General features: G+C 45.6%; 2 protein-coding genes and 1 long non-coding RNA gene across 3 annotated transcripts in view; 2 read left to right on the forward strand and 1 right to left on the reverse strand.

Moving 5' to 3' along the window:
• Positions 1-12,267: 12,267 nt before the first annotated feature.
• On the forward strand, positions 12,268-42,488 carry FAM3B (FAM3 metabolism regulating signaling molecule B). The gene is made up of 8 exons (XM_036876888.2): positions 12,268-12,565; positions 18,414-18,557; positions 23,576-23,699; positions 33,711-33,769; positions 34,642-34,692; positions 35,727-35,814; positions 36,926-37,058; positions 42,334-42,488. The coding sequence occupies exons 1-8, from the start codon at positions 12,547-12,549 to the stop codon at positions 42,421-42,423; spliced, it is 708 nt and encodes a 235-aa protein (XP_036732783.1). The 5' UTR covers positions 12,268-12,546; the 3' UTR covers positions 42,424-42,488.
• A 4,353-nt stretch (positions 42,489-46,841) lies between these two features.
• Positions 46,842-63,624, reverse strand: LOC118907877 (uncharacterized). The gene is made up of 2 exons (XR_005023005.2): positions 63,592-63,624; positions 46,842-47,602 (listed from the first exon to the last, which is right to left on the reverse strand). It is a non-coding gene; the product is annotated as an uncharacterized LOC118907877 (long non-coding RNA).
• A 207-nt stretch (positions 63,625-63,831) lies between these two features.
• Positions 63,832-71,435, forward strand: part of MX2 (MX dynamin like GTPase 2) — a 32,132-nt gene continuing 24,528 nt past the window's right edge. The window contains exons 1-2 of the mRNA XM_036876903.2: positions 63,832-63,975; positions 70,956-71,275. Coding sequence (XP_036732798.1) covers positions 71,027-71,275 — 249 coding nt within the window. The 5' untranslated portion in view covers positions 63,832-63,975; positions 70,956-71,026. The remainder of the gene's footprint in view (positions 63,976-70,955; positions 71,276-71,435) is intronic.

Here is a 71,435-nt window from a genome sequence, read left to right on the forward strand (position 1 = left end):
AAGAATGGAACAGAAAAAATGTTTGAAACAGTAATGACTGAGAATTTCCCCAAATTAATGTGAAATGCTGAGCCACAGGTCAAGGAAGCTCAAAGAACACCAAGTAGGATAAATGCAAAAAAAAATTACACCTAGATACATCATTTTGAAACTACAGAAAATCAAAGATAAAGTCCTGAAAGAAGACAGAGGGGGAAAACATCTTAGTTATAGAGGAACAAAGATAAGAATTACATCTGACTTCTCCTCAGAAACTATGCAAGCAAGGAGAGAGTGGATGGAGTGAAATACTTGAGGTGTGGAAATAAAAACACTACCAACCTAGAATTCTGTACCCTGTGAAATTACCCTTCAAAAGTGGTAGGAGAAATAAAGATGTTACCAGACAAACAAAAATTGAGGGAATGTGTTGCCAGTACACTTGCCTGGGAAGAAATTTTGAAAGAAGTTCTTTAGAGAGAAGGAAAATAATATAGGTCAAAAACTTGAATCTACATAAATGAAGGAAGCACACTTAGGGAGGAATAAGTGAAGATAAAATAAAAAACTTTCTTTTTCTTCTAAGTTCATATAACATAACAGTTTGTTCAAAATAGTAGTACCAACAATGTATTTATGTATGCTCATGTACATGTATTTATGTAAACATAAGCATATATATAATGCTCCTATACATATAATACATTAATCTATATGATGCATATGTTAGCAAATACATATCTACACATTGTTCTTAATTATATCATAAACATATATTTTATGCTTTTGTATATAATGTATATCTATGCTTATGTATTACATATATAGAAGCATTATATATATAAGCATAGTATATATATATGCAATGTATATATATATGCTTATGTATGTATATTTAGGCTTGTGTATAAATAAAATGAGTAACAGCAATGATACAATTGACAAGAGGGAGGAATTAGTCTTATTTTGCTACTATAAGGTACCCATATTATCTGTGAAATGGTATAGAGTTACTTAAAAGTGGACTTGGATTAGCTGTAAATGTACCCTGCAAACTCTAGGTCAACCACTAAAAAGTGAGAAGAAAGTATAACTGACTTGCTAAGAAAGGAGAGAAAATGGAATCCTATAAAACCAAAAAAATGCAAAAAAAGTGGAAAACAAAAATAGTAACAAAGAACAAAGGCAACAAATAGAAAATAGGAACAAATATAGTAGATATTAATCTAGCTATATCAATAACCACTCTGAATGACAATAGTCTAAATACATCAATTGAAAGACCAATTGTCAGAGCATCAAAAACAAAACCCAATTATATGTTGGGTACCAGAAACCCACTTTAAATATAAGGGCACGTATAGATTAAAAGTAAACGAATGGGGAAAAATTATGCACTAATCAAAAGAAAACAGGCGTAGCTATATTAATTTCAGATGGAACAGACTTCAAAACAAGGAAAGTTATCAGAGACAAAGAGAGTTACGTAATGATAAAAGGGTCAGTTCTCCAAGAAGACAAAATAATCCTTAACATGTATGAATCTATCAACAAAACATCAACTTATGCAAGGTAAAAACTAATAGAACTACAACAAGAAATAGATACATGCATTCTTGCAGTTGGAGTCTTCAACACCCCACTATCAGAAGTGGAAAAATCCAGAAGGCAGAAAATCACTAAGAATATAGTTGAACTCAACCACACCATCAGTCAGCTGGATATAATTGACATCCAAAGACTACTTAACCCAGCAGCAGAATACGCACTCTTCTCAAGCTCACATGGAACAGTCAGCAAGTTAGAACACATTCTGGGCCGTAAAATACACTTTAATAAATTTAAAAGAATGAAATAATACAGTGTTTGTTGTCAGACCACAGTGGAATTAAACTATAAATCAATAGCAGAAAGATAACTGGAATACACCAAAATCTGTGCAGATTAAAGACTTCTAAATAAAACGTGGGTCAGAGGAGACTTCTCAGGAGAAACTTGAAAATATTTTTAACTAAATGAAAATGAAAACACAACTTATCAAAATTAGTGAGATGCAGCTAAAGTAGTGCTTAGAGGAAAATTTCCAGCATTTAATGCAAATATTAGAAAAGAAGAAAGATATAATCTAAGTTAACACCTTAGGAAACTAGAAAAAGAACATCAAGTCAAGTTGAAATTAAGCAGAAGAAAAGAAATAAGAATCAGAACAGATATCAATAAAGTTGAAAACAGGAAATCAATAGAAAAAATAATGGAATGAAAAGATTTTTTTCTGAAAATAAGAAAACAATAAAATTGATGTGTCTAGCCAGCTAAGAAAAAAATAGAGAGGACACACATTACCAATATCAGAAGTGAAATAATTAGCATCATACAGATCCTGTGGCCATTAAAGGTATAATAAAGGACTACTATGCACAGCTCTGTGCCCACACATTTCATGACCTAGATAACCTGGACCAGTTCCTCGGAAGGCACAATTTGTCAAAACTCACAAAAGAAGAAATAGATTATTTGAATAGGCCTATATCTATTAAAGAAATTGAATCAATAACTGACCTTCCAAAACAGAAAGCACCAGACCCAGAGGGGTTCATGGGTGAACTCCACCATTCACAGAAGAAATTATACCGATGTTCTACAATCTCTTTTAGAAGACAGAAAAGGATGGAATACTTACTAACTTATTCTATGAGGCCAGCATTACCCTAACACCAAAACCGACAAAGACATTACAAGAGAAGAAAACTATGGGCCAATATCTCTTATGAACATAGATGCAAAACCCCCAACAAAATATTAGCATTTTGAATCTAACAATGCATGAAAAGAATTGCACACCCTGACCAAGTGGGATTTATCCCAGGTATGCAAGGCTGGTTCAACATTTGAAAATCAGTAATTATAATCTATCCTATCAACAGGCTAAAAATGAAAAAATCATGTGATCATATCAATAGATGCAGAAAAAAATCTGAATAAATCCAACACTCATTCATAATAAAAATTCTCAGTAAACTAGAAATAGAAGAGAAACTTCCTCAACTTGATAGAGAACATCTTGATAAAGATACTTTCCTTCCTTCACAGAAGAAATTATTTCATTCGAAAAAAAGGAAAGGATTTAGATATTCATCCTTTGCCTGGAGAAAGTCATTTTTCTATGGGTCTCTAACTCTTGCCTAGTGAAAATGGTGAAACCTCAGGAGTGCAGTGAGCACAAACTTTTTTTTGGCTGCATATCTACAAAAAATACTCTAGCTATCATCATAGTCAATGGTGAGAAAGTCAGAGCTTCCCATGAAGAACAGATACCAGGCAAGGATGTCCCCTCTCACCACTCCTTTTCAGCATTGTACTGGATGTATTGGCTAATGCAAAAAGACTAAAAAGGAAAGAAAAGGTATATAGATTAGGAAAGAAGAAATAACACTCTTTGCTTGCAAGTGATAGGCTCACTTATGTAGAAAATCTGATAGAATAAACAAAAAACTTCTGGAACGAGTAAGTGGTTACAACAAGCTAGCCAGATACAAAGTTAATATATAAAAGTCAGTTGCTTTCCTATATGCCAGCAATGAGCAAGTGGAATTTGAAATAAAAGATACAATACCATTTAATTAGCACCCCCAAAAATGGAATACTTAGGTATAAATCTAACAAACTATGTACAAGATCTATATGACGAAAACTACAAAACTCTGATGAGCTAAAATAAAAGAAAATGTAAATAAATAGAGAAATATCCTGTTTGTTGGATAGAAAGACTTCATATTATCAAGATGTCAGTTCTTCCCAACTTGATCTATAGATGCAATGCAATCCCAATCAAAATTCCAGCAATTATTTTGTGAATGTGGATATTGACAAACTGATTCTCCAGTTAGTAAGGAGAGGCAAAAGACCCAAAATAGCCATCACAGTTTTGAAGAAGAATGAAGTTACAGGACTGACACTACCAGACTTCAAGACTTACCATAAAGCTACAATAATCAAGAGAGTGTAATATTGGAGAAAGAAAAAACAAGTAGATCAGTGGAACAGAATAGAGAGCTCAGTAGTAGACTCATGTAAATACAGTCAACTGATCTTTGACAAAGGAGCAAAATCAATACAATGCAACAAAATCTTTTCAATAATTGACTCTGGAATGATGGAATGACTGGGCATGACATGCAAAAAAAAAAAAGGATCTAGACACCTTACACCCTTCACAAAAATTAACTCAAAATAGATCACAGACCTAGATGTAAAATGCAAAACTGTAAAACACCTCTAAGAAAACACAGGAGAAAACCTAGTGACTTTGGGTATGGCAATGACTTTTTAGATATAACACCAAAGGCAGAGTCTATGAACAAAATCATTGATAAGCTAGACTTCATTAAAATTAAAGACTTCTGCTCTCCAAGAGACAATGTCAAGAGAATGAGCAGACAAGCCACAGACTGGGAGAAAATGTTTGCAAAAGATACATCTGATAAAGGACTGTTACTCAATATATATAAAGAACTCTTGAAACTCAACAATGAGAAAACAAACAACCAATTAAAAAATGGACCAAAGACCTTAACAGACATCTCACCAAAGAAAACATGCAGATGTCAAGTAAGTATGTGAAAAGATGCTCCCTATCACATTAGCAGGGAAATGCAAATGAAAACAAGATACCACTACACTTATTAGAATGGGCAAAATCCAGAACACTGATCTCAAATGCTGTCAAGAACATGGAGCAAGAATTCTCATTCGTTGTTGATGGTAATGCAAAATGATAGAGCCGCTTTGGAAGATAGCTTGATGGTTTCTTACAAAACTAAACATATTCTTACCATATGATCCAGCAATCACACTCCTTGTTATTTACCTGAAGGTGGTGAAAATTTAGGGGTGTACTAAAACCTGCATATGGACATTATAACAACTTTATTCACATTGGCCAAAACTTGGAAGCAAACAAGATGTCCTTCAGTAGATGAGTAGATAAATAAACTGTGGTACATCCAGACAACAGAATATTCAGCTCTAAAAACCATGACCTATCAAGTCATAAAAAGCCATGGAGGGAAATCAAATGCATATTACTAAGTGAAAGAAGCCAGTCTGAAATATGATTCTAACTATATGACATTCTAGACAAGACCAAACTATAGAAACAATAAAAAGATCAGTGGCTGCCAGGGGTTGAGGGGTAGGGGGGTGACAAGCAGAGCATAGAGGATTTTTAGGGCAGTGAGACTACTCTGTGTGATACCTTAATACACGCCGTTACACATTTGTTCAAACTCGTAGAATGCAAGACACCAAGAGTGAACCCTAAAATAAACTATGGACTTCAGGCGATGATGCTGTATCAATGCATGTTCACCAATTATAACAAATTACCACTCTGATACTCTGGGAGATGCTGATAATGGAGGAGGCTGTGCATGTGTGGGGCAGGGTATATGTGGGAAATCACTGAACTTTCCACTCAGTTTTGCTATTAACCTAAAATTGTTCTAAAAAATATTAGTTAAAAAAGACACCTAGTGCATGTTTTGGTATAAGACATTAAGGTATGGTTGTGATCATCATCTGCTCCAAATGCCCTCCATTTATAACCCAGGTTGGCGGGGTTTGTCTTTATTGTGTTTAACTGATGGCTCCTCCCCTTTTTCAGGATCCTGTCAGTCCTTCTGTTTATTGGGCTCTGTCTTTTGGGCAGCCTCTGCCCCCTCACTCAGAGACCTCAAATGAACTCATAACTCACATACCCTTGCAGTCTGCGTCCCCTCCTGGCTTGCTGTCTCTTTCAATACTATCATTAGTTCATGCATTCATGTGCATGCCAGAGATCTATTGAGAGGCCCTTCTGCATGAGGCTCTGCTCCAGGAAGGGGGTCCTAGCAGTGCACGTGATGGGCCCTGCCTTGGGGGAGCCTACCTTCTGCTGGAAGAGACAGACAGTAAACAGCTCCCAAAACAGGGGCAAAAATGTGGATGGTGATGAGTGCAGTGGAGAAGAGTAATGGGTGGGAGTGGGGGCACACCGGCGTTGCTCACTCAGGAGTCCAGGGAGGGCCTCTAAGGAGTCCCTAGGATGTGCAGACAAACACAGTCTGAAGGCTGTGGCATTATCCTCCCAGCAGCCAAAGGGGGGAGGCCACCCTCAGTCTGAGGGCTCTGATGTCTTCTTCCCTTGTCTTGTGCCTCCTCCTTGTTTCTATTGCAGTTGTTACCACCCCTACTGAAAGCATGGCTCTTCATTTATTGTACTGCCTAACACCCAGCCTCCTTCTGCTCCCCACTCTAAACTGAACTCACTGTCTCCCTGTGTGCCCCAGGGAGGTACTCCTCCACCCTACTTTGGGGGAGGCATGCCAGGAAACCACAGCTTACCTAAGGGCCCTTGTTAACCCCCCAGATTAAATCTCAGGAGCCTAATAATAGACCATCCACATGCACAAAATTGGAGCCTGACTCTGTCAGGTAGGCCCTAACTCAGATGAGCAGCTCATGTGCGATTATAGCTTGTTTTGAACTGATTGGTTCACCCAAAGAGTTTTCAAGCCTCAAACATGTAATATGTTCTATATTATCTATATTTAAAGCTGGGTCAGGAGCAGTACGGATGCAGGTCCCAGCAGAAACAAACAGAAACATTTCAGGAGACAGGTTAGAATCGTTGTTAACTAGCTAGGCTGATTATGGTTAACAAAATAAAAGAGGCTTCAAGACACATTCAGGGACCATAAAATTACAAAAAGTAAGGTAGCAATTTTGAAAAAGAAGCAAATAGAATTCCTAGAATTAAACAAGAAAGAGCAACACCAAAACCAGTTAGCAGTGGGACAGGCAGAGCTGGACACAGGGTCAGTGACCTGGAGGGTGAAGGCACAGAGCTGAACACAGTGGGGATGGGGACGGAGGAAGGATGCACGATGCCGAGGCCTGACGCCTGCAGGGGTGGGGAACACAGGCTGCCAGGAATGTCTAGCCATTTCAGCCCATTTAGTCTCCAGCTGTAGGATAAGTAAGAAAAACACAATTAGTTTAATTGGAAAGAAGCTAATTCTTAAGAAAAAAAATGTTTAAAGGCTTTAGCGTTTTATGTGCTATGGATTTTCAAGATGGAGAATTAATGCCAGGAAGCCAAGTCAGCTGCAAATACAAGTGGACAGAATTTAGGGGTCACAACTATTGAACTTCTGTCATTAGGAGGCCCTGGAGCTGTTTCATTGCTGTGATCTCAGCAAACAAACAAACTCATGGGGAGAGTAATTTGGACTCTTAGAGTCATTCAGAACCCCCTGTCTCTAACTGATGGACTTTGTGGCATTCGATGTTTCTCTTCACCATTCTGAGGGTCAGGCCATTTACAGAATGGTGAGGGGAGCTTCCCTTTAGGCTGTTGTGAGGCTTGAGAAAGCTTTCCAAGTGCAGCCTCCCAAACAGGGTACAGCCCCCGGTGGGGGCTCTGTGTCTGGGGCACCAGCCATCATGAACAGTGTCAGCGATAGCCAAAGTTCGAGTGAAAAGTAAATACGCAAGAATTGTTGGAAATATCTGAACAGAAAGAAATGAGGTGGAGAGAACAGACTATAACATCCAGATCTCGACAGGAGGGCAGCAAAGGGGCGTTTCAGTCCTTGGAGGAGAGCCGCCCTTCAGGGAACTGCGAGCACCTGGCTGGGCCGCTGTAAGAAGGTAAGGTCATATCTCTATCAAAATTTAGTACAGAAAAAGCAAATATTTTAATTAAAAAGTAAGAACATATGGAAAGAGACCTCTTTAAGCAAGGCAAAACTCAAAAGCTATAAAAGAAAAAATCTGATCACTTTTTAAAAACCACCCCCGGGAAGAAAGTTTCATACTCAAAAACAAAACAGGAAAAACATTATTACCTATGATAAAGGACTAATAATATAGAATTTTAAAAGCTATAATACACAATTTGGAATTATAGAGCATTACATATAACAGGTGTCCATTAGATTAGTGTAAAATGGGGAGCTTTATACTATATTTATATATGCAAAAGTGTCCTCTCCCTCCTGAGCATCTCATTATTTGGGCTGCTTTGCCTCTGTGTGCATTGAAGGGCAGGCCCATTATCAATAGATAGCTTTCCCACAGTAAGCAAGAAGGTGAAAACCAAGTAAAAACTATCTTTGAAAAGCCCTTCAAATAAAACAAACGTGCAAACATTGCTGGTGGCTGAGTGTAACATCCATCAATGTCTGTTTCGGCAAACCTCTATCAAAATTTTAAATAACACAAGCCCTGCAGTCCCACTTGTAGGACTTGCTTTATTTATTTATTTCATATATGGGAAAGGTTCTATGTGAACAGTTTCATTACAGTGTTAGTTCTAGGAAGAAGTGGAAAAGAATCAGTGTCTGTAATAGAGAACTTACTAGATAAATTTTGGTTACTCCCTGCTGTGTGATACTTGGCAGCTGTGGAAAGAGCAAGAAAACGCTCTGTGTAATCCCATGACAGGCTCTCTAAGATACCTTGATAAACAAAGTGTAGGTCAGTGTGAAGGTATGTTACCCTTTGTTAAAGTGTGTATGTGGGCTAGGGGTATAATCCTGTTTGGTTGGATATGTTTAAAGAAATTCTGGAAGGACACCCAAGAAATTAATGACTCTGCTTTTCCATTGGATAAAGAGGATACAGAGGTGAGGAGGTGATTTATCACTATATACCTTTTAATAGCCTTTTTAAAGGCTATTAAATGTATTATCTGGACAACAAATTATTATGCTAGTAACAATGGCTGTGTCTGGGGAGGGAACTATGGACCTGGGGTGGGGTAGGAGGCCTGCAGAGAGGAAGCCCATGAAACAGTGTTGGTGAGGAGGAAGGGTTGTTAGGGAAAAAAGAGTTCTGAAGATGAGCCATGAAGATGAAGGGAAACATGAAGGATTGAGGGGGAGCTAAGCAGAAGGTATATAATTTTTTTAGTGCACATTTATTTTTAAAAGTTTAAAAATGATGTGTTTTATAGTATACTTCGGGAAATGTAACTGATTTTTCATTTTTATGTTCCCTCCCAGTCTTTTTATATGCATAAATGTCCACTTTTGTTCCTGCTTTTGTACTTCACATGTATTTTGTGTACATTTTCCATGTATATTACAAATAATATGTGATCTTGCTACCAATCATATTGTTTTTAATTAGAGTTCCAAGTGATTAAACAGCAATTTATTAAGTAGTCATTCCACCTTTTGTTGGCCTCATAGGTTTCTTTATGCTTTTCACTGTTGAATATACTTGGCATTTCCTCTTCAAAAGGAGAAAACATATCCTTAATATAAACCCACAGACATGGAACTTATGTCACCTTTTCTTAAGAATAATGGGAGTTGCTAAGGAAAACTTTAGTGGAAGTGTTTGTTACAAAACTTGTGAGAATGGAGAATGGGGTCTGGACACAGGTGATTAAAGCAACATGTAAACAAACCCTAACTTAACCAAGAAGGTGAAAGACCTGTGCACCGTAACCTACAAACACTGCTAAAAAAAAGGAAAAGACACCAAAGAAATGAAAAGACATCTGGTGTTCCCTGATTAGAAAATTTAATATTGTTATCAATACTACCCAAAATAGTTTGTAGATTCAATGCAATCCCTGTCAAAACATCAATGATGTTGTTTATGCAGAAATAGAGAAAGCTATCCTAATATTCAAATGGATCTGAAGAAACTCTGAATAACCAAAACAATCTTGAAAAAGTAAGCAGAGTTGGAGGGTTTACACTTTGTGATTTCAAAATTGTTATAAAGCTACAGTAATCAAAAAGTGTGTTACTGACATAAAGACAGATTCCATATATATCAATGGATGGAACAGACTAGAGAACCCCAAAAAGAAACCTTTGCATATATGGTCAAATGATCTTTGACAAGGGTGCCAAGACCATTCAGTGGGAAAGGACAGTCTCTTCAGCAGCCAATGATGGGAAAACTGGATCTCCACATGCAAAAGGATGAAGTTGGACCTTCTCAAGCCCCATATACTAAAACTAACTCAAAATGGACCAAAGACCCAAACGTAAGACCTAAAACTGTAAAACTCCTTGAAGAAAACATAGAAGAAAAACTTTATGACATTGGACTTGGTAACAATGTCTGGAATATGACACCAAAGCACAGGCAACAAAATGACAAATAGATAAATGGGACTATATCAAACTCATAAACTTCTGTGCATCTGAAGACACTCACAGTGGAAAGGCAACTTGCAGAGTCAGAGGAAATATCTGCAAACCCTACATCTGAGAAGGAGTTAATATTCCAGAATACATAAAGAACTCTGACAGCTCAGTGACACAGCAAGCACAAAACCAGATCACAAATGCGCAAAGGATTTGAGCAGGTTTTTCCCCAAAGACACACATATGCATATGAAAAGATACTCAACATCACTGATCATTAGAGAAATGCAAATCACACCATAATGAAATATCACCTTGTATCCGTTAGGATGGTTACTGTTAAAAAATTAAAACAAGATGTGTTGGTGAGATTGTGGAGAAATTGGAATACTTGTGCACTGTTACTAGGAATGTAAAAGCATGCAGCCACTGTGGAAAACTGTATAGTGGTTCCTCAAAAAATTAAAAAAAGAATTACCATATGATCCATCAGTCCTACCTCTGGGTATATACTTAAAAGGATTCAAAAGAGGGTCTTGAAGAGATATACACCCATGTTCATAGCAGCATCATTCACACTCATACCAACTGTCCATCAACAGATGGATGGATATACAAAATATGGTATTTCCATACAATGGAATATTATCCAGCCTTAAAAAGGAATGAAATCCTGTCACAGGCTACAACATGGATGAGCCTTGAAGACATTATGCAAAGTGAAATAAGCCAGTGGAAAGACAAATTTGTCTATGGAACAACAAATACTATACGATTCCACTTATATACAATATCTAAAATAGTCAAATTCATACACACATTAAGTATAGTGGTGGCTGCAGGAGCTGGGGGAGTGGGAATGGGGCGTGGCTGATGAATGGGTGTAGAGTTCCAGTTTTGCAAGATGAAAAAGTTCTGCAGATTTGTTGCACAACAACGACATATACTTAACACTCACTGAACTATACACTTAAAATGTAAATTCAGTAAAATATGGTAAACTTTATGTTAGGTATTTTTCCCACAATTTTAAAAAATGAAAACAAAACTCGACATAATAGCTCAATCTCCAAAATCAGGTGAACTATAGACAAAGCTGAGATTCTTGGTAGATGAAACCAAGACTCACTTAATGAGCTGATGTCCTTCTTTACTGTACCTGTCAGGAGGGGCTGAAGAATGGCTCCTGAACACTGCTGTAGAGCAGTGATGAAATGGCATCTCAACTGAGATGCACCACAGGCAGTTCGGAGTCCTGGGGAAGAATGCTTACCTGTGAGCCCCCTGACCTCTCTGAGTGAGGGGACAGCACATGGAGGTGACCTGGAGGAATAAAGCCCCACTGTCCAGAGGAAATGCAGCCCCAGGCTCCCTGGATGGAGCCACACAGGAGCTTCTTAGCAGGCAAAGACAGTGGTGCAGAGCAGTCTTGACCAAGCCCCCTTTAACAACCCACAGGTGATGTGCCAGGACTAGGTGAGGAACTTGGCATTGAATTGCTGAAGTCTCTGGGCTTCTTGGGCAAGGAGAAGCAGAACTGTGGGGCCCAGCTGGGCTCTGAGGGGGCACCAGACCTTCTGCAGACCCTGCCTCCCTGGAATTCTTTTTCCACAAAACTGACCCTCTTCCCTTCCTTGGTAGCCTGCGGTCACTGTGACTACAGTGTGCCAGGTGTCTGGAATGTAAGTGCAGAGTGTGGTCCTGTTTGGAGTCAGAATGTCTCCAGGGAAGATTTCAAACTCCTGGCTAACTCCCATCCTGGTACCACCTGACCTCCTGTAAACAGAAGACCCTGCAGACCTGTGGGCCCAGTGCATGATCCTGGCCCCATTTTCCCTAAGCAAGCCCAGAAGTAAACGAGGCAGGGGGTGGAGCCTTGCACCGTGCTGTGCAAACAGCAGTAGGCAGCGAGGCTGTTCTGGAGACAGCACCGAGCCTGACAACCGTGCCCAGGGATGTTGACTGAACTTAAACCCTGCTGGAACCAGACTTTGACGTTAAGCCGGGACATGCTTATTTCTGCAGCCATTCCCCCTTGTGAGACATTAAATGGGCCCCGGGGTGCGTTAAGGGGCACGGGGTTCGCCTTTCACAACAACCCCTGCGCGTTCTCTCTGGCTCCCAGCTGGCCCGGCAGCGGGAGCATCCCTCCCGGGCTGCAGACCCAGAGCCCGAGCGCGCCGCCGCACACGCGCCGGTCCCTATCTGCGCGGCCGAGCCTGCCACGCCACCGGCTCACCTGCCCCGCCTTGAGCCTGCCGGCCCTCACCCACCCGGCCCCTTGCCCGCCCTTTGCCCCGCTGCCTGCCCTGCCGGCTCCGAGGGCGTGCCTGGGCCGCCGCCCATCCGTGCAAGGCTCCTTCCTATCGCTCTGGAGCTGCCGCCGAGGGCCGGGAGGGCGAGGGGCAGCACCTGGAAGATGCGCCCCGGGGCTGCCGGTGAGTGCGACCCCCCGCCACGGGGGGAAGGGGGGAGAGGTCCGGGCGGGCCCTCGCCTCTCCTGGGACCCGCCGCGCGGCAGAGAGGGGCTGGCGCTGGGGCCGGTCTGGTCTTAGACCTGGGATCTGGAGCGCTGGAGGCGAACCTGGCAGGTGGCCTTTCACCGTTTCCTCCTCCTGCTGCCGGTCCCCTCCGCCCAGCTGGGGTGCATGGCAGCGCGCGGCGGGGGTGGGATGGGGTGCAGTGAGTGTAACGTTTTGCTTGGAAGCAAGTATTGGGTGGGCGCAGGGAGCTTCAAGAGGAGGGGTCCTTCCACAGGGGAGTATGTGTCTGTAGGGATGTCCCCTCACCTGCGGGCCAGGAAGGGGCTGCCAGCTGCACTGTGGATCCCATCCGGGCTCCTGTGGCTGGACTCAGGAGTCATTAGCCACAAGCCAAGCTGACCAACCCAGGAATTTACAAAAAGTGAGGAGACAGTGGGTCCTTTCTACAGTGTGGAATGTGGGTGGGTGAGAAGAGACTAATAAACATGGGATGTCCCTTTGCCACTCACTGACTGCAACACTACCCTCAACATCTTGTTATAAAGCTGTTTTTATTTTTTCCATTCGTCAGACTACTTGAGACTGCATAAGATTTGGAAAAAATAGGAAAGAGGGAAGGAAAAAACCAATCATTTCACCAGTCATTTCATCCCTCAAAGCCTGTTTTCTTTTTTTTTCTTTTTTTCTTTTTGTATCATTAATGTACAATTACTTGAACAACATTATGGTTGCTAGACTCCCCCCATTAACAAGTCCCCCCCACATACCCCATGACAGTCACTGTCCATCAGCGTAGTAAGATGCTATAGAGTCACTACTTGTCCTCTCTGTGCTATACCGCCATCCCCCTGCCCCCCACCCCCCGCTACATTATGTGTGCTAATCATAATGCCCCAATTTCCCCTTCTCCCTCCCTTCCCACCCACCCTCCCCAGTCCCTTTCACTTTGGCAACTATTAGTTCATTCTTGGGTTGTGTGAGTCTGCTGCTGTTTTGTTCCTTCAGTTTTTTCTCTGTTCTTATACTCCACAGATGAGTGAAATCATTTGATACTTGTCTCAAAGCCTGTTTTCTGACAGTGGCTTCTGTCCTTGGTCCCTTGCCCGCCTGCCTCGCTTTGCAGGGCTCTTCGGTGTTCCATGTTAGCCACCTGCCTCCGTCACACACGCCCTTTCTAACTAACTTTGCTGTTTTCTTCCTATGACCTGAGGAATGTGGATTCATCCGGAGCAAGGCACATATCTTGTGCCAAAATAGGAAGTTCAAAAATGGAAAGTTCTCCTGGCTTCTGTAGTGATCATTTCCCTACTCTGAATGGCCCAGAGATCTTAGGCTAAATAACCCTCTTTCCTTCTAACACTAGCTTTCCAGTTGTGTGATCACATTCCAGAAAATTCTACACACCACCTCTTCTGCTCCATTCCCACAGTGTAGAAAAGCCAAATTTAAGAGTTTTGCTTTGTCATGTAAAATATCCATGGTTTCTATAAAACTTTATTTATAAACAGCAGTGTTTTTGGTAACTTGTATGGATGGTAGAATAAAACAGTGGAGGTACATATCTCCAATTTGAGGAAGAAAACACCTCCTCAGGGCACTGACTTTCATTAGAGCTATTTTGGAATTTTTTTTTCATTATTTCTATATTATATACTTACAATGTCACTTTGCTGGTTACTTAGTAGAAAATGCTGAATATTATCGGGTTGGTTTCACCCACCCACAACCTTCTTGCACATCTCCCATGATTCAGGCATGAATTATAAGGTCCTTTCACATAAAGCTTTGAGATAACACCACATTTGCATTTGTCTGGATGTGTGAAAGAAGTCACCTGCAGAAACACAGAGCCATGTCACTCCTGATTTTGTGAGCTAAGGGCTAGCAACCTTCACTGAAGCCACATTTCCCAGGTTCCTGTAGTCAAGCACTGGGTCTGTCCCAGAGAGATGACTCACAGGGACCACATTCAGATTGAACAGATGAATAAATTAAGCCACCACCACCCTTCACCTATGGGCAGCTGTCTGGTGGCAATCATCCTAACTCCTCAAAGTTGGGGCTTTGGTGTATGAACCTTTCAAGGCGGTTACTATGCAAACCCACCTCATTTTTCAGGTGTAGACCTTCCCAGCCCTCATGCCAAAAGCCTCAGCCGGCAGGGCAACAGGAGCTAGTACTGCAGTCAGCAGAGCCTGGACCATGGGGCAGCTGAATACCCAGCAAGGCTGGCCCACCCTCAGCCCTCCCAGCCCCTCAGAGAAGGGGCGCAGGTGTGGCCACCGCCAAGGCCAGGCACTGTGGGCTTGTGCAGGCAAGGCTGCCAGAACAGACAGCTTCCTTGTCCTACTTCATGTTGAAGGAAATCCCCTCAAAGGAAGTGTGTTCTTATAGGTTCACGATTGCACTTTTCTGGGGCCCTGGACTGGGGTACTCGGGTGCAGCCTGAGATTCCTCACACCTGTAGCCTGGCTTAGTATAAATCGCTTAGCACTGCTTTCTTCTCCAGCATAAGTCTAGTGTTCAAGGCCAGCATGAGACCCTGAGATGGGAAGGTGGGGATGAGAGTAGAGCATTCACATGTGGGTGGCTCCCCCAGACACGCATGCACACACGTGTGCACACTCACACCTCCTCTGAGGAGGAAGTGCACTGACTCCCTGCCTGTGCAGAACTGGCCTTTGTCCTGATACCCATGTGTACCTGCTGGGTAGAATCACTAGGAAGACGCATCTTTAAGCCAATGATGACTTTATTACCTTATGAGAAAGGGCTGGGTCCAGCTTACGGGATCACAGAAGGTCCCTGAACTCTGCGCACTTCTCCTCCTCCTGCCCCTGGCCCTGAAGCTGCTGGGCACTCCCATCAGGGCAGGCCCACCGGCCCGGGAGCTGCCTCAGCTGAGTCTCTGGATTCCACCTTCTGCAAGGTGAATCCTGACCTGTGGCCCGCTCAGATACGGGGCTCTTGTCTGCTGCCCAGTGACAAGCTGCCTTGTTTCCATCCCACTCTACGTCCACCCGGGGACAGAGCCCCTAAGGCAGGCGGCCAGCCCTGGGCAGGCAGCAGCGAGGCTCCCCTGGTGCCGCCTGCAGGTCGTTGTCCAGGCTCCCAGGCCTGCTCGCCCTCTGGCAGCTGGAAGACTTCTGTGACCTTGTGTTAGACCCGTGCGCTGGCTGCCAGTCCACTCACCGCTGCTTTGCCCTCGGACGCTCATGAAGGACCGTCCCAGGGGGCGCTGCCTCATCTGCCCACCTGCCCGGACGCAGCTCCGGCTCTAGGTTTTGGCTTCTCCCAGCCAGCCACGGAGAACTGGTCTGTCCCCAGCCTGGAGGTCTTTGGCTGTGCCCCTCACCCATAGCACAAAGACTTGATGGCCTTCCTAGGAGCCCTGGGAAACAGCCAGGGGCGGGAGCACATCGCCTTGCACGGCAGCCCAGGGTTATAGCTCCCCTTGGGAGGGCGCTTGGGCTTTTTACCCAACTTTCATCTTCTTCCCTGTCACTTCTGTCCATTTGTCCTTACTCAACTGGGGACAAAACTGTCTTTTTCTGTGTAGCTGTTCCCTATGCATTTGAGAGGTAGCACCATGTTTCTTTTGTTCTTCAAGCTGAACAGCAACTATTTGCTCAAAGATCTCATGTGTGACATGGTTGCTTAAAGATCCTCTGAATAATCTCTGGTTTGCCGATTTTCCTCTTCAAGTGTGACACTTGGATAAAGCAATCCAGCTGTAATCTCACACACAAGAGGACACTGGGCTGTTGCTGGCTTTAGACCCGACGCCCTATCAAAGCTGATGCCATGTTTCCAACAGTCACATCACACCGTTCACTCAGTGTACCTCCAGTAGAATTTCCTGGAACATCAAGTGGCCCATATATGCACAGTCCTAGGTGTGTGGGCACCGTCTTAGGTGTGCAGGCACAGTCCTGGTGGGGCAAGACCCTTGGTGTGCAACGCCAAGGCGTGTACAAGGCTGACATGGCTGTGCATGCAGATTGCCCCAAGGTGGGGCAGCATGTGAGCTTGGAAGAGGAGAGAGAACCAAGGGTCATGGTGGAAAGTGCCCTGGAAGCAGAGGGCAAGCTCACAAAGTTGTGCAGGGGAGGAAAGGAGCCACAGTGGGGCCACAGCACAGAGCAGCTTCAGGGAAGGGGTCTGCCACCTCCATCACTAGGATTTCATTTCCTGTGGCTGGTTTTCTAGCTTTGAGATGGCCTCTCAGTCCTAAAAACTGCATTGGCCACACTGTCCCTGGTATCGCACAACAGGAAGGTGTCCGTGCATGACGTTGTAACAACCGTAGAGACTGCATGGTTTGGAAAATAGAAAAAAACAATTGATGTTGAAATATGCACTTGAGAGAAAAACCAGCCCGTCAAGGAAGAACACAGCATCTGTCCCACCTGCATGACTACCTGCACTAATGAGGCGGGTGGCCCCTCAACAACAGCACTACCGACTGTGGACCGTACTCAGTGGGGGGCTGTGCTCCTGATAAGGCCTGGGAAGCCTCTCGGTGCAGGAAATGAAAAGGGAGCTGGATCAGGGCTGAGCACGGCCAGGCTAACAGACACACATCTGTGTACCATCCCCTCCGGGAGGGACAGCTTGCCTCGGGCTGTGTGCTGGAGGGTCAGGGTCCTGCCTCTGTGTCCAGGGCTGGAAATCTGAGAAGGAAGGCTGGAGAACCACGGACTCAGCTCTGCTCAGGGCTGGGTGTCTTAAAGTCCAGTTCAGTGGTGACACTGGCCACTGATATTAGAGTTAGGCCCTGCAGGTCAAGGACAGAGTCCCCCACAAGCAGCTATAGATTTGGGAGTTCCCACAACTCCTTTAGGCTTTATAGTTTGCTAGAAGGATTTGCAGATCTCATGAAAGCACTACTTTATGCAAAATTAGAGTCTTACTATAAAGATTGCAAATCAGGAGGACCAGCCAAATGAGGAGACTTCTACATCCAAGACAGGGCAGGCCTGGACTCAGAGTTCTGTGCCCTCACCTCCTGGAGTCACGGCAGGCATGTCACCCCCGGGCACATGCATGTGTCCACCACCAGGAAGTGTCCTGAGCTTCCCGGAGTTATGTCATTGGTCATATCCCCTCCCTGGAAGCAGTCTAAGGGCCCCTCTTAGTGTATAAGCACCCTCACTGAGGAGATTCCAAGGGCTTTGTTTAAGGAAACTTGTGCCAGGAACTGGGACAAAGATGATGTATATTCTTTACGTTACCTTCTGTGATCAATCAACACCCTAATTGGGAGCACATGGACGAAGGGTTTTTCACTACCTGGGAGAAAGGCAATTGCTGGGGTGGCTTAGCCTGGGGAGGTGGAAGAGGTAGAGACAGAGAGGAAGGCTGTGGAGGTGAGATACAGGCTGGAGGTAAGCCCACAAAGCTGGCTGACAGGCTGGGAGCATGAATGAAGGAAGAGTCCCAGGTATCTGGCGCCTGACCCCGATCATCCACCAAGCGGGGCAAGTCATGGGGCAGGAGCAGATTCAGGGAGCCGGGAGAAGCAAGGGTTTCACCCGGGGCTTGCTCAGTGTAAGGCACAGGCCTCCCAGGGTGTTAACAGCAGGCCAGCAGGTGGACGTCCTTGTCAGGAGCTTCGAGGACGGCCTGGTGGGCCCACCCTGGGATCCTGGGCAGAGGCCCTGGCCGTGCCTGAGAGGCAAAGCCAGCAGGGAAGCCAGGACCTGCCCCCGAAGTGTGGGTGTCCGGGGAGGATGCACAGGGCTGTCCGGCATCCTGGGGCACCTGTGGTCGGGGGTCACCACAGTGTCTCGTCTGTCCCCAGGCATCCTGAAGGCCGTGCTCCTCTTGTTCTCCTCGGGGTGCGCCTGGTATTCTGGGTATCTGCTGGCAGAGCTCATTCCCGAGGTGTCCCTGTCCAGCGCTGTGTACAGCTTCCAGAGCATCGGTGACAGGCCTGTCCTCAAAGGTGAGCACCCTGGGTTGGGTCCAGCTAACAACTCCGCAGCCCCACTGCAGTGATGAGAAGTGGGGCCAGGCCCCAGCTCGGCCCTGCCTGGCCACGTGTGCTAAGGAGGAGCAGGAGGAGGTTGGGCTTGCTGGGTAGAGGAAGGGGAGGCAACACCCCCCCCTGCGGCCCCTGCACCTTTCCAGGTAGCTTCCCCTGCTCATCTCCACGCGAGACCCCCCAGGCAAATCCTAATGTCAGGAAAAGACACAAACTTCATGTGCAGAATGTGTTAAATAAAAATACACGTCTGGAATACAACTCAAATTGGGGGTGAAGGGAAATTACAAAATTTCCATTAAAAATTACATCAGAAAACATGTGAGATACTAAAGTAATCTCTACCTTTTTTTTGAAATCTCATGATTTTCAAAATCATGATATATGCTGGTATATTTTTAATACAGACATTAATTATATAATATTAATTTGCACAAATACAAAGAACTGGGTGAAAGCCATTCCTTTTCAGATTTAATTGGAGGGAGGCAGGGAGGGAGGGAAGGAAGGGCCTCACCCCCCCCCACCCGCCCGGCATCTGCCTTGTGCAGGCATCTGTGCCCTGTGGGAAGGGCAGAGCTCAGCAGGGCTCCTTCGCCCCCCCCCCAAGGCTCCTGCCCCAGTGCTCACCTCCAGCACCTCCCACTGTCCTCCGGCACCCCTGTCCCACGGGATGGGCCTAGCAGGTCGCACCCACCCCTCTGTCCCTGCCACCTGCACGCATCCCCCTGCCCCACTGCCTGCACCCATATCCCCACCACCCTTTCAGTTTGAACCCTCACCGCACGGTATGTGGGGCTGTTAGGCGTGCATGCGTCATGGTGTTGGTTAGTGAATGTGTCCTGTGTCTGGGTATCACATGTCACACCACTAGAGTCCTCTCGCTGCGGGTGCCCATCCTCATCACACCCGGGCGAGGATCCTCCTGCCCACCCAGTGCCTTTGGGACAGTGCCTGATTGCCCCCACCTTGTCACCGCACAGATGCTGTCCAGAGGACATCCCCATGTTGTGCTTGGAAACCTGGGAGTTTTCTTTGGGATTCGTAGTGCCCAGGAGCGGCACTATGAGGTCACAGCTCACGGGTCAGCTTGACTCCACTAAGTCGCACTGACCCCTTCCCAGAAAGGCCACCTGCCGACCCCAAGCAGCACATGGGGCTCCTGTCTCCTGACATCTTCCCCACTGGTGTGACCAGCTTTCTCATTTTGCCAATCTGATAGGCATGAAGTGGCTGCTGTGACAGCATCCCTCTGGTTACTAATGGGCTTGGGAAGAACACCAAGCTGCCCTGAGAGTAGTAATCCTTCCCGGCCGGTGGCAGGAGCTACAAGGAGCAGCTTGGGGGACCTCCTTGGAGCCTGAGCCTTAGGCCCTGGGTCAGCCCAGCTCCCTCATAAGAAGGCGCTGAGCTCCTGGGCCGGGATGTGCTGCGTCACAGACACCAGGCTCTGTCCCCGGGCCCCTCTGTGCCTTGACCACAACATGTAATCTGTAATGACTCTTCAAACTTGCTGATTTTCTGCTTTGCCATTTGTATGTACACTATCCCACCCTCTGCCGTCCCTGGGAGCTGAGGACAGTGTGTCTGGTGTTTCAGATACTGGTTGGATAATATTTGTATCATGAGAATCTGTGAATGAGTAAAGGAATGAATCCAGTTGGAAGCCACATACGCCCGCACGCACAGCTCGCCCCCCGAGTTTATCACGCAGTCCAGCTCTTTCTTCCCGGAAGAGGCATGCCCCCAAATAAGGAATACGATTGCCTTTCTTCTTTCACTAACATTCTGTGCTCCAAGGAAGTGGATGGGAGGTTAAGAAAGCCTTTTTTAAAATGCTGTATGGGTTACCCAACCGTTCCCAGGCACGGTGGGGAAAGGTGCATACCATCCCCAGGTCACCCCCAGGCACTGGAGCCATGCCTTCCCCGGAGAATCCAATGAAAATCAAATGTCCCCCTTCTAAAAAATGTGCCTGTGCACGTCCACATGAACAGCACCCACACTCTCCCAGGGCCACGAGTTCAGAGGGCCTGCCCCCTGGAGGCAGGGAGCCTTGCTCCTGGCAGGGCCCTGCTGCGGGGCCAGCAGCCGTGTGGACGGCCAGGTCCTCACCTTGCCACGCTGCTGACCCCAGGAGGAGGAGGGGGCGGGAGAGCAGCCCCATGAGACCCCCGGGATGGCTGCTCCAGGAGGCTCCAGCGGCTGGCCTTCGGGGGAGCGTCCCAGGGTCGGAGGGAGGGAGGGATGGGCAGGCAGAGTCTCATCCAAGACCAGACTTGTTCAGCTGGACTGCTTGCCCTGGTCCTGCCCCCGAGCCCCAGCCCCCACATCTGCTGCCCCAGACCTGGCCCTTCCCTCTGACAGGCAGGAAGAGGGACAAGGAGCATCTCAGGTGAGGGCCTGGCCTGCGCTGCCACACCTAGTCCCTGGGCGTCCCCCAGACCTGCGTCAGGAACAGGATGCCCAGGCCTCTCTGCCGAACAGAGCCCAGCTCCTGGCTTTGAAACAAAGCAGAATATCTTCCCCAGTTTCCCCCCACTGACCCAGAGGTAATGGGATACTAATCTGCTGTCCTTTCATCTCCAAACTCCCCTATTATGTGAGTGTCTGGAGGTTAGAGGTGTCCTGGTGGCTTTACCCCTAAGATCCTTGGGGGGCGTTAGGCCATCCACCCTGTGCATCAGCTGCTCACACCTGGTGAGCCCAGGGCCTGCAGCACCCTTGCTGGGCCTGCCCATCATTTAGTTGAGAGGACCTTGCAGCACTGTGATGATGGCGGAAAGAAACGGAACCGTTTCCTTCTCCAAGAGCAGAGGGCTGTTTGAGTGAGTCTCATACAGACATGCCGAGAACAGAGGAAGGTGGTGGGTCTGCACGCTCCTTAGAGAAAAGGTTCACCTGAAGGGAGAGGCAGGCACCAGGTGGATGCACATGGTGCCCACCTCGGGAGTGTTCCCTCAGGATGGGACACACACACTTGGTGGGATGTCTGCAAAGGAGGAGACAGGACACAGAAACCTTTAAACTGTATGTTAGTTAACATTTTCGAATATTAGGTTCAATGTGTTTTATGTAAATTATCTCTACATTTAAAGTAGTGTGTTATTATTAAGTTGAATATAAAATGAAAATAAATGCACTGCAGTGTCTAAAAGTATAGAAACACTGGGAAGATACTATAGTTACAGCACTTTTTCATGTTAATGTTTGGACCCCTTGCTTTAGATTTAGGTACCTGGAGATTGAGAAAAAGCATATTGAGTATATTATTTGAAAATTTAAGTAACACAATATGCTGTTTAAATATGTTGAATCTGGATTTGCCAGCTTTGCAGATGCCCTCTGCATGCAGGGGGACGTCAGGAAGGGGTAGGCCAAAAGGCAACGTAGTTCGGGGCTTGGAGGGAGGCTTCTCTTTAGAGAAAATACGTAAGATTTTCCCCGCTTCTTTTTGTTCTTCTATTACTCCCAGCTTTCTTTTGCAGGAGTTAGGAAGGAAAGATAAAATCCCATGGTCCTTTCTCATTTAACGTTAGAATCAATGGGAAGAAAGTTGGAGAAAGCAGACAGAGCCGCAGCTGTGTGCGCTCTGGAAGCCGAGGCAGGGCCCTGGTGGCTTCTGCGCAGGGGTTTGGCATGCAGAGTGGAGTCCAGGAGGGCTCAGCTTCTCTGAACTCAGCTGCCAAAGTAGGTGCAGATTTCTGCGCCACCCGCCAACCTGGACCTGGGGGTACAGTGGAAAAGAGACAAGGTCCCTGCCCTCTGGGAATCTATTTTAAAAAGGAAACGGAAACCATAGGATGTTAGAGTGACCTCTGCTAAGAGGAAGAAAATGCAGCAGGGCTGGCAGGGCAGTGGGGCAAGAGAGCAGGAAGTGAATGATGGAGCCAGACCAGGAAGCCTTGAAGGTGAGTAGGTGCTGTACCAGGGTGCACACACACACTCCCTGAAGAGCTCAGGGGTCCCCCTGACCCCCGGCCTGGGCACTGCAGGCTGGGCGCACACCTACCTCCCCATGGTCACCAAGAAACCCTTCCCATCCAGCCCAGCTGCTTCGCTCCTCTGCACCCCGACTCCCTCCAGCAGGGCCTTCCAGTGCCCATGTGGTGGGATTTCATCTCGTGTGTATTTTGCCCCTGGCTGGCTGTACTTCTAGCTGTGGGTCCCAAGTCAGAGAAGCACTATTTTCCCTAAAACAGAGCCATGGCCAAATCATCCTGGAGGAGTATGAGCACTTTCTGAATGTTTACAGGGACTCAGGCTTTAAGTCTGAACTGAGCATACTGTGGGGTGTTCTGTGGATGATGACAGACAGCCACACCTGTGATGTGAGCAGGGAGCCACACCTGGTAGCCATGGCAGCACAGCACCCCACAGTGGGAGAGGCATGGGGCCCAGGGCTAGCTGGGCTGCTCAGGCGGTCCTCAGCCTCCCGGTTGCTGTCCCTTGTGAAATGCGGGTGCTGGGCAGACACTGCAGGCCTGCCAGGGCTGCCAGCATAGCACCCCTGGCAGGAGAGCTCAGTGCATCAGGCTCAAGCGAAAGGGGTCAGCCCCAGCCAGAGGGCTGTCCCTGGTGTGTGCATGTGTGGGTCAGGGGGTGTACATGCAGAGCTGGGTAGATGCTCCACAGACAGCTGTTTCTTTGCTCACCAGCACTGTTAGACCCAGGTGCTCTTTCTTTAATTGCAATCCAACCTGCACAGGAAGGACCCAGCCCTTCCGAAGTGGTTGCACCCACTCAACACCCTTCTCTTCCACTTATTTGTTAGTTGAAGACAAAATTAAAGACATTAAATCAACTTGAAATGCTCCTAATGAAAATTGGTGTCCCCCTCCACCCTGCGCTTTGTCCCATGGCCACTGGGACTTGGCCATGCCAAGTCCCGGGATGGAAGGGCTGTGGGCCGTGGTGCAGCAGAGGGCTCGTCCAGCCACGCTTGCATGATGCTGATTCTTCTGTTCTCTTTGTTACAGCTCCAGCCCCTAAAAGGCAAAAATGTGACCACTGGACACCATGTCCTTTGAACACCTATGCCTACCGGTTGCTCAGCGGGGGCGGCCGGGACAAGTTCGCCAAAATCTGCTTTGAGGATGAGCTGTGAGTACCAGTGTGGGGCAAGAAAGCGTGATAATGCCCCGGACTCCCTCCCTCCCCACTAGCAGCCAGTCTGCCCTCAGGAGGGAGGCTTGGCCTTGACCTCAGGCACAGGCTGCCCTCCTCCCAGCAGGCTGAGAATGCGTGCTGTGTGCACCCAGGAGGGCAGTCCTCTCCCACGGCCTTCTGCGTCCCTGTGTAGAATTTTGATACACCATCAGGTAGAGCAAACCTTAGTGTATGTTCTCTGGTCCTCTCTGAATGTGCAGCTTAGCCCTTCAAGGTCAGAGGGACACCACAACTCAGCGGACACCACTATCCTTCCATTTTGCTTTATGACCCTCAGTCTCATGGATTGAAGGGTGTAGTGTATCTTTCAGGTGCTGCGTGCGTCACCACCTTTGGACGACAGCCTAAATGAGCGCCGGAGCTGGAACCAGCCTGACCTGGCGGAGTAGGCAGCTCAGGCTGCTGTCACAGAGTGCACAGACCAGGCTGCTTAAACAAGGGACTTTTGTCTTCCCACAGTCCAGAGGCTGGACTTCTGAGACCCAGGCATCAGCGGGGTTGGGTCCCTCGGACACTGCAGGGAGAACATATTCAGGCCTCTGTCCTTGGCTCGTACACGCTGTCTTCTTCCTGTACTCCTCATATGTGTGTGTCTGTGCCCACATTTCCTGTTTTAGAAAGGACACTGGTCATTTTGGATCAGGCTCACCTAGTGATGGCCTTTTAACTTAAGCACCTCTTTAGAGGCCTTGTCTCCAAAGAAAGTCACATTCAGAGGTGCTGGGAGTGAGGACTTCAACATTTGAATCCCCAGCACCCACATAAGGATGCTGAAGTGAGCAAATACTTCCTACAAATAAGAGGGAGCATGGGCTCTTCCTAACAGACCAGGAGGCCTTTCCCAGTTATCTCTCCATTTTCCAAGACTAGACCCCCTTCCTCGGTGTTGGCTAGCTGTTACCCATGGTGCTCGCCACTTCCCACAACCCCCACCCCGATCCGTTAGCTCTTTGTTGCTGGACTCAGCTCCTCCCAAGGGGCCTGAGTGGTGTCACTCTCAGCCTGGCACACCGTGTACGATCCAGGCACAGCCCCACTCTGTATTTGGGGATTAAACCACCCCTACCATCTGCAGGCCCACCACCTGTCTAAGGCCCACCTCACTCACCAGGGAGCTTATTGATAAACATCACTCACTGGTGAGTTCCATGAGTAGGGCCCTCAGTGGAGGGACAGTGGCACTGAACACATGGCTCTTGCCTCAGGGAGAGCCACTGGCTGTGTTTTCTTGTAACCAACTTAAGGAACAGAAAGTACTGAGCTGTAGAAAGCTCACTGTCTTATAAAGAGAACATACAGGTTTATGGAGAAAAGCGGCTGGATTTTTGTTTCATGCATGCAACCACGTTTACTCGGTGCGTGCAGATGTCACTGCATATGTCACTAAGATAGCAGGCTTACATCACGACCTCCAGGTCTCCTGTTGGTGGCATTATCTGGTGACCAGCCACTCGGTCCTCCAGCATTACACGACTCCTGTGCTCTTTCCTTTTCCATTTTGGTTTGATCAGAACTCAGCATTTACATTATTATGACTCAAAACAGAATTCAGAGAGCTTCAGTCAATACGAATATTTTATTGAGTGAGAAACAAGCAGTTCTAGAACAGGAGACTCCCCAGTCAAGGCAGTTAGGAGGCTTGGTTCTCAGGAGTGGTGGCTCCGTATAAAGCTTCTGAGTAATGAGTAAATACATTGTTTTCTGTTATGGTTTTTAACCAGAAACTTACATCCCTTTGCATTGTATAAGCTTACTGGTTCATAACTTCAAGGTTACACTGACGTGAAGAAAGCTTATGTTTCAAGGATCAAGTCAGCATTTTAGTTTTAAGCTTTGGTTATGTGACTGTGAGTGTTCAGTCTAGGGATATAGTCAAACTGTGGCCTCCAGTTAGTTTTTTAACACGACTGAAGGTTCTTTATGACAGAAGCACATTGTGTACAGCAGTTATGTACCCTTGTCTTTTTGTTTCTTGTTGGTTTGCTTGGTTTGCTTGTAAACTAACTTACATCAGCATAACCCCTAAATTTTTCTCTAGTTAAAATAAATCTGATGTCACATCAAATATTTACCAGCTTCATCTTCTGGAGCCTTCTGAACAGCCCCAGTCAGCCAGGTTGCTCTTGGAGCTACCCTGCAGCTGCCTTCTGGCACCCCTCTCCACCATCATCCTGGGGGTGACCTTTGCTTCCCTGTCTGGAACTGGAGCCCCAATTTCCAGAGTACAATAGCTTCCACTTTCTTAGTTTCCTCCCTTGTTTTGCTGGAGCATGTCCTCCAATAACACCCTGAGGAAAGGTTAAAAAGAGAGGTAAAATTTAAAGATTCTTCAGGTTTAAAATGCATTCATTCCCCCTTACAATTAATTGATAGTTTGGCTGAATGTAGACTTCTAAATTAGAAATAATTTCCACTTTGAACTTTGAAGCCATGGCCTGGAGCCAAATTACTCTCCCACCAACAGTGTTTGAGTGTGGTAACCGTGAGAATGTACTTCTCAGTCTCCTGTAGATGGAGTTCATTGATCAAGAGTTTCAATCGCTGCATTCTGAAATCCATAGCATGTTTGCTTGAGGCCATGATCCCCGTGGGCTGCTCCTAGCTGGTGATGGAGAACTGTTGAAGAAAAAATATTCATGATACTTGTTCAAAATGGTGAGGTAGACTTTATTCAAGGGAGGCATGGCAATAGCTGTAGGGACCTCTACAGCATAGTCTTTTAGTGAGGGAGAGTGGACTCCCCTCCAGATACAGCACATGGGCAAGGGGGAATCTCTAGGCAAGAAGCAGGGTGGAGAGTGGATAGAAAATTACTATGAAGAAACTGCAGGGGTGAGTGAGACTCTAGCTGAAGTAACCTAACAGGATTTTTGCTGAAGGCAGGGCAGGTGCTCAGACCTCACCTGGGAAGGTAGCAGAAAAGGAGGAGCCCAATTCAGTGTGGAGGGTGATCAGACTAAAGGTGCAGGGTTCTAGTTAAATTGACTTAGCAGAATTCATGCTAAAAATGGACAGTGTGGAGATTATACAAAAGTCCAAAGGTCAGGCCTAATTGAAAGTCAGGGGAGACTGAGCAGAGTTTGGTAAAGGAGAGAATCTTTGCCAGCACAGAGGGATACTGGGCAGGCCCATTTCTGGGAGACACAGGCTCTGCACATGGCCAACTTTGGTTCCAGGATGCCCCAGTGGCCTTGCTGAACCCTACTGAGATGGCCCGATGGCCTAGGACACAACCTCCCAAGCTTTTTCCCTTGTTCCTTCACTTGTGGCCAGGCTTGCATTATGGTCTGACAGCCGTCTCTGCTTAACCCATCCCCCAACCCATCTCTTGTAGGCACATCCCCTAAGAAAAATTCTTGTGCATTTAATTCTGTTCCAGTATTTGATTCTCAGAGGACTTAGATTAACACAATGAGAATGACTGTTTCCCCCCAGTCTGTCCAACATAACATGTTGACAAATATTTTCTCTTCATTTGTGGCTTGTCTTTTCCTTCTCTTAGCAGTGATTATCAAAGAAAAGAAATTCTTCATTTTAATGAAGTCCAATTTACCAAGGTTTTTTGTAGGGATCATATTTTTCATGTCATATCTAAGAACTTTTTGCCTAACCCAAGGTCACAAAACTTTTCTCTTGTTTTCTTCCATAAGTTTGATAGTTTATATTTTTTCATTTTAAATTTTATGATAGGTCCATTTTGAGTTAATTTTTGTATACAGTGTGAAAAGTAAATTGAAGTCATTTTTAAAATACGTACATCCAATTGTTCCAGCACCATTTATTCAAAATACTATCTTTCTCTACTGAATTCCTTTTACATCATTGGTAAAAATCAAGTGACCAAAAATATGTATATCTAATTCTGGACTCTCCATTTCCTTCCACTTGTTTGTTTGCCTTTCTTTCAACTGCCTTGATAACTATAGCTTTACAATAGATCTTGAAGTTCAAAACATAATTTCTTCAATCTTGTCCTTCTTTTTCAAAATTATTTTGACTATTCTGGATCCTTTCCATTTCCATATGAATTTTAGAGTTAGCTTATAAATTTCTACACAAAAGCATACTGGCTTTTGATTGGGATTGAACTGGATCTCTAGTTCAACTTGGGGAGAACTTACATCTGAGAAAAATAGTCTTTTACTTAACACAGCTCCCCATTTATTATATCTTTAAATTATCTCAGCAATGTTTTATAGTTTTCAGTGTACACATCTTGCAGATCTTTTACCATATTTATCTCAAAGTATCTCATTTTTCATGTTATTGCATATTTTAAAATTTTTTAATTTCTAGTTGTTCATTCCTAATATATAGAAATACAATCCACATTTATATAATGATGCTATATCCCACAACTTTGCTACACTCTCTTATTAGGTCTAGTAGCTTTGTTGTAGATTACATTGGGTTTTCTACATAGGTTATAATGTTATCTACAAAATAAGGCAGTTATATCACCTCTTTTCTTATCTGCATGCCTTCGATTTCTTTTTCTTGCCTAATTGCATTGGATAGAACCTCCATTACAATGCTGAACAGAAATGATGGGAGCAGGCCTCCTTACCTCTTTCCTCATCTTTGAGAGAAAGCATCCAATCATTCATCATTAAGTATGATGTTAACCAGGATTTTTCAGAGATGCTCTTTATCAGGTTAAGGAAATTCTCTTCTATTCCAAGGTTGTTAAGAGTTTTGCTCAGCAATGGATATTGGATTTTGTCAGATGTATTTTCTGCATCTCTTGAGGTGATTATATAGTTTGCCTTTTTCAGTTTCATAATGTGAATTTACAAGGGTTTTACAAGGAATTTAGGAGTTCTTTAGTGTCAGAAACTGGGAGCCAAGATTGATATGTGTGTGTGTGTGTATATTATTATTATTATTATTATTATTATTATTATTGTGTAGAATGCTCTCTTGATTTATAGCATAACTAAGCTCACCTTAGTCTTTCTTTGTCCAGACCTGAAATCAGCCATTTCCTTTAAAGGGCTGTTCCTTTAGGTTATAGCATTCAGAGACTAAAATCTGAATACTAAGTGAGCTCATAGCCACTTAGTGGCTTAGGGGTATTTGTGCTTCTAAGCATTTATAGTAGAAAAAATTAAGAAACGTATACATGTTTGAGATCATGAATTTACATTAGCATCTCCATTTCAAATTTAATATTGCAGGGTTTTCCTTTTCTCCTTAAGGTCTTTGATTTTGTAGTTTTAACCATTTGATTTTGCATTTTTAGCTCTTCTTTCTTATGCTCAAATATCTGGGTTCCTAGTATACTGTTGTTTGCTTTCAAATTGCAATACCAACATAGGTGTTAATAATACAACTACTGAGTGAAACTCAAGATTTCTTTGCAGCTCTTTTTGTCTTAAAAATATCCCATTAAGAGTATACAATCTGAGTACTGTGTCCAAAGTCATATGAAGTAATTATTTTTCTGTAGTTATATAGTTATATTACATATTTGATATACAGTTGGATTTATTTCGGTTTGTTTTCAATTCTAGGGCTTGTTTTGTTTTAATTTGCATTATATTTAACTTTTGAATTTGTAATGCATTTATGTGGTTCAAAAATCACATTATAAAATTACAGAATGAAATTATATGTAAAGAAATCTTCCCTAAACCTACCACTTTGTTCACCCATTTCCATTTCCATTAATTTTTTTAGTTTCTGACTTATCCTTTCAGTGTTTGTTTTTTGTCAAAAATAAGAAAATTGTGAATATAATTAATACATACTCATGTATGCACTTTATATATATACATATGTGTGTGTGAGTATAACTATGTATATATGTATAAATGTATGTATATTGTGTATGTATCTATAATAGTGTGCATGTGTGTGTGTATGTATATATATACAATTCTGCACTTTGCCTTTTTCATTTAACAGTGTAATAGAGATCCCCCATATCAGTACATAGAGATTTTCCTTACTCCTTTTTATGAGTGCATAGTATTCTATAGCATGGATTTACCATAGTTTATTCAATCAGTTCTACACTGATGTTTTTAATGTTTGATATCTTCTAGTACTACAAATAATATTGCAATGGATAATCTTGTGAATATTTTGTTTTGTAATGAGTGAATACTTATGTACCCACCACCCAGGCTAAGAAATAGACTATTGCTAGCATGCCACAAACCCTCTGTGTTTCCCTTACCAAATGCAGTCCCCCTTTCCTTATATGGTAATCTCTATTCTGTCTTTTATGGTGATCATTTCCTTGCTTTTCTTGAGTTTTAAGCCTTAAGCATGCATTACATGCATAAGCCATTAATTTTGTCTATTTTGAACCTTATATAAATGGAATCATAAACAATATACTCTTTTGTGTCTGACTTCTTTTGCCCAAAATTGTATTTGCGAGAATTATCCTTGATGTTGGGTGTAGCTATCATTCATTGATTTGAATTGCTGTATAATATTGCATTGCAGGAATATGCTACAGTTTATTTATCCAGTCTACTATTGAATGACATATGGGTCATTTCTAGTTTAGAGCTATTGTATGTGTAATTGTGCTATAAATAGTCCTGTTTATGTCTCTTGGTGCACACATTATTTCAGTTGGATATTGTTTTTTTTCTGTGTGGTGTGCTTCACAGCCACTCTCAACTTTAGTGATACTCTAGAAAGACTCATAAGACTCAACAACAGCTAATACTTATAGATGAGGTTTATTATAGCAAAATGTACAAAACAAAAGCTTCTATATGGTCTGCTGGTTGTGAATTCTGTCAGTTTCTCTTTCTGTGAAATATGTTTAGCCCATTTTCTTTGCTGAAAGATATTTTTCCAGGCTGTGTTAGCTATTACATTCATTCAAAATGGATATTATTCCATTGTCTCCTGACTTCTCTTGTTTCCCTTGAGAAGTCAGCTGGATATGTAATTGCTGCTACTGTGAAAGTAACTGCCTCTTTTCCCCATCTCTGACTGCCTTTAAGACTCTTTCCTTGTCTTTGGCTTTTAGCACTTGTGCCCTGCTGTGTCTGCTGCAGTTGCTCTGTCTTATTTGGGGCTGATTGAGCTTCTTAAGTATGTATGTATTGAAATTCTTCATCACATTTAATAAATTCTCTGATGTTGCATCTTCTTCCCCATTTACTTTATCCTGTTCTTCTGAGACTCTTAGTGAAACATAAGTTAGACCTTATTATTATATTCTCTATAGCCTATAGTTTATTTTGTATTTTCCATCATTAAATCTCTCTGTCCTTTGTGTGGACAGAGCTGTTCTCCTCTGAACTGTTTTCCAGTTCACTAATTCTGTCTTTAGCTCTGTCTAATCTGCTCTTAAACCCATCCATTAACTATTTATTTTAGTTATTACATTATTTTAGTTTTAGAATTTCATTTTAGTTCTCTTTCTAATCTTCATATTTTTTGTTGTTTCTTGTTCTAAAATTTTTAGTTTTGCTTATCATCTTGAACATATTAACTATAGTTATTTTAAAGTCTGTTGGATAATTCTACTATTTGGAGCCCTTGCAAGTCTTTCATCATTTTATATTGTTTTCTGCTGGTTCCACGGGTTCTTGTTTTTCTTGGTTTCTTTATTTATGTGCCAGATTACATTTGATAGTGTGCCAGACAGTGCATTTGAGAAGAATATTTTTAATTGAGGCTTTAGATGATAATATCTTCTTTTTCTGAGGACTTTTGTTTGCTTCTGCCAGGGACCTGGAACCATTAGCAGGACAGAATAATCTGAATAAGTGTTAAGGATTGATATGTTTCCCTGACCACCCAGTTGACATATACTAAGCTGCAGTGATTTATTTCTGGTTCACCTTGCTTTTAGGATTCAACCCTTTTAACCCCAACTCAAACAAGATTGAGGGATTTAACATGGCTGTTTTGTTTTGGGAGACACATTAATGTTCAGAGACTGAGTTTGTCTTCTTTGCCAGCAATCTTTTTAACACAGGTTCACTGCAGGAATCTCAGAAGCCAGTAGCATACAGGATAATGTCTCTTAATAAGCCAATAAAGAAATAACATACTTCAAACCAATGACAGATTAATCACACTATTGTTCCAGGCAAGGGGATATGAAAGGAATAAAATCCAAATTTAGCTGAGGTCTACATTTTACATCTGGTCCTTGGGAGTGATGACTTAACCAACTGAAAGCTGACATCCAGATGCCAGCATGAAAGTAAAAGTCCCTGTTTCTAGGGAACATGGGCGTGATGTTGACTGGCAAGATAATCTTTCTAGGGCTGCTGCACAGCTCTCCCCACTGCTGGTGAAAGAGTCCCTTTGCCAAGGCAGGAGCTAATTGCCCCAAGGTCTTAGGAGAGCTATTTTAGATCAGCAAAGAGTTGCCTTGCCAGACTGAACACCCTCTGTATGTCCTCACAAGCTCCTAGAATTTACAGCCTAAATGCCCCCCTTGCCATAGCTGCTTTTTCATATGCTTTCACTGACAAACCCCCAGGGGAGGGGGAGGGGTCGCCCTAAGCACCTGAGCTACAGAGTTCTTATTGGCAAGAACAGATAGATAATGACATCCTAACACAACTCACTTCATTCCTGTATCAAAACAACTTTACTTCTAAACCAGCTCTTTTTGTCTTTGCCATAAGCAAATGGATGAAACAACCTTACTTAAGTCATAAAAAGTGGATTTGAAATCATATCAAAGCAATACACAGCATATAGCCCTCCCTTTGGTGAGCCCTGGCATCCACCTTCTGTCCCCCTGGCCTCAGGTGGTGGTCAGAAGGGCTACTCATTTTCTTTGCTAGCTTTTCTGGAATGAGCAGATGCTCCTAGGGGAAAGTAGCTTCAAATGCTGGGCTCACCACCTTGACATTTGACATTTCATCTTCTCCCTCATCATGTCCCAGGAATTGTCACTACCTTATTAAATCTTTAACATATCCAAACAAATCTGTTAAAACAAAAAAACTCCTTTTTTTTACCTTATGGGAGAGTAGGTTCAGATTACCCAATTTTCCGTTTGCATAAGTAGAAGTTTCTTTCTCAAGTTTTGATGGGATATTTTGTAAAATTGTCAGAAAACTACTCCTTCAAAAAAGCACTTAGCCTAGAAGGACCCCAGGGAGATGAGGTAAATATGTCAAGAGCAGAACCTTATAATGCCATATTCACTATTCCAAAGCATGGAAAAGGGAGAAAAGCATCCAAATTCTTTTTTTGAAGCTAACGTATCATTGATTCTAATCTTTGGCAGAGGGTGAGCGCACACATGTGCGTGCACACACACCCAAATTCCCAAGATCTTTGGTAGTAACTCGCCTCTCCAGGAAAGCCAGTTAGTCTTCTTCCTGGTTTGGGCACAATCCCTCTGAAGGTGACGTTTCATGTTCTCTCCAGTTTAAAAGAAGTAACACAAGGTATTTATTTAAGGAGATAAGATGGATTATATTTGTGATTGTATAGAAAGGTCGCCACAGGTCCAGTGAAGCTTCCGCCGGTACGCTGAGGGGGGTGGGCATGTAGGCGTTGGTGCCAGACTTGGTTAGATCCATCTCCAGTTGCCCCCCTCTTCCTCTTACTTTATCTACATTCATATTTATAAAATGGAAAAATGAGTGCTCATGAGGTGGTTGAGGATTTTTTACGAACAAAAAATGTTCTCAAGAGCCTGTGCTAAACAAATATTAGACATTCCTTTCCCTGGCCATCTGTCTAACTCATAAAATTAAGTGCAGTTTCCAGGTTCCCTGAGGGACACAGTCTGCAGAAACTTGGGGGTGGGAGTGGGGTGTGGAGTGAGTATGGGGTGACTTCCAGGGGAGCAGGGTCAAGGCCGGCACACCTGTATGGGTCTGATAAGTGACGCAGGGAGGGGGAGGGTGGGGACAGCGATTCTCCCGAAACATCTTTCCCAGCAGGGAGGTGCATTGCTCAGTAAGAAAGGAGTCCTTTGACTGACACTTACTTACATTTCAGGATCATAGGAGAAAAGACAGGAAATGTTGGAAGAGGAATAAATATTGCCGTTGTCAATTGTAAGTTATTATAAAGTTTCCTGTGAAACTTCTCTAAAAGCACCTGGTGGGATTTTCAAAGATACCTTGGGTTTTTGATAATTTTTGCACACAACTGGGTCTAGGTTTATATTTTAATGTGTTATAAAATTATGTATTGAATTACTTTTACAGTGGCTCACTTTGCAGATTATTTGTGGTTCCTACAAAAAAAAATACCCTTAAATCAAATATAAGTAGACTTAGAAAAACAAGAAAGGACCAGCAGAAGGTAGGGGTAAAGCCAGATCACAGGCCCTGGGGGCCCAGACCGTCCTGGGGTTGCAGTCACATTCCTGGTGGCCCTGCAGAGGGTAATGGCGCCAGCCAGTTCCCACCTCTGTGATAAAAGATGACTAGGGCCTCAGCAGAAGCAAAGCTCTGGGAGGAACTTCTGTCAGGATTGCCGGGCCCCTAACAGTAAAAACCATGCAGAGGCAGGGTGGGGTGCTCCTGTGGTGAGCCTGGGCCCAGGGACCATGGGCGGGGCTGTGGGAACCCCGACGCAAAACCTGCCCAGTCTGATGGTCAGGCAGAAAAGCTAACGTAGGAAGCAGGAAGGGCTGAGGTAGGGCTCTGGCCTTTCTGTAGAAGAGGCGGAGTAGCCGGGAAGACTGCAGGATCAAATCTCACTGGAAGCAGATGCGAAGAAACTTGTAGGGCAGCTGAGAAGCCTGTTTCTGACCTGCATGGGAAATGCCCCTCCGGGGGTGCAGCCTTCCCTGGGTCAGCACAGAGGTCATGCTTCCTCCAAGGGGACGGAGGAGAAATATGCCGTTTGGGGAGCCATGGTGCCACAGAGAAGCCCTGAGTCCAAGGAACTTTCTCCAAAAAACTGTTTCTTTTATTTCCAGATGTGACCGGGAAAGTGACAGCAACACAATATTTTGACATGTACGGAGGTGGTAAGAAAACTCTTTTCCTATGAAAATTAAAATGGTTTGTAAGCACAAAGTAAGATAAAAAGAACCACAAACAGAAAACGTCAAACATTCTTACTTTGTCTACTAAAAAATTGCATGTGAAAGTATTCTAGAATGGCCTTTAGGCGAATGGAGTACATATAATAAAATTGGAAGGCATCATCTACAAAATGTCTTTTCTCTGATCACACTTGGCCTGGGTCTTTTCCTTCTGTTCTTTCATCAGCTAACAGGAAAAAGGGAAAAAATTTTTTAATCAAATATCTGTAAAACAACATGGTGAGCGTCCAGCCCTGGACACCCTCATCGCCACTGCGTCCGTGGCGCCCATCCGCCTTCAGTGGTCTCCCCACTCTGGGCACTGGCTCTTCACTGCAGTTGTCAGGATGTACCAGCCCCTTTTATTTTTATTTAACTCTGAGAGTTATTAAAAACAATTCTTTATAAAGATAGAGAGGAGAGTAATAACAATGGCTGGGTGCATGGGATGGAAGCTATGCATTTTTACTCTGTAGTTAACTTAAGCATAACTATAAATACCAAGATCCAGTGTAAATAATGAGATTTGAGGTTAACCTTTCTTTTCTTCGTGGAAGGCACAGACAGGTCTCTCAGCAAAGACTTACCCGTGCCTAGTCCCCAAAGTTCTGTACTTCCGTCCCCACTCCGCCCCTCCATTTCCTGGGGCAGCTCTGCCCTAGGATGGTCACACGTGGCTCGGGGCTTCGTTAGTAATTGCAGGCAGCATTCCACCTGCCAAAGTTGTTGCTGGTCCCAAGCTGGATTACTAGAGTCTTTATGATCTAATCATGCTGCTCACCTCCGAGGGTCACCTCCGAGGAACCAGCAGCCATGTACTGGTAAAGAGCTAGGGCTCCATGTGTACATCTCGGCGTCAGCTGTGGGGTCAGGCTTCTGAGTGGACACAGACGCTGAGGACAGAGCAACTGCAGCATCTGGGGCAAGAGCCTCAGTAACAGAGAAGCTCCTCACACTGATTTGCATTGACCCAACAGACAACTCTGGGGTGATGACAAAGTTTATTCAGAGTGTGCCTCCCAAGTCCCTGCTCTTCATGGTGACCCATGACGATGGCAGCAGCAGGTGAGTGTGGGTGGAGCTGTCACAGCGGTGGGGACCGGGAGGGGAGGCCAGCTGGGTGGAGAGTGCCGGGCCGGTCAGCGGCAGCCTGTAGGAAAGCACGCGAATCCAAGGAGCAGGTGCTGCTTTAAGGGAAAGGAACGGGCACCCTGACAACAGTGTGTTTCTGAGAAAATGACCAGCCAGTGGGGTCCTTAAGGCCTGGAAGCTAAGGGATATTACCAGGTAGTCAGACAGAGCCCCTGCTGGCCATAATTAGGATAGAAAAGGCAAGCCCAGGGTGGGAGTTAACAGAAATATGAAAGGACACTGAGAATCTTTCTCTATACACGGAGAAGAGGAAGGGAAAAGAGACACACACGTGCATATTTTCTCTGGGGAGGAGTTGATGAGGTTCAGTGTTTATCCACGTGTGTGCTCTTCTGTGGAAATAGGTGCATCTTCACTGCAAAGCGCAAGAGCCTCCACATGCTCATTTGCTTTGTGAATTTCCAAGATGGGCTCCTGAGCACAGTGTTTCCCAAATTTGTTTGACCTCAGATCCATTTTCCATAGAGCATCTTACCAGACTGAAGTTCTTTGATAGGCACCCTGGAAAACTCAGATTTAACTCATTTAGGAAAATTTGAACATTACATATATATTTTTCTTTTCTGCCTTCCTTCCTTTGCTTACTTGGACCCTTCTCTTGCTTACTTACAAGTCATACCCTTTTATGAATGGCAGTATTATTTTGGGCTGTTTCTTCTTTTCTTATATTGACTTTTCTGAATATGAAAGGGACAGCTTTGACCTTTGCTTTCACCTTTCAGAAACTTCTGTCTACCTTATTTTGTGGTCAGTAAAAATCAAGTTGGCTAAATGGGGGGATGCCATAAAACCCTGGCTTTTCAGGATTGAGAATTACAGCTCAAAACTGAGTCTTAAACAGTCCTGGGTATTGTCACATGTTTCAGTAGGAGTTTGATATCCTTAACCAGCATGTGGGCCATTTTCCTCCATCATACCCCCTAGGAGGGGTTGAGTCGCTAGAAAGCTCTGTCCTAGGACAGGTAGTGTGACCCACCAAAGCAGCCATGCGAGGCATTCAGACACTTTCTCTCTTGCCCCCCAGACTGAAGGAGGATGCTAAGCAGGCCATACAAGCACTTGGAAGTAAAGAAATCAGAAGCATGAAGTTCAGGTCAAGCTGGGTATTTCTTGCAGCAAAAGGCTTTGAACTTCCTGCCGGAATTCAGAGAGAAAAGGTGAGTGGCTTTTAAACATCTCTTCCCGCAGCCTGCTAGCACACTCCGTGCTGCAATCCGAAAGGCTGTGGGTCAGTGGCAGTGCCCTGTCCCCACATGTATTCCCACCACATGCGTGCCTCCCGGGGCAAGGTGGGATGGCTGCTTGGGTCTGAACACCCGCCCCTCTAGCCGCAGTTCTGGGCCTGAGATTCCGCTTCCCTAAATGCGGGAAAAATTACACCTTCCATGCAATAGCCCCTCCTGAAACCATCCATCATAAGACGTTGGCAAACCCTTCCCATTATGTCCTCATTACAAAGGCATGTGTCTGAAAATTCAAGCTTCTGCATTCTCTTAAAAGTAGAACATTCTGAATGGGCTACAGGTTTCCTGTCACGCTGTAGCCAGCACAGTCTGTCCCAAGCCTCTGTCCCTGTGCTCTGATCTGGGGCAGCAGCACTCACTTCCCAGGGGCTGGACGATGGCCCAGCTCTGCACAGGAGGCACCAAGCACACCAGGTAAACGCAGCTTTCACTGTCACTGTAGCCTGAACATGTCACATGGTTATCAGTCCCTCCCATTATGTCCTGTATTTATCAGAGAAAAGTAAACAGTAAAAGAATAAAGCTCAAATGTATTAACTTTGTCACCTGTGAAAATTCCAACTGAGGGTTGGCAAAGTGCTACAGGATTGAGAAGCTACTACTTCTGGGGTGATCCTCCAGACTTGCAGACACACTGCTCCCCAGGAACCGGGGTTGACACACACAGCTTCCCAGGAACCAGGGTTGACACACACAGCTTCCCACGTGGAGGACTCGGACGCACGACCAAGGAGCGGGGCCTCTTGCTATTCCTGAGGAGAAGGGCCTCCTTCCTCAAGCAAGAAATTCAAAGGAGGCAGAGATTTGAAGGCATCTAAGGTGTGCAAGGGGTTGCTTCTGCCTTTAGGCCCCGACATCTGGTCCCAGTCTCCTCCTTACCCTGGGGGGCACTGTGATGGTCTGGAAGGAAGACAGACAGAATCAAATGGGCAGCTGGGCCTCTCCTTGCCAGCAGGACACCATGTGGAGGAGAAGGGGGTGGGACAAGGTGCCGCCTCAGTATGGCCGCACATCCAGATGATTTGGGACCAGTTCTGCAGGGAAGCCCTAGAGCTTCTCTGATACCCGCTATGGTAGCACCCCCGAGGCGCAGAAATCGTGGTTATTTTACCATGCGTCTGAAACAGCACACTTTCTCCCTGCAACTGCCCTGGTCTTTCACAGCTAGGAAGCCAGTCCTGCAGAGCGAGTCAGGATGTCCCCAGGGCCCTAGCATGGGTCTGCTGATGGCTGGGTCTGCACACCAGTGTACAGCTGAGACCTCACGGAGTTGTCCTAACAAGGGAGGCATTCCCTGGACTCTGCCTTGTGGGGCTCTGTGGGTCACCCCTGCCTGGATCCACACAGTGGGGAGACGAGCAGGGAATGGCTGAGGGACAGGAGCTCAGTGTCCAGGGTCAGGTTTGCTAGGGACCATATGTGCACAAGCCACTTGGCCTCTCTGGGCTTGTTTTCTACTCTATGCAATGAAATGACCACAGGGTAATTCTTCAGGGCCCAGCAGCTGTGATGTGGGGATGCAGACCTTTGACCCGTGGCTTTCCTCGGGCCAACTCTGTAGTAATACAGGGTCACCTTCTCCTCCCCTGGATGATCAGTGCCAGGCTGGCATCTTACAGATCTCCAGGCTTTATCTACCTAGCTGAGTGGTCTTGGGAAAGTTACTTAACCTCTCTGTGCTTCAGAATCATCCTCTGTGAGAAGAGGGTAAAGACAATAACTATCACATAAGGGTCCTTGAGGATTGCATTAGAGCAGCAGGTGGGCCTCAGCAGAGAACTGAGCGTGGAGTCCTGGAATCCAGAGCATCTGGGCCTTCCCAGTGCCTCCCCTGTCCCTGGGGCCAGTTCACCCCAACCTCCTTGCCCAGCCTGGTTCTCCTTAAACAGCACTGATGCTCAGGTCTTAAGCCAGCCAGCAGAATGGGGATCTCAGATGGGGCCTGGCCAGGGAGCTCCCAGGCACAGGGAGGGGCAGGCCCACTGCCCGCACACACTCAGACCTCCCTGGCATCATGTTGCACCGTCTCTGCCCTTTCCCCAGCCGTCTGGCCCTGCCTTCCTGCCCTCCTCCACGGACCCCCTCTCCCCGGCCAGGCACCGGGCCGGCCCGCCCCACCACTGCCCCAGGTCACTGAACCAGCAAGGGGAGTGGTGAGCCATGGGACCACGGCTGGCTGGAGGGCTGGCAGGCCAGGGAAGTCTCATGCTCACCAGCGCCTGTCATCATTATTGGGGCCGGTGATGCTGTTCCCCTCCAATGGGCAGGTGGGTCCAGATTTATCAGAAAAGCTAAGAGTGAGGCTTGAGTGCCTTTTAACTCAAATCTCAACAAACAGGTTCTCTATTAATATTTGGCTAAGACATACAAAGTAAAGCCTCATTTGAATTGCAAAGTAGCAGAGACCCTTGCTTTCCTATTTATAAGAGAGTTTCTGAAATGGGAGAAATCAAGGAAACACGGGGTGTCCAAAGCCTGCCCTGAGTTCAGAGAACCAGGGTGTTTTGAATCAGTGGCTCTAAAGGAATTTCAGCAAAATGCCTGTCTTGCCTACACGTCTCGGTTGAAAGTTACTGTCCCTGTTAGGACAAGAATACAAAGACGAGAGCTGAGCCCAGCAGCAGTGGCAGGAGTCACCCGAGCTGCGGCTTGGGGCACCCAGGATGCCTGCCCCTGTGCTGGCGAGGCCTGGGCAAGGCCAGGGCCTCAAGACGGGTCCTGCTGAGAGCTCGAGGGTAGTACTGTTGAGGGAATCACTTCGGTCTTAATAGTTTGGGTGTTCAGACTTGCATGCTGTGGATTTCCCTACGGGTGGGGTATGACCGAGACTGGAGGGCCTCCTGAGTCCTCAGGGTCTCCCCAGCCACCATTCACACCCATTGCCCCTGCTGTCGCCAGAGTCAGCTTTCCAAGCACAGCTCGGGAGTCATTCCCTGCTCAGAAGCCTTTACTGGCCAAACCATTACCTATTGATGTGGACCTTAAAATATAAGAGACTTTAAAACTGATTCCAATTGTATAATGAAGGAGGAATCTGAGACCCACAAATTGAGAAATAAATGAGAAGTGTGAAGTGAAGGTAAACTGGGTTTGGACTCAGACTCCAGTTATCCCAAGCTGTGTGACCCAAGGACCATTATTTCATATGCTTCCGTGCCTTCACCCTGACTGGGTGGTCAGCTTGCCCTGCTGGTTATATTCAACATGAGGCCATCATTCTCATCACTTTCAGACTGGTCTGTCCTTGGTCCCCGGTGATCCAGAGCCAGAGTTCAAACCCTTCTTTCTGGCCCAGCCAATCCCTTCCTACTCTTAGGTCCATGCTCTGCTCAGTGTGCCGGCAAAGCCACTACAGTCCTTGTTCTCCACCACTATCACAGGGCTTTCCCATGCTGGGACCTCTGGGAAAGAGTAGTCTGTTCAAGAAAATGTTACTAAGACAGCTAGATGTACACACACAAAAGAATGAATGTGGACTCCTACCTCACACCATATATAAAAATTAAGTCAAAATGGGTCAAATAATTATACATAAAAGCTAGAACTATTAAACACTTAGAGGAAAACATAGGCATAAGTCTTTGTGACCTGAGATTATGCTGTGGTTTCTTAGAGATGACACCAAAACCATAAACAGCAAAAGAGAGTGAAATGATAACCCACAGAATGGGAGAAAATATTTGCAACTAAAAAACTTGTAGCCAGCTTTATGAAGAGTTCTTACAACTCATAAAAAAACCCAAGTAAGTCCATTTAAAAATGGGCAAAGGATCTAAACAGACATTTCTTCTAAGAAGATATACAGGTGGCTAATAAGCACCTGAAAATGTGCCATCAGGAAAATACAAGTAAAAACCACAACGAGATACGACCTCACACTCACTAGGATGACTGTAATTATAGGACATAATCAGAAGTATTGATGAACTTGTGGAGAAATCAGAGCCCTTGCACCACTGAAGCAAATGTAATAACAGAGCTGCTGTGGGTAACATTTTGGCAGTTCCTCCAAAGTTAGCCGTACAGTTCCCAGATAACCTAGCAGTTGCACTCACAGATATACAGCCAAGAGAATGAAAGCATGCTCACAGAAAAGCATGCATTGAACGTGCACAGCAGCATTACTCTTAACAGGCAAGTAGGGGAAACAATCCAAATGTCTGAATAATGGATAAGAAAAGTATGAATAAAAAATAGTATACCATACACTGGAATATTATTCAGCCATATAAAGAAATGATATACTGATGACCCAAAACAAAGATGAACCTTGAAAATATGCAAACACAAAACATCATGTATTGTATAATCCCATTTATATGAAATTTCCAGAATAGGCAAAATCCATAGAAATAGAAAGCAGATGAGTGGGTGCCTGGGTCTGTAGGGAAGGGGGATGACCACTAACAGGTATGTGGCTTCTTATTCAGGTAATGGAATGTCCTAAAATTGATTGTGGTGATAGTTGCCTATCTCTGGGAAATATCCTAAAATCCATTGAATTGGATACTTTAAATGGGTGGATTTTTAGTATGGAAACTATATCTCCACAAAGCTGTTATGTTTTTAAAAAGCTGTTATATTAAAAATGTACATATTTAAAGCCACGTAAAGCTAGAATTTCAAAGCTTAAAGTGCATATTGTTATTTTTAAGAGTTAAGGTGCTCCCTTATCTGTGAAAGAATTAAAGATACAAAGGACTGAAGCCCAAATCCATATGAACAGACATTTGCTGTGTAAGGAACTCTAATAAAGTCCTGGAAGAAAATATAAAGTCCTACTCTCAGGGAATTAGAAACTAAGCATTAGAGCTATGCTGTCCAATTTGGAAGTTACTAGCCAAATTTGCATTTACATTTAAATTTGTGAAAAGAATTTAAAATTCAGTTCATCAGTCACACTAGCCATATTTCAAGTACTCAGTAGTCAAATGTGGCCGGTGGTCACTCCATTGGACAACATGATTCTAAGAACATTTTTTTGCATTATTGCAGAAAGTTCTAGAGCTATATTAACACCTGGGTCAAATATGATTAAGAAACACATTGGGAAGAAATCAAGCACCCGGAGTAGGTTGGAGCAAGTGGCACCCCAGGAACTGATTCTCTTTATATGATTTTGCCCATAGCTGACTCCTAAAATGTTTGCTGATGAGTGGATAAACTAAATTATTTTTTCCTCACACAGATCAACCACTCCGATCATCTGAGGAACAGATACTCTGGCTGGCCTGCAGAGATACAGATAGAAGGCTGCATACCAAAAAAGCCAAGCTAACATTGCATGGCCTTAATAAAAGAGTATTTTTAATAAACAAATGCAGTGTGGAATGGCTCAAGAATCTTGTCCAACAGTCAATATTTGATAAGTATTTGGGGTTTATCTTCAACTAAGAAATATTTGTAGAAAATCTTGGCACATGATATTTTTATGCCAGTGTTTATATAGTAAAGAGATTACTGAGTGGGAAAACTGAAATGAATGGCCATTATTAAAGAGAATGCAGCAAACCCAAAAAGGAGACAGCTGGGGGCAGCAGCCGCTGCTGACCACATGTGGAGCCACTTTCCGATCAGCCCTAAGCTCAGCCCTGAGTGGTCCAGACAGTCCTGCAGGAAAAGAAAAACACCTCATTGCACTGTCATCAGCACACCCGCGTTTCGGACAGTCATTCCCTAGAGGAAAGAGCAGCAGCAGGGGCTTGGCAAAGCAGCCTGCGCCAGTTCCAGGCGAGCCCTGTCAGCCATGAGGCAGTGGGCAGATGACTGTCCTCCCACAGCGGAGGGGTGGCTATTGAGGGGAAATACAGTGACCACTGGAGCCAAGCAGTGTTCAGCCCAGAGGGGAGTGTGGCGCCTCCAGGCCTCTGGCCAGGGCAGGAGCCCTCCAGGAGTTGGGACGTCTCTGCAGATAAGTCTGCAAACAACTGGGTGGGATCCTGGCAGGGGGCCCTGTTATGGGCTGAGTTCTGTCTCCCTGAAATTCTCAAGTTGAATCTTCACCTCCAGAACCCAAAGGTGACCTTATCTGGTAATTAGCTAGATGGAGTGGGGTGGCCCTAAGTGAACATGACCGTGTCCTTACAAAAAGGGAAAATGTGCACAGTCAGGCCCAGGGAGAAGCCGTGCAAGGGTGAGGGCAAGATCGGGTGAAGCACGGACAAGCTAGGGGATATCAGAGACGGCCAGTGCCCCCAGCAGCTGGGAGAGCCTGGGACAGACGCCCCCCAAAGCCTGTAGAGGGAGGACGGCCCTGCCACCCCTTGATCTTGGACTTCTAGCCTCCAGAGCTGTGAGAGAAAAAACTCCTATTGTTTAAGCACCCCCGCCCCCAACAGTTTGTGGGGACATGTATGACAGCCCCAAGACACTATTACAGTCCTCCATTGATTCAAAACTCTGGTACAAAGGGACGTTTCTGTTTTGGTTTTTTTAAAGGGGGAGGGAGCACATTTTGACCCTGGCTGAAGTGATGACATGATCATAATCCTAGCGTCATTGACCTTAATTCACTGTAAGAGGTAGGCCTCAGAGGCCTCCTGGCCATGCAAATCCCAGAGTCCTCCTTGGGATGTGACACCCCCATCCTGAGATAGCCGTGGGGCTCCTCCCCCTCTGCTGGCCTCTGGGGCTCTCCCTGGGGCTCTCCCTGGGGCATCGGCGTGGGGCCCAGGGTTCTGAATTGCCCACGTTCTGTGTCCTGCCTTCCAGGCACCCAGTGTGGCCACTGCCCTTCCTCCCTGGGCCGCCGTGCTGGGCAGGAGTGCTCCGGGGTCTCTGCCCTGCGTCAGCTGCTGCTCAACTGCCAGCCTGCCTGTCAGAGAACAGAGAGCAAGCATCCTAGAGCCCCTTCCTCCCTGGGGGCCGTGGCTATACTTCTTTCTCTAGGTTTGTGTTTTTCACCTAAAGTTCCATTTTACCCCATTAGGTAAAATGGTGAGCAGCGGAGCAGCGTCCAGGACAGAACCACGTCTGGGATTTCAGGCCTGGGCTGTTGTGTGTGGTTCAGGCCCCCTGGCAGTGCTTTCTCTGCGCAGGTGTGGTCTAGCAGCTGCCAGGTGGGTGGCGTGTGGTCAGCCCCCTTCCCGACTCCTCTGGTGAGTTCACAGCCCCAGAACGATCTCAGCTGTGGCGGACCATCCGGGGGTGGCCACTGCCTGGCAGGGCGCCGCGGGCCCTCAGAGCTCAGTGGACTCGCTCGGGGCTGGGGGTGTCCTCCCCTTAGGGAACAGGCGTGGGCGGCGGTACCCAGCTCCCTTTCTGGGGGCTGCAGGAGGAGTCAGGGTGAGGCCACAGGCGAGTGGATCACACTGAGGGCGGCAGGGGAGTAGCCCAGAGCTGGCCTGCGGGCCTGGGTGAGGGAGGGTGAGTGCAGCAGTGCATCTGCCCAAACCCATACAACGCACAGGACCCAGTGACCCTGACATAAACTGTGGTCTCCGGGTGATGCTGCCCTGTCCCTGAAGGCTCCCCCGTTGTGACACATGTACTTCTGGTGGGGGAGGATAGTGGGGAGGCTGGGCATGTGCAGGGCATGGGTATATGGGAAATCTCTATCTTCCTTCCAATTTTGCTGCATTCCTAAAGCTTCTCCAAAAAATATGATGTTTATTACCAAAAAAAAAAAAAAAAAGGCCACCAAGTCTGCCGAAGCTTTGCAGACATCACCCCAGAGCATCCTAAGCCCCCCACAGGGCAGGGCCTGGCAGGTGTGGGCCATCCCCAGAGCGCAGCCGTGCCCTGACCGTGGCAGGTCCTAAGAATGGCGGCCAGGGGCAGCCTGAGTAGCTGCCCCTCCCAGGGAGAGGGCAGGGTCTCCAGCCTCCTCCTGGGGAAGGCGGGGCTTTTCCTGACCTCCTCCAGCGTTTCTGTTACCAAGGGACCTCAGCCTTCTGCCCCACAAATGGGGAGCAGCCCTGGCTCCTGACTGAGAAACAGGGCATCACCAGCTGGGACACTCACAACCCCTCCAGAGCTCTGTCTCCCTCAAGTGCAAACACTGGCACCTCCCGCCCCAGGCCGGCCCCTGTCCTACATGCCAGGCGAAGCTGACATGGTCCACAGGCCCAGACCCCTGGTGTGGCCCCCATCCCTCCCTGCCCCGCCCTGGGGTGGAGCCCCATTGCCATCCCCACTGGAGCATCTGCAGCCCAGAGTGTGCGGAGTCAGTGGGCTTCCACCCCACAGTGACCTCTGCTGCTGTGCCCCATGGAACCAACACCCCCATCAGAACTCTGCTGTCCACAGGACCCCGTGGGCCCCCATCTCATAGATCTGGGGAAGCGTTTGCATGGCCCCCTTTGTCCAGTTAGGAACACCAGCTCGGGAGAGCTGTGTCCCTGAGGGGTGCACCCTGGCTGCAGAGGGCTGGGGGCCTTGTGAACATGCACAGGGGTAGGGCCCCTCCAAGAGGGTCAGCAGCTGATAGGCTGCTGGCCTGCAGGCTGCCCAGGAACTGAGCAGAGAACAGCTGGGCATTTTGATGCTGCTTAGGGTGTTCATTTCCTCCCAGGACTTGTCACCAGCCACCGGTGGTGAGGACCCTGTCTGCAGTGTGAGTGTGCAGGCCACCCTCGTCCCTCCTGGAGAGGCCACTGGGACAAGTAGGAGGAGATGCTGTTTTGACAGGGGTGGAGGGTCCCCAGCTGCTCCTGCTCCCTCCACTTAAGCTCTGACCCTTGGCCCGGCCTCCCCAGTGCCTTCCCTCACGCCTTTCCGGGAGCAGAGGATGTGCCTGGACCTGTTACAAAGACATCAGGGGTGAAATAAAAACTACCACGGGCAGATCTGGCTGCCCAGGCCCTGCACTGGCCCTGCCCCAAGGCGCTCAGCGCACATCCAGGAAACCAGCTCTGTGACCTCCTGATGCAAGGTGTTCATGTTTGTTAAGCTGCTAAGTCCCTTCCTTAAAGGAAAACATGCCCACAAGGGCAGTAAGTCAAATGAATTAGCAGATTTGTGTTGGAAATTTTTTCCCCAATTTCTGTTAGTTTTGCTTTGGAGGGGATCGGGCAGTAGACCTGAAGCTGAGGCCCACGTCCTCCCTCCTGTACCAACACCCCGGCATCCTGAGGCCTCCTCGGGGCTCCCTGGTGGCCACACTGTGGTGATGGGAGCGCCTGGCTCATCCCTGGTCCCAGAGCAGGGGACCTTCGGGCCCCCTTGGGCACAGGCCTGAAGATGCACAGGTGAAGTGACTGAGGACCAGAAGGGCCGGATCACGCTGGCTCAGGGCTGAGTTCCCGGGCATGGAGCCCTTATAGCCTTGGCCCTACCCTCTTCCCGACTTCTGCCCAGCGAGAACTCTCCAGGGCATAGGAACCAGGCCGAGAGCAAGGCTAAGCATTGTACCAACGGGCCAGTGCTGGAAACCATGACTTCCCTTTTTTGAGTATTCAGCACTTAACATCGGGAGAGGATGACACGTCTGGAACGGCTCATGTGTGATGCCTATGTGACCTCTCAGAACTTTCAGATCACGTATCTGAGTGAACCAGCCCATGCCATGCATGGTCCAGTATGCTTAAGTTAATCAGAATAACACAGAGTAACACCTTCAGGTCCTCGGTCACAGTAGCCAAGTTTCAGATGCTCGGGAGCCACACTGGCCCCTGTGTTGGACGGTGGAGCGTGGAACCCCTATCATCCATCCTTGGCCTCCCTGCAAGGAAGAATTCAAGAAGGGACCCAAAAAAGTGATTGGACATTAAGAGTTTATTTGGAAAACAAGAATCCTGAGAAAGGCAAAGTACAGGCCTGAGAGTGGGGCACAGGCAGACCCAGACAGAGCTGAAGAAGGGAACAACAGGGAGCCTTTTCTGCAAAGGGAGATGACTATTTACTAAGTGGGGTTAAGTTTCAAAGGGAACAGATGGAGTTTTTTCAGGGTTCATGCTTGCTCCACCCTTACGTGGGGTGGGGGGGTTTGGGCTCTGTTTGGTTTTTCTTGGAACCGTAATGATTCAGGGAGGTGTGATTGATTTTTACCATGCAAATAGATTTGGGGGTGGAATTTGGGTCAATTTCTCCACCATGTTGGAACCAGCCGGTTTCGGCCAGTCTGTTATCTATATTCTCACTCCCCTCATCCCGTGAGAACTGCTTACACAGAATGCATAGAATGTAAGCAAGCATCTAGCTGAATGTGAACATCGGCCAAATACCGCCCCCATCCCAGCTCAGGTCTGGCTATGTGCCTGCTCTCACACTCCCTCCTCAAGAAATGTGGACCCTTGAAATCTTTCAACAGAAAATGGGCATCAACCATTCTTTGGCAGCTGTTTCCTGGTGAGGAGCAGCCCTGCTCCGATGTCGGACCTCTGGGCCCAGCAGTTCCTCACTGTCTGTCAGGCAGAGGAGAGGTCCTGAGGCTGTCTCGGCGGTGGCCACGGTGGACGAGGGTGCGTAAGAGGAGGATGCGGCTAGGTCACGGGGCTTCTGGTGTGCGTCTTTATCACCTTGAGGGATGGGTTGAAATCATGTCTGAGCATTATGCCTTGGAGCTGGAACCTTTGTAGTGGGTTCCTGAATTTTGTTTTCATAAAGATGGGCAACCTCAAGATTCTGCACTAGGGTGGCACAGAAACAGTCTCTCCTTGGAAATGTAAAGAAGTTTCACCATTTGGACGTTAAGCTGACAGCTTTCTATTTCATTGAACCAATGTCAGCCTTGAGAATAGGTCAGCTCAGTGCACTGGTTGTGTCTCATTTCAGGAGGCAGTACTGCAGGTGAGCTCCCAAAGTTAGGCCTATATTGGGTAAGTGATCAGTAGTTCATAAGAGGCGTTTCTATAAGAACGAAAGGGCAACAAAGGTTAATGCTCAGATTAAATCATAAACCCAGGATCTGAGTCCTGGGCAATGCCAGTGAAATTTTTAGACGTCAGGCTCCAAGCATCTTCAAACAGAGCAAGCGCAGGCAGCAACAATTTGACAGATTTTCCCCCTTGCAGTTTGAATGTCTTTGGTGATCTGAGTAGCTTGTACAGCAACAGGCAAAAAGATTGTCTAAATGTGGGCTGTCACGGTGATTCTTCTGAAGTCCGTATTAAACCACCTAGATTTAGCATGCAGAGCCTCAGGCAGAAAATGTAACTTTAGTTCTTAATAATTTTAAGCTAAAAGGATGGGAGAAAAATGTTTGGAGACTCATAGCCAGATATTTGAGGAAACCGGAAGAATTCAGGATTGAGTCCAGTTTACAATGAATGGGATTACTGCATAAAGTTGCACTATTGAAACAAGTCTTTTTCTAAATCATCTTCATTTTTATCAGAGATAAATATTTGTTTGCAAATTAGGTCCAACAAACTTGGCCCAATAATTTACGTAAGTGTAGTAAGAATAGTGATTGACCGTGCAGATGCCTTTATGATTTGCTCTGCTGGAACTTTTTCACAAGGAATTTGATTGACCTTTCAGAAGGGCCTCTTCAAGGCTGAAAAGCCAAGCCATGAACTTTGCTGTCAGCGTTTGCCTGCAATACCTATAGATGTGGGTGAATTCCTCTCCTCAAGGTCCCAAGGTATTCTGAGTTCACTATGCCTACCAGGAAGTGATTTTCCAGACTCACATGGTGAGGCTGCTGGGAACTCTGTAAGCAAGGTACCAGGCTGAATATTCCCAAGGGTATTGGCTCCATAAAGTCAACCTTAGTTCCTTAAAGCCATCTGGGCATGTCTCACAAGTATGACACTCAGGTCAAAGCCTTGGTAATATAACCAATGTTTTCAACTGCACCCTGTTATAAAGAGAGCAGATTCTTACTAAAGTTATGCAAATAAATATATTGCCATAAAAAATTTTTGAGAATTTCCAAATTTTGGAGGGATCAGGTAGAGAAAGATAAATGGTTTTATTTTGCTTACAAAGGTATAATTTTCCAAATTGTTGTAAATTATATCTTAGTGAAAAAAACTTCCCTAAATGTGGAAAAACATATAATTTTTTTAAAAGACTGGCAATATTTTAAGCAAAAAGTCATAAAAATTAACACCATCCATCTCAGTTTACTCAGTTTCATGTAACTAGTTTTTGTTCTGCTTGAATCCCGTTCTCCATTAGTTTCATATATTCTTACACAGCCCGGTCTTATATTCTTAAAGTCATCAGAGACACCTATAATTGTCAAGTCTTTTCCATCCATCTTTTTTGCAGATGAGGCTTTTTTGTAGGGACACTGTAGGGAAAATGCAAGTTCCATGGCCAGGATCCTCACCTGATCCTAATCTCATCTACCCATTTTATATGTGCAATGATGTAATACTTAGCCTACTGTGCAGGCACATGCTTGTATATGTGCTGGAAATAAGCCCTTATTGTCTGTGTTGCTATAAAAAGAGCCCCCCTCCCCCCACTACCACCATGTGCAAAGCCTAGAAAAGAGAGCAAGAGAACAGGAGACAGGAGAGCAGAGGCTGGAGGCGAGGGCAGAACCTGGGGCAGAGGCTGAGCCAGAGGCAGAGACAGATGGGATGCCAGGACTCAACCGACCACTATGAGAATAAAGCTTAGAATGAACCCTTTTTTATCTATAATGTTCCATTGTCGTTATTTGGTCTCTCCGAATCTAGAGTGAACTTTCCCAGGGCTGAAATCCTCAGGTGAGACAGACACTTTTGTAGAATCTGACAATAACTATCTTAAATGACAGAAGACTTAAAAATGGCTATGGTTAAAGATAGATGAGAGTTCATCATAATGCAATTGACAAGTAAACTTAGTTATTTCTGTAACATATAACATTTTAATAACTACACTTACAAGTGATATCATACCAGGACATATCAGATTTCCAGTAGTTTTATATAGTGTCTAGAATATTTATTGTAATACCATATTCTTACACAAATATAATCTCAGAAGGTTTGGCATCACTTATTCAAAAAGGTTCCTAAATAATTTAATATATCAAATAAACAAGCCTAATTAGCTAATAACTCACCTTTATGAGGAGAAAATCCTTTGACATGTTCCCAGGGTCCTCTGGAAAATCTCAGAGTTAACTAGATGTAAAGGGACTTTATTTAGAATTTGATTTGGGGAAGTTAATAAAAAATAACAAAATCAGTCTTAGGCAGTTGCCTAAGTAGGATTATCGGTCATTATGAAACAGTGCTTAGTTATCCATTGAACCCAAGTAACAGCAAAAGATTTTAAAGACAAATATAGAGGGTTACACAGTTGTTAGCAAAATTTAGCACTTTTTAAATTCATTTTATTATCATTAATCTACAATTACATGAAGAACACTGTGGTTACTAGACTCCCCCTTCACCAAGTGTCCCCCCCACAAACCCCATTACAGTCACTGTCCGTCAGCATACTAAGATGCTGTAGACTCACTACTTGTCTTCTCTGTCTTACACATCCCTCCTTTTGCCCCCCCCCACATTATACATGCTAATCATAAGGCTCCCTTCCTTTTTCCCTGCCCTTATCCCTCCCTTCCCACCCCTCCTACCCAGTCCCTTTCCCTTTGGTACCTGTTAGGCCATTCTTGGGTTCTGTGATTCTGCTGCTGTTTCGTTCCTTCAGCTTTTCTTTGTTCTCATACTCCACATATGAGTGAAATCAATTGGTACTTGTCTTTCTCCACCTGGCTTATTTCACTGAGCATAATACCCTCTAGCTCCATCCATGTTGTTGCAAATGGTAGGATCTGTTTTTTTCTTATGGCTGAGTAATATTCCATTGTGTATACATACCACATCTTCTTTATCCATTCATCTATCGGTAGACACTTAGGTTGCTTCCATTTCTTGGCTATTGTAAATAGTGCTGCGATAAACATAGGGGTGCATCTGTCTTTTTCAAACTGGGCTGCTGCATTCTTTGGGTAAATTCCTAGAAGTGCAATTCCTGGGTCAAATGGTATTTCTATTTTGAGCTTTTTGAGGAACCTCCATACTGCTTTCCACAATGGTTGAACTAATTTACATTCCCACCAGCAGTGTAGGAGGGTTCCCCTTTCTCCGCAACCTCGCCAACATTTGTTGTTGTTTGTCTTTTGAATGGCGGCGATCCTTACTGGTGTGAGGTGATCTCTCATTGTGGTTTTAATTTGCATTTCTCTGATGACAAGTGATGTGGAGCATCTTTTCATGTGTCTGTTGGCCATCTGAATTTCTTCTTTGGAGAACTGTCTGTTCAGCTCCTCTGCCCATTTTTTAATTGGATTATTTGTTTTTGTTTGTTGAGGTGTGTGAGCTCTTTCTATATTTTGGATGTCAACCCTTTATCAGATCTGTCATTTATGAATATATTCTCCCATACTGTAGGGTATCTTTTTGTTCTGTTGATGGTGTCCTTTGCTGTACAGAAGCTTTTCACCTTGATGTAGTTCCACTTGTTCATTTTTGCTTTTGTTTCCCTTGGCCAGGGAGATATGTTCATGAAGAAGTTACTCATGTTTATGTCCAAGAGATTTTTGCCTATGTTTTTATCTAAGAGGTTTATGGTTTCATGACTTACATTCAGGTCTTTGATCCATTTCAAATTTACTTTTGTGTATGGGGTTAGACAGTGATCCAGTTTCATTCTCTTACATGTAGCTGTCCAGTTTTGCCAGCACCATCTGTTGAAGAGACTGTCATTTCCCCATTGTATGTCCATGGCTCCTTTATCATATGTTAATTGACCATATATGTTTGGGTTAATATCTGGGGTCTCTATTCTGTTCCACTGGCCTGTGGCTCTGTTCTTGTGCCAGTACCAAACTGTCTTGATTACTGTGGCTTTGTAGTAGAGCTTGAAGTTGGGGAGTGAGATCCCCCCACTTTATTCTTCCTTCTCAGGATTGCTTTGGCTATTTGGGGTCTTTGGTGGTTCCATATGAATTTTTGAACTATTTGTTCTAGTTCGTTGAAGAATGTTGTTGGTAATTTGATAGGGATTGCATCAAATCTGTATATTGCTTTGGGCAGGATGGCCATTTTGACAATATTAATTCTTCCTAGCCAAGAACATGGGATGAGTTTCCATTTGTTAGTGTCCTCTTTTTTTTTTTTTTTTTAAATAATTATTTTTTTATTGAAGGGTAGTTGACACACAGTATTACATTACATGAGTTTCAAGTGTACAACACAGTGGTAGAACATTTATATACATAATTCTAGGTTCCAGCTATCACCCTACCAGGCTGTTACAATATCTTGACTATATTCCTTATGCTATACATTACATCCCGGTTACTAATTTATTTTACCATTGGAAGTCTGTCCTTTTTTTTTTTCTTTTTTTTGTGAGGGCATCTCTCATATTTATTGATCAAATGGTTGTTAACGACAATAAAATTCTGTATAGGGGAGTCAATGCTCAATGCACAATCATTAATCCACCCCAAGCCTAATTTTTGTCAGTCTCCAATCTTCTGAGGCATAACAAACAAGTTTTTACATGTAGAACAAATTCTTACATAATGAATAAGTTACATAGTGAACAGTACAAGGGCAGTCATCACAGAAACTTTCGGTTTTGCTCATGCATTATGAACTCTAAACAGTCAGTTCAAATATGAATACTCATTTGGTTTTTATACTTGATTTATATGTGGATACCACATTTCTCTCTTTATTATTATTATTTTTAATAAAATGCTGAAGTGGTAGGTAGATACAAGATAAAGGTAGAAAACATAGTTTAGTGTTGTAAGAGAGCACATATAGATGATCAGGTGTGTGCCTGTAGACTATGTGTTAATCCAAGCTAGACCAGGGCAATAAAACATCCACGTATGCAGAAGATTTCTCTCAGAACGGGGGGGTGAGGTTCTAAGCCTCACCTCTGTTGATCCCCAATTTCTCACCTGATGGCCCCCCTGCGACTGTGCCTGTCTTAGGTTGTTCCTCCCTTGAGGAATCTTACCCGTCTCTGGCTAACCAGTCATCTTCCGGGGCCATACAGGGAAATGTGAAGTTGGTAAGTGAGAGAGAAGCCTTATTGTTTGAAAAAGTTAGCTTCTTACTTCTTTGCATATTTATGCCCTGTGGCTTCTATGCCCAGCATTTGTCTTGAGGTATCTTTACCACTTGGAAGAATTATGATACTCGGTAAATTTGATATGAGGCACGAATTCTATTTAAGGGTTGTAATTAGGAAGGAAGAAGAAAAGCTATAGAAGTAGCAGGCGGAAGAAAACATGGGAAGATTGATTATTTCTTTGACATATCTTCTTGTAGAGTAACTTCAGCATGTATAGGTTTTAAGCTACTACTTAAATTGCACACACACATTAACATAATAGGAGTATAGTTACATAACCAAAGCATATCTGTAATTACCAGCCATCTGCAGTGAAACCAAGAAAACCAGTTAGGCACCTTAGGCATTTGTGAAAACTTATCTATGATATGGTGGATATTGTCCAACTGAACTTGAACAGTCTGAGAGAAATCAGACAAATTAAAACAACCCATTCCTGGGGACTGTTCACATGCCATATGTTCTTTTAACAGTAAATAGTTTGTAGTTGTAAGACTTTGGAGCGCTACAATTTGCACTTCTCCTAATTCTTGATTGAGTTCCAACAGTAAAGATCCAGTCAAATTTGTTGTTTTACTGTATGCACAGGCCAGCTTAGATATCTCCTTCTTCATTCCCATGGCAAGTCCAGGAGCTGGTGGGATGAGTGCATCTACAGCTGTAGCAGTGCGTGGATCTTTGTTGGGGTTTTTTGATGATCATCTTCTGGCATGAGTCTTCCAGAGAGTGCAGATGTTGGAAGTTCTTTTTCATATCGTATCTTAGTTCATTTTCGGGGTAGCCCAATTAGGCTTTGATCCTCTGTATAAACACAAACAGACCCTTTGCCTACACTTTTATATGCCCTTTATACCCTTGTGTAGAACTCGTTGGAGGTTACCACACAGGAACTGCCCTTTTTTTTTTCTTTTTTTTTTTTTTTGCTATCACTAATCTACACTTACATGATGAATATTATGTTTACTAGGCTCTCCCCTATACCAGGTCTCCCCTATAAACCCCTTTACAGTCACTGTCCATCAGCATAGCAAAATGTTGTAGAATCACTACTTGCCTTCTCTGTGTTGTACAGCCCTCCCTTTTCTCCTACCCCCCCATGCATGTTAATCTTAATACCCCCCTACTTCTCCCCCCCTTATCCCTCCCTACCCACCCATCCTCCCCAGTCCCTTTCCCTTTAGTACCTGTTAGTCCATTCTTGAGTTCTGTGATTCTGCTGCTGTTTTGTTCCTTCAGTTTTTCCTTTGTTCTTATATTCCACAGATAAGTGAAATCATTTGGTATTTCTCTTTCTCCGCTTGGCTTGTTTCACTGAGCATAATACCCTCCAGCTCCATCCATGTTGCTGCAAATGATTGGATTTGCCCTTTTCTTATGGCTGAGTAGTATTCCATTGTGTATGTGTACCACATCTTCTTTATCCATTCATCTATTGATGGACATTTAGGTTGCTTCCAATTCTTGGCTATTGTAAATAGTGCTGCAATAAACATAGGGGTGCATCTGTCTTTCTCAAACTTGATTGCTGCGTTCTTAGGGTAAATTCCTAGGAGTGCAATTCCTGGGTCAAATGGTAAGTCTGTTTTGAGCATTTTGATGTACCTCCATACTGCTTTCCACAATGGTTGAACAAGTTTACATTCCCACCAGCAGTGTAGGAGGGTTCCCCTTTCTCCACAGCCTCGCCAACATTTGTTGTTGTTTGTCTTTTGGATGGCAGCCATCCTTACTGGTGTGAGGTGATACCTCATTGTAGTTTTAATTTGCATTTCTCTGATAATTAGCGATGTGGAGCATCTTTTCATGTGTCTGTTGGCCATCTGTATTTCTTTTTTGGAGAACTGTCTGTTCAGTTCCTCTGCCCATTTTTTAATTGGGTTATTTGTTTTTTGTTTGTTGAGGCGTGAGAGCTCCTTGTATATTCTGGACGTCAAGCCTTTATCGGATGTGTCATTTTCAAATATATTCTCCCATACTGTAGGGATCCTTCTTGTTCTATTGATGGTGTCTTTTGCTGTACAGAAGCTTTTCAGCTTAATATAGTCCCACTTACTCATTTTTGCTGTTGTTTTCCTTGCCCGGGGAGATATGTTCAAGAAGAGGTCACTCATGTTTATGTCTAAGAGGTTTTTGCCTATGTTTTCTTCCAAGAGTTTAATGGTTTCATGGCTTACATTCAGGTCTTTGATCCATTTTGAGTTTACTTTTGTATATGGGGTTAGACAATGGTCCAGTTTCATTCTCCTACATGTAGCTGTCCAGTTTTGCCAGCACCACCTGTTGAAGAGACTGTCATTTCGCCATTGTATGTCCATGGCTCCTTTATCAAATATTAATTGACCATATATGTCTGGGTTAATGTCTGGATTCTCTAGTCTGTTCCATTGGTCTGTGGCTCTGCTCTTGTGCCAGTACCAAATTGTCTTGATTACTATGGCTTTATAGTAGAGCTTGAAGTTGGGGAGTGAGATCCCCCCTACTTTATTCTTCTTTCTCAGGATTGCTTTGGCTATTCAGGGTCTTTGGTGTTTCCATATGAATTTTTGAATTATTTGTTCCAGTTCATTGAAGAATGTTGCTGGTAGTTTCATAGGGATTGCATCAAATCTGTATATTGCTTTGGGCAGGATGGCCATTTTGACGATATTAATTCTTCCTAGCCACGAGCATGGGATGAGTTTCCATCTGTTAGTGTCCTCTTTAATTTCTCTTAAGAGTGTCTTATAGTTTTCAGGGTACAGGTCTTTCACTTCCTTGGTAAGGTTTATTCCTAAGTATTTTATTCTTTTTGATGCAATTGTGAATGGAATTGTTTTCCTGATTTCTCTTTCTATTAGTTCATTGTTAGTGTATAGGAAAGCCACAGATTTCTGTGTGTTGATTTTGTATCCTGCAACTTTGCTGTATTCCGATATCAGTTCTAGTAGTTTTGGGGAGGAGTCTTTAGGGTTTTTTATGTACAGTATCATGTCATCTGCAAATAGTGACAGTTTAACTTCTTCTTTACCAATCTGGATTCCTTGTATTTCTTTATTTTGTCTGATTGCCGTGGCTAGGACCTCCAGTACTATGTTAAATAACAGTGGGGAGAGTGGGCATCCCTGTCTAGTTCCCGATCTCAGAGGAAATGCTTTCAGCTTCTCGCTGTTCAGTATAATGTTGGCTGTGGGTTTATCATATATGGCCTTTATTATGTTGAGGTACATGCCCTCTATACCCATTTTGTTGAGAGTTTTTATCATGAATGGATGTTGAATTTTGTCAAATGCTTTTTCAGCATCTATGGAGATGATCATGTGGTTTTTGTCTTTCTTTTTGTTGATGTGGTGGATGATGTTGATGGGTTTTCTGATGTTGTACCATCCTTGCATCCCTGGGATGAATCCCACTTGGTCATGGTGTACGATCCTTTTGATGTATTTTTTTTTTAGATAATTATTTTTTATTGTAGGGTAGTTGACACATGGTATTACATTAATTTCAGGTGTACAACACAGTGATTCAACATTTATATACATGACAATTCTAGCTACCAGCTATTACCATCCAAAGTTGTTACAATATTTTGACTATATTCCTTATATTATACATTACATCCCAGTTACTTATTTATTTTACAATTGGAAGTGTGTACTTTATTTTTTAGAGGGCATCTCGCATATTTATTGATCAAATGGTTGTTAACAACAATAAAATTCTGTATAGGGGAGTCAATGCTCAATGCACAATCATTAATCCACCCCAAGCCTAATTTTCATCAGTCTCCAATCTTCTGAAGCATAACGAACAAGTTCTTATATGGAGAACAAATTCTTACATAGTGAATAAGTTACATGGTGAACAGTACTGAAAGTTCACAGAAACTTTCAGTTTTGCTCATGCATTATGAACTATAAACAGTCAGTTCAAATATGAATATTCATTTGATTTTTATACTTGATTTATATGTGGATACCACATTTCTCTCTTTATTATTATTATTTTTAATAAAATGCTGAAGTGGTAGGTAGATACAAGATAAAGGTAGAAAATATAGTTTAGTGTTGTAAGAGAGCAAATGTAGATGATCAGGTGTGTGCCTGTAGACTATGTGTTAATCCAAGCTAGACAAGGGCAATAAAACATCCACGTATGCAGAAGATTTCTCTCAGAACAGGGGGGGTGAGGTTCTAAGCCTCACCTCTGTTGATCCCCAATTTCTCACCTGATGGCCCCCCTGCGACTGTGCCTGTCTTAGGTTGTTCCTCCCTTGAGGAATCTTACCCGTCTCTGGCTAACCAGTCATCTTCCGGGGCCATACAGGGAAATGTAGAGTTGGTAAGTGAGAGAGAAGCCTTATTGTTTGAAAAGGTTAGCTTTTTACTTCTTTGCATATTTATGCCCTGCTTTTGATGTATTTTTGAATTCAGTTTACTAATACTTTGTTGAGTATTTTTGCATCTACGTTCATCAGGGATATTGGTCTGTAATTTTCTTTTTTGGTGGGGTCTTTGCCTGGTTTTGGTATTAGGGTGATGTTGGCTTCATAGAATGAGTTTGGGAGTATTCCCTCCTCTTCTATTTTTTGGAAAACTTTAAGGAGAATGCGCATTATATCTTCTCTGTATGTCTGATAAAATTCCGAGGTAAATCCGTCTGGCCCAGGGGTTTTGTTCTTGGGTAGTTTTTTGATTACCACTTCAATTTCTTTACTGATAATTGGTTTGTTTAGATTTTGTGTTTCTCCCTTGGTCAGTCTTGGAAGGTTGTATTTTTCTAGGATGTTGTCCATTTTTTCTAGATTTTCCAGCTTGTTAGCATATAGGTTTTCATAGTAGTCTCTAATAATTCTTTGTATTTCTGTTGGGTCCGTCGTGATGTATCATTTCTCGTTTCTGATTCTGTGGATGTGTGTTGATTCTCTTTTTCTCTTAATAAGTCTGGCTAGAGGCTTATCTATTTTGTTTATTTTCTCAAAGAACCAACTCTTGGTTTCATTGATTTTTTCTATTGTTTTATTCGTCTCAATTTTACTTATTCCTTCTCTGATCTTTATTATGTCCCTCCTTCTGCTGACTTTAGGCCTCATTTGTTCTTCTTTTTCCAATTTTGATAATTGTGATATTATACTATTCATTTGGGTTTGTTCCTCCCTCTTTAAATATGCCTGGATTGCTATATACTTTCCTCTTAAGACTGCTTTCGCTGCGTCCCACAGAAGTTGGGGCTTAGTGTTGTTGTTGTTGTTTGTTTCCATATATTGCTGGATCTCCATTTTAATTTGGTTGTTGATCCATTGACTATTTAGGAGCATGTTGTTAAGCCTACATGTGTTTGTGAGCCTTTTGGCTTTCTTTGTACAATTTATTTCTAGTTTTATACCTTTGTGCTCTGAAAAGTTGGTTGGTAGAATTTCAATCTTTTTTAATTTACCGAGGCTCTTTTTGTGGCCTTGTATGTGGTATATTCTGGAGAATGTTCCATGTGCACTTGAGAAGAATATGTATCCTGTTGTTTTTGGATGTAAAGTTCTATAGATGTCTATTAGGTCCATCTGTTCTAGTGTGTTGTTCAGTGCCTCTGTGTCCTTATTTTCTGTCTGGTGGATCTGTCCTTTGGAGTGAATGGTATGTTGAAGTCTCCTAAAAATGAATGATTTGCATTCTTTCCTCCTTTAGTTCTGTTAGTATTTGTTTCACATATGCTGGTGCTCCTGTGTTGGGTGCATATATATTTAGAATGGTTATATCCTCTTGTTGGACTGAGCCCTTTATCATTATGTAATGTCCTTCTTTATCTCTAGTTACTTTCTTTGTTTTGAAGTCTATTTTGTCTGATACTAGTACTTCAACACCTGCTTTTTTCTCCCTATTGTTTGCATGAAATATCTTTTTTCATCCCTTAACTTTTATTTAGTCTATGCAGTCTGTGCATGTCTTTGGGTTTGAGGTGAGTCTCTTGTAAGCAGCATATAGATGGGTCTTGTTTTTTATCCGTTCAGTGACTCTATGTCTTTTGATTGGTGCATTCAGTCCATTTACATTTAGGGTGATTATCGATAGGTATGTACTTATTGCCATTTCAGGCTTTAGATTCGTGGTTACCAAAGGTTCCAGGTTACTTTCCTTACTATCTAAGAGTCTAACTTAACTCACTTAGTATACTGTTACAAACACAATCTAAAGGTTCTTTTCTATTTCTCCTCCTTTTTCTTCCTCCTTCATTCTTTATATATTAGGTATCAAATTCTGTACTTTTTGTCTATCCCTTGTTTGACTTTGGGGTTAATTTAATTTTGCATTTGCTTCATAATTAGCTGTTCTACTTTCTTTACTGTGGTTTTATTACCTCTGGTGACAGCTATTCAACCTTAGGAACACTTCCATCTATAACAGTCCCTCCAAAATAGACTATAGAGATGGTTTGTGGGAGGTAAATTCTCTCAGCTTTTGCTTATCTGGAAATTGTTTAATCCCTCCTTCAAATTTAAATGATAATCTTGCCGGATAAAGTAATCTTGGTTCCAGGCCCTTCTGCTTCATGGCATTTAATACATCATGCCACTCCCTTCTGGCCTGTAAGGTTTCTGCTGAGAAGTCTGATGTTATCCTGATGGGCTTTCCTTTGTATGTGATCTTATTTCTGCCTCTGGCTGCTTTTAACAGTCTGTCCTTATCCTTGATCTTTCCCATTTTAGTTACTATTTGTCTTGGTGTTGTCTTCCTTGGGTCCCTTGTGTAGAGGGATCTGTGGATCTCCATGGCCTGAGAAACTATCTCCTTCCCCAGATTGGGGAAGTTTTCAGCAACTACCTCCTCAAAGACACTTTCTATCCCTTTCTCTCTCTCTTCTTCTTCTGGTATTCCTATAATGCAAATATTGTTCCGTTTGGATTGGTCACACAATTCTCTCAATATTCTTTCATTCTTAGAGATCCTTTTTTCTTTCTGTGCCTCAGCTTCTTTGTATTCCTCTTCTCTAGTTTCTATTTCATTTATTGTCTCTTCCACCATATCCAACCTGCTTGTAATACCCCCCATTGTACTCTTCAAAGATTGGATCTCTGACCTGAATTCATTCCTGAGTTCTTGGATGTCTTTCTGTACTTCCATTAGTATGTTGATGATTTTTATTTTGAACTCCCTTTCAGGAAGAGTCACGAGGTCCATATCATGTAAATCTTTCTCAGGAGTTGTATTAATAATTTTATTCTGGACAAGGTTCCTTTGGCGTTTCATGTTTGTATATGGCGCCCTCTAGTGTCCAGAAGCTCTATTCTGGAGCTGCTGAGCCCCTGAAGCAATGTTGGGGGTTGCAGGGGAGTGGTACTGGTGCCCGGGGGTAGGAAAGAGCTGTTCCCCGCCTCCTGGCTGCTGTGCCTGTCTCCACTGCCTGAGCCAGTGGGCCCATCACACAGGTATACGTTTTTGTCCCAGAGCAGCCGGATATGGATCCCTGCTTTCCACAAGTAGCTGGGTTTTGGAATCCCAGTCTCCCCAGGATCTCTGCCTGTATTAACTTTCCAACCCGGTAGTCATGCGAGTCTCATGAAAACACCATGAAATGTAGGTTTGTGCTCCCAGAGCAGATCTCCGGAGCTAGGCATTCAGCAGTCTCAGGCCTTCCACTCCCTCCCTGCTCTGTTTCTCTTCCTCCCGCTGGTGAGCTGGGGTGGGGTAGGGTCTCGGGTCCTGCGGAGCCACAGCTCTGGTACATTACCCCGTTCCGTGAGGTCTGCTCTTTTCTCCAGCTGTGTACAGTCTGACACCATCCTCTCTCCTATTGCTCTCTCAGGATTAGTTGTGCCAATTAAATTTTCTAATTGTATCCAGTTTTAGGAGGAAGCCTCTCTCTCTCCTCTCACGCCGCCATCTTTAATCCAGGATGAATTTAGCTCTTTCAATACTAAGATTTTATTTTCTTAAGTACTCAAACACCTGAGTCAGATATCACGCACAATAAATTATTTTGATGAAACAGAAAAATCCTACAATCTCTTTATATTTTAAGCATATACCAATAATTTAAGGAAACTTTGTCTTTTTAAAAAAACAGAAAATCTAACCTTGCTGTGTACTTGATATTAAAACTTGTTTAATCTTAGCGTGACCACACAGTAAATTCCTTTACAGAGTTTCCTTTTACAGAAGTCTCCTACAATTTTTCATTTTAATTTTAGATTTTGTCCTGTTTCCCCTTTACATAACCAGCCTCTCTTAAGGACAAAATTACTTTACCTTTCACCAAACTATATTTCTATTCCTCACATCTATTTTTTTTTTCCACCTAAAGCATACATCCTTTTTTTTGCATATAGAGATGTTTCTCCTATTATTTTAAGAAGTTTTATTTAGAACTGAACACTTTTAGAAATCTTAATTTTCGTGAAGACTAAGAGTAAGCAATTGTGAACTGTTATACCAGCATTTTTTTATTGGCAAATTTATGAGAATACTTCGTGATTTCTAGAAACATGTTTTTTGGTAGTACAATCTTTTAGGAGGCACAACACATGTTTACTAACAGACACAAATCTGTATGTAGTTCTTCTGTAATAAGGAAACCACAAGGCCATAAGCCTACATTTCTCAGGAGGTGTGGCCTTAGGTTCCCACCGGGGCTCAGGGTCACCGGTTTTAGGCCTTCCTTGACTTCCGACGCGGGGGTGCAGGCAAAGGCACAGAGTAGTTGGGCCCCGGGTTGCTGCGCCTTCTCCTCAGCCTGAAAGCCAAGGGGTGCCTCTCCAGTTTTTGTACTCGTTTGGATCACCTCCTACAGCCCAGGAAGGGCCGGGACATACGGGATTCCCAAGCATTCTTCCCGTCGCCTACAACAGAGGCAACTGAGCTGCCGTTCTCAGGCCAGCCTTCCCCATCCTCCAGCTTACATTGGACCATTAATTGTTATCACAGAAAATTAACGTTTCCTCTTAGGATGTCCACTGGGAGTTTGTCCCAATGTTTGAGAATGAAGCCCAGAGGGGAATTCTCAGGCGGCGTCCCCATCATCTTCAGGAGGTCAACCTCAGTAAAAACAGTGGAGTAACCACGTCAGGCTCCCTTCCGGAGGGGTTTTGACCTCAAGTCTCTCCGGGAAGAACGGAGACAGGGGATCTCGGCGTCCCCTAGCGCCGTTGCTGGCTTGCCTTGTGACTTCCCTGCAGCCAGCGCCCCACGGCCGGGTCCACGCTGGCGCCCCGGGGGTGGAAGTAGGACTGAAGACCTCCGCGGGCACCTCGGCCGGTGATTAGGCCCGACGTTCTTGGATGGCTTCCCCTTGGCTGGGCGCCCTTGGAGTTCCAGACCTCGGGAGGCCCCCTCCATCCCTAAGGGCGTCATTTGTGTCTGAAAGCTGACAGCGGCCGCTAGAGGGGACACTTTCCCGTTCTGATGGCGGACCCTGAGGGAAAAACCTGTATCTCCAGCCCCAGAGTAAAGGGCCTGTATCATTTTCTGACACCCAGCACATGGGCAAGGGAAATCTCGGGCCATAGACCTTTTGGCTAAGCGACAAAACATCTCATATACATCTTCACGTCGCATCCGGGAAGAAGGGCGGAAAAAATAGAAATGAGAAGCAAAGGGGCGGCGGCCAGGCAGGGGCCGGCGGGCGCCGGAAACCGCTGCTGGCACGACAGCGACGGAGGGCGCGGAGGCAGCTCAGGGGGACGGCGGCCCGGCCGCGCGCACGCCCGACGCAGGCACCGCCTCCCGGCTCCGGTGGCCCCGCCCCGCCGTCCCCTGGCCCCGCCCACCCGGTCCGGCATGGCGGCGCGGCCTCGGATCCCCCGGCGTGCCTCTGGAGCACTGGGGCTGGGGTCGGTGCGGGTGTAACCGAGTCGGGGAAGAACCACCCTCTGGGCACCGCACGGCGAGAGAATTAAATCCCAGTCACCCCTAAAGCCGCCTTTCACAGCGATCGCAGGCCTCGGATCCGCAGGGTCGGCCCTGGGCCACCCCGCCTCCAGGAGGGGGGCGAGCGGACGAACAAGCCTCCCCCAGGCCGGGGAGCTCCGTGCGCCGGGTCCCTTCGCGGTCGTCGAAGGGATGTTCCGAGACGGGCCCTTGGCCCGCTTGTGAGGAAGGACTCGAGAGCGGACGCAAAACATCAGTTGCGCATTAAGAGTTAATTCGGAAAACAAGGATATAGAGAAAGGTAGTAACACACGCCTCAGAGCGCGTCACGGGCAGACCCGGAGCGAGTCCCCGGAGGGAGCAACAGGGAGTCTTTTTTAAGCAGAGAGTTGAATATTCACCAGATGGGCTTAGGTTTCAAAGGGAACAGGGGGAGTTTGGCTACGTTCGGCTCTTGGAGCTGTCCTGGTGTCGGGAGGTGTGATTTTTACTGCGTTACTGGGTTCGGGGTGACGTTTGGGTCACTCTCTCTAAGCAGGAACCAGCCGGTGTGGCGGGCCTGTTCCCCACCTTCTCACTGCTCCTCCGCCGAGAACAGCTCTACTCGGAATTCGGAGAATGTCAGCAAGCACCTCACCGACCGAACGCCGGCCAGATCCGCCTCCCCTCCCGGCACCTGTCTGGCCGGCTGCCTGCTCGTCAGCACCAGCCGCCCCTGCAAGCTTGCAGGCAGCGCGGATTCCCCGGCCCACCCGGACCCTCGGGGCGGCCCGGCCCCTGCGCGTTCACCGCCCTCCGGGAGGTCCGGGGCAGCCGCAGTGCAGATGCTGGGTCGGGCCACTCTGGGCACTCAGATTCTGCAGTTTCATTTCTGAGGCTAGGCCTCTCGTTTCTCTCAGTTTCATTTCTCTCCTTGCTGGTAATAGGAAACAGCATCTGGAGGAGTGGTTCCCAGCACATAAAAGGGAAGCAGAGGAGGAGAGATGATTTGCGTGGAGTCTTCTGGAGCTGCTCAGGTAGGAGACGGGCTGGGGCGGGGAGGGCTGCTGAGCAATGTCTTAATGCAGCAGATAAGCCTTTTGAAAGGATTTCCTGCTGAACTTAGCTTGTGCCAGAAGGCAGGCGCCATAAAGACAAGTTTCTGCCCGTATGAGCCTCAGAAAGCCCCCCACCCCGTCTGCAGAGGGCACGCTCTAGCAAGGAAGTCTCGCACACAGCGGCTTCCCTGGTGGCCACAGAGGGGTAGCTTTTTGGACACTTTGTTAAGCACCTGTGGAGTGCGCACCTCTGGGTTGGGGGTGGAGAGCTTTGTGTCACTGTGAAATTGTGACTTATAATAAGAAATGCATTAACTACAGTCACCATGCAGTGACATTACACTCCCACAGTTAATGATACTGTACTGCATGCATATCTGAAAGTTGCTAAAAGAGTCTTAAAAATTCTCATCATAGGAAAAAAACATGTAACTGTGTATGGGGATGGAGGTTAACTGGACTTACTGTGGGTCATTTTGCAATACACACAAATATTTTTTAAAGTACATTATTTGGTCCTGTCCCCATTCCTAACGCGGAGCTCCTAAAACACTAGGCATTTCCTGTGAAGAAAACCTTGTCACTCGTTATGTCAATGAGGTGGCTTTTGGAATGCACCTGGGGTGGGGGGTGCTGGTTGCCAGGACACCCAATTGTGTGATTAGAAGGTGGGAGCTGTCAGTCCCACCCCTGACCTCTGGAGAGGGGGCTGGAGGTTGAATCAGTGTCCAATGGCCAATGAGTTAATCAGTTGTGCCACCATAATGATAAACACCCATCGGAGGGGTTTGGAGACCCTTCTCCTTGGGTTGGTGGACACGTGGAGATGTGGGGAGAGCCGTGTGCTGGGAGGGGCAGGGGTGTTCCCTGCACCTCCACACCTTGCCCTATGCCTCTCTTCCATCTGGTTGTTCCTGAGTTACATCCTTTTCTAATAAACCTGTCATCTGGAAAGTAAAATGTTTCTCTGGGTTCTGTGAGCTGCTCTAGCATTATTCAAACCCAAGGAGGGGGTTGTGGGCACATCTGTTCTGTAGCCAGGCAGAACCACAGGTCACAGCCTGGACTTGCCATGCTGAGTGAGGTTGGGGAGGGTCGCATGATTTATAGGACTGAGTCCTTAACCTATGGGGTCTGACCCTCTCTGGATAGGGTAGAGAGTGTCAGAAACGGAGCTGCAAAGCCTGGTCTCAAGGTTCCTGCTGCCCCCATGCTGTGGCATCGATGGCACAGGGCCACCCTCTGGTGTGCTGGGAAACTGCTCCTGAGGGGAGAGGTCACCCAGTTCCTAGCCTTAGTGACTCCCCACTGTTACATGTGCAGTGCAGGGCTTTCAAATTTCTACTTAGAAACATTGATGCCGAGACTTCCCTGCAAAGAGTGGCATTTGGGGGAAACAGATCCGTCCTTAGGCATGGATTATTTGTATCCTGGGGCTGCCGTAACAAAGCACCACAGACTGGGTGGCTTACACATCAGAAGTCTATCCTCTCCCAGCTCTGGAGGCTGGCCATCTGAGATCAATGGGTCTGCAGGGCTGGTTCCCTCAGAGAGATCCTTCCTGGCCTCTTCAGCTTCTGGTCATTGCCAGCTGTCCTTGGCATTGTTTGGGGAAATATATACATCTTAGGATGCTGTGGTGACCTCTCCAGGTCATGTCACCAGGAGGAAGAAGAATCCCTACCACCCAGTCGTCCCCTGGCCTTGACCAGCTTTGGCAGGTTTTCCAGGCCAGTGAGGCATTTAGCTCTTCCCCTGCTGGTCATGGACGGTGTCGAGGTTCAGACCTGGAGCTATGAGGGTAACATCTTCCTCCTTCTTTCCTGGAAACTATGAAGTCTCAGTGAGCCAGATTGTTGTGGTTGTATTTTGCTTTGAGGAGAAACTTATTTTCTAATTAGTATCAAAGGAGACTAAATATCCCCACCATCTGAGTGATCACATAGATCCATACAATCTTTGTACTTGTAGATAATAACCCTGAAGACACAGCAAGATACCAGGTAAAGGATGCAAAGTTGTTAAAGTAATTGCACTGTTCTCCACTCTGCGGGCTTGAGCCTGTATGGCCATGGAACTCCTCAGCAGAGCCCAGGCCTGGCTCGGGTCCAGGAGGCCAGGCCCAGGGACCCGGGGATGGATGCCGGGCACTGAGATTCATGCCCCTTGGGCCCACCAAGACTCCTCTGGGGCCTAATGAGGCCTGGGGAATGTGTGAAACAAAAATAAAAAATAGTCAAAAGGAAGAGGCCCAGGGGGAGGGACTGGTCTTTAAGACTGCATTTCTGAAATCTACCCATCATAGATGGTGGAGATCTGCAATGCAGTTTCAAAATCTGAACAGCTTTGCGGTTTCCTCCTCATCAAAGTAACCTCTTGCTCCACTGGAGTCCTGAGTCTGTTACTTCGGAGCCATGGGACAGGAACCAAGCTGCTTCTCTGAATTTCACTTCCCATCCCCTATAAAAATAGGCACAATATAAATTAGCCATATGAGAATACAGGCATATGAGGGGCATAAAGGAGACAAGCCAGCTGAACTGGGAAATCCAAGACCTGCCTCCTGGCCTCTTCCCGCCCAGCCCTTGCCTGTCCATCTGCACATCTGTCCATACATCAGCCTACCTCCCTTCTCCCCTCTCAGCTCACACTCATCTGCCTCCGTATCACCTGCTCTTAGTGGAGATTCCCATACGTTCTGCCTTAGATGCCCCCAGTATCTTCATAAGTTGTGCACTGTTCTTTTCCCTGACCAAAAGAAATACCAAATGGTTCTATTGATTAATTATTGCTGTTAGGTCCGAACAACTCAGTAACAGTAAGTTGTGTCGTATCCAACAGCTGTGCATCCCTGGGAAATTTTAAATACCCCACAGTGCCCCTGTGAGTTCTCCACAGTCCCCCAGGGCATCCCGGTGCACAATTTGGGAATCACAGTCTTACAGTCTTGGTTAACATCTTGTCTTTTTTTTATTGAAGTATAGTTGATACACAGTATTATACTGGTTTAAAGTATACAACCCAATAGTAGAAAGGTGTTAAAGAGCCATTGGCTATATTCTCTGTGTTGCACTTCATCCCCATACCAACTTATATTATGACTGAGAATTTTTGTGCCCTGTTAGCTTCCCCCAACCCTAATCCCTCCCCCACGGTAACCACCAGTCACTTCTCAGTGTCTCTGAGTCTGTACTGTTTTGTTCATTTTGTTTTGTTTTGTTTTTAGATTCCACAAATAAGTGCACTGAATTTGTAAATTGCTTTGGGCAGGATGGCCATTATCACAATATTAATTCTTTCTATTCATGAGCATGAGACAGATTCCAATTTATTTGTGTCATCTTTAATTTCTCTCATGAATGTCTTATAGTTTTCAGAGTACAGGTCTTTCACCACCTTGGTTAGGTTTACTCCTGGGAATTTATTCTTTTTGATTCAATTGTAAATGGAATTGTTTTCCTGATTTCTCTTTCTGCTAGTTCATTGCCAGTATATAGGAATGCAACAGATTTCTGTGTATTAATTTTGTATCCTGCAACTTTACTGAATCCATGTATTAGTTCTAATAGTGTTTTGGTGGAGTCTTAGGGTTTTCCATATGTAGTATCATGTCATCTGCAAACAGTGACAGTTTAACCTCTTCCTTACCAATTTGGATGCCTTCTATCTCTTTATCTTGTCTGGTTGCCATGGCTAGGATTTCCAGCATCTTGTCTTCAGTTGCATATCACTCGAGGGTTCTCTGTGACGTAGGTAACCTCAACACAATTTTGGGGTGCCTTCCACAGAGTGGGCATTACCCCATGGGCCCAGAAGCAAGGCTGTCCCTGCTGGGATGTGGTCACTCCCTTGGGTCCCACCTGCCCAGCTATTCAGAATTGGGTGGAAGGTAGACAGAAACACAAGTAAAGCCAAGTTTGGGGGTGGCAGGGGGATGGAGCTCAGGCTGCACTCCCATGCTTGTCTGGCTCAGGCAAGCTGAGAGCTCCAGGTTTCATGACTTGTTCTCAGGTCCAGCCATCCCCCAGCTCTGTCGTGGGGTCAGAGACCAGCGCGCCATCCATCCAAACACGTTTCCTTGTAGGTGATCAGGGATGCAGGCAGGGCCCCAGGAGTATGTAAAGCAACACTCTCCTTGGTCCAGATACCACGCCGGGCTGTCAGTGGGCGCTCCTCTCCGGTCTCCCTGCTCCGGTCCTGTGCCATGGCCCTTTCTGCCGCTCCACCTCCTGCCACCTGGGACTGCTTCTTCCCCTGGGTGGCCGACTCTGGCCCTGTATATGTGTTCCAGCCCGTCACCCTGCATGATCTGGGTCGGGAGTGGGGGCGGGCAGTGCCCCTCTCTGCTGCTTTGGACCCTCCTGACGAGAGGGAAGGAAGGAAGGAGACCCCGCTGGGGGTGGCGCAGTGATGTTCATACCAGAGCAGCCGTCTCTCCTGCCCATATGGACTCTCCCAGGCATGCTGCGTGGTTAAGCTCTCTGCCTGTTATCTTTCTCCATTTTATCAAAGACAATTCTGTGTCCTTGAATCGATAAGATCCTGCTGCCCTGTCCTGCCACACCAGGTGCCTGATGCTGATGTTTCTCACCTGCACTTCCTGGGCCTCTGTGAACAGCAGTTTCTTCAGCTGTGACCCCCAACCCCTGCCTCCTGACCCTGGAGCTCCCATCCCACCAGAAAAGGCCAAGAACGTTCGGATTCCCAAAGACCATTTCTTGCATGTCCTGCTCTCAGTTGTTTTATAAAGTACACAGTAAACCATAATACCTGCTGAATCTCTGGGGACAGGAGCCAAGGGACACAGCAGTGCCCACTGGGCTGAGGAGCCAGGACCGCCAACGACTTGGGTCTGAGCCTTGTGCCAAGGCCAAGGGTGCCCAGGACAGATGGCTTCCTCCCTCGTTAACAGAAGGGGGCACAGGCTCCTTCAGCCCGGCCCTCTGCAAAGTAATCTGTTGTGTGCTTACATTCAAGAGGTTAACATAATCTTAATACAATTTCCTTATACTAAGGAGGGGGGACATGTTCTTGAGGGCAATTATACTTTAAAAATAAAAGCAAAGCAGAGACCTTTTACATGGGATCATAATTTCTCTTGACACTTGGTGAAGGACAGGCGTGACATGAATGGCTGTTTTATAAGACAAACAATTGCATGGGGGAAAGAATATCAGATGCCGAATGTATCAAAGGCTGAAACTCAGAGACTCCAGAGAGATGAAGAAAAACCAGAAGATGCGAAACAGCCACAAATAACCCAGATTTTGTTCTGGTCCTCAGTCAGAGGGAGGGCCTTTCTGAGAGCTTCCCAGTACGAGCCACAGGGGCACTTCTGACGGGTGGTGCCGCACCATGTTCCCTGGACGGGAAGGGCCCACATCGTGGTCAGGGGAAGAATCACCACACGGCACGCCAGACATCAGGATTGCCTAGCGGGCTGGCTGACTCTCAGAGTGAACACTTGAGTTTCTGCCCAATAGTCTGTCATTGCCTTTCACCCGTACAACCAACTGTAGTTACTGGCTTAGGGTTTGAACAACGTGGAATATAAAGTGAACAGAGAGAAGGGTAGGCTGGTGGTAGATGATAGACAAAGTGTGGCCTCGAAGTACCGAGGATGGAATAGCCTGTGGAACCATCCAGTCCATGGGAAAACAAGCGGCTAGGTGGGCAACTGACTGATTTAGCTGCCTCTGTCTTTGCCCATGGGCCCAACTGCGACTGCTGGGTTTCACTCCCAGGAACATGTGGAGGGAAGGCCTGGCAGAGTGAAGGATGACCAGAGTGGCTAAGGAAGGGGGCCCTGCACTTTCCAGGACTGGGGCCTCAGCAGTTGCTTCTGGCAAGATTCACCAGGCCGGGTGGCCAGGGCAGCATTCAGATGAGACCACAGCGGTTTGGGCTAAGGCGGCAGCAGTGGGGCGGTGAGAGATGGTTGTATTCTGGATGTTTTGGAGGTAGAGTCCAGTTTGCTGAGGGCGGGCTGTGGGGCTGAAAGGCAAGGGAGGCTTGGGGGGGCATTTGTCCAGGGCTGTCAGAAGGTCGGAGCTGCTGTGACTGACATGAGAAGACAGGCCAGGTGGGGAGCATCGTGGTAGTGATGGCTTCCCAGATGCTGCAGGAAAGGAAGCCATGCCTTCCTCCATTTGCTTGTGAAACCAGGATCTGGGGGGTGCCTGCCACTGTCCAGTGCTGTCAGGAGACACAGAGTACCTGCTTGCATAGGGTGACAGGTGACAATCAAGTAAATAGAGAGAGGTTGACTTTGCAGGTATACAGGCAGAGGTAAGGGAGCTGCTCCCACCTGACAGCCCTTCTCAGGGCTCCCAAGGGAGCTGGGCCACACCTGGGGGACCCTCCTCACGGAAGGTCTGCAAGTCAGTGGGCTTCACCACTTGGAAGAGCCCAGGAAGGCCTTCTCTATCTCCTTCCAACTGAAACCCAAGTTAGATTTGGCCCCAGCAAGGCCAGGAAAGGCCAGGGCACAGCCCCGGCAGGACACGGTGGAGAGCCTCGGAGAGCGGCCGAGGTCACACACACAGCTGGTCTGGCCTCAGAGCCCCAGGTAGCCCCTCCGTGTGAAACTAACCCTGGCTTCTGATTAAACTGGATCCTGGAGTTTATCTTAAAGACATAGTGCTGCCACTTGCTTATTTCAGATTCCCTTTACCTTAGCTTAGTCACTCCCCATTCCCACCATCCCCCACCCCCCCAAAACAGTAGAGCCCAAGACAGGAGTTTGCATGCAGATTTGTGGGAAGGCATTCCAGGGAACAGCAGCAGGGTCTGCACGGGTGACCCTGCACAGGGCGCGCTGCGTTGCTGGGCTCCATGTCCACATAGGGTGGTGGGTTGTGTGGGGCTGGGTGAGGCAGGGATGGCCAAGGAGCAGCTTAAGGGAGGAGTGCATGGTGATGGTGATGTTTGGGCCACTGTCCCATCTTATGTCTTTGCAGAGCTTGTTAAGAAGATTGGAGGCACCGAGCAGCGGGAAACACACCTTCCTACCCTGACAGGCTGACAGCTCATGCCTAAATCCCACAGTTCTTGGTCGTACCAGAGGCACAATCCATCTTCTTCCCTACACCATCCAAAAAAAGAAATGAATTTTTTCCAGCAGCAGCCACCACCATCTGGCAAAGCCACAGGGCAAATGATATTCCCTCCAAACTGGCAGGCCGGAGGGAAGGACGCAGTTTACCTCTCCAAGAACTTGAAGTTGCTGACATTGAACCAACAGCAGCCAGGAGGAAACTGGGGCCAACAGAGGGCAAAGGTAAGGCGGGTGGAGGGGAGCTCAGGATGGGCATGTTCCAGCCTCCAGCAGAAAAAGGGCTGTGGGTGCCATGGGTGAGCACCCCCGCAAGCATGGCAGTAAACCTGCAAGTCCGGACTGAATGTGGCCGCACGATCGGTGTTCCCCAGCTCTCTCGGGC

This window comes from Manis pentadactyla, chromosome 1, assembly GCF_030020395.1.
Source record: "Manis pentadactyla isolate mManPen7 chromosome 1, mManPen7.hap1, whole genome shotgun sequence".
Lineage (NCBI taxonomy): Eukaryota > Metazoa > Chordata > Mammalia > Pholidota > Manidae > Manis > Manis pentadactyla.

Bases quoted from the DNA above. Each gene is read 5' to 3' on its own strand.
- FAM3B (XM_036876888.2), top strand. The intron at 33,770-34,641 runs GTAAGTTATTAT...TTTTATTTCCAG, and splicing joins AAATATTGCCGTTGTCAATT to ATGTGACCGGGAAAGTGACA. The intron at 34,693-35,726 runs GTAAGAAAACTC...TTGACCCAACAG, and splicing joins TTTTGACATGTACGGAGGTG to ACAACTCTGGGGTGATGACA.